This window comes from Salmo salar, chromosome 25, assembly GCF_965601325.2.
Source record: "Salmo salar chromosome 25, fSalSal1, whole genome shotgun sequence".
Lineage (NCBI taxonomy): Eukaryota > Metazoa > Chordata > Actinopteri > Salmoniformes > Salmonidae > Salmo > Salmo salar.
In genome coordinates, this window is record NC_138315.1 from 35,275,289 (window position 1) to 35,337,839 (window position 62,551).

Consider the following 62,551-nt stretch of genomic DNA (forward strand, 5'->3'; position numbering starts at 1 on the left):
CTGAATGCATTCAACTGAAATGTGTCTTCCTCATTTAACCCAACCCATCTGAGTTAAGCTACTGACCTCTCCGTGCTTATCACAATGACTTGTCTGTTCCTGTTTTCGTTTCCTGTAGAAACAAAGTAACATGAATTACGTATTTCATTGAACATTTTACTCCTACTCAACAATAGATACAAAATGAGACCACAGTGCTTTAGGCAATGCAGATTTGATTGAATTGAGCTCTTAGGCACACGACTCTGAGCTACTCACCTACACAGCCAGACTATACAGCAGATGGTAATGCAGAGAACCACTCCTCCAATAGCAGATGGAATTGTGAAGAGCAATAACTTCCGTAGGCCATGTTCAGCATGATCTGTGTTAAAACAAACAGACAGAAACAATTGTGGTTTTCAGGAGAGTTGACAAGTCTAAAACAAGTGTTATATTCCTTTGCTTTTTAACAATATAGTAAACAATTGGGAGATAATAACCAAATAATAACATTATAACATTCAGTATTGATGGTTTGCAATAATTATCACAATAATTGATATTTTTGTTCATATCAAAATTCAACTTCAGAAATGTGCATATTTATATCTATCATTACAGAATACAGTTTCTTCTCCACATGTTACAATATGAACAGAACATTACTTCCATTACCTGTGAGGTTATTAGTGATGGTCAAATTCCACTCCATTGTCCGTACACCACTTTGATCATCTGTTATTTGACAGCTGTAGCTCCCTGTGTCATGTAACTCTACATTAAAGATAGTCAGCTTTGTAGGCGGATCAACACTCATCCTGTCAGAGGTGAATCTTCTTTCAGTTTTATTCAGTGTGTCACTATGAGAGAAAATGAGAACTGTGTCCTTCTTCCAGATGTATGATGCATCCATCTCTGAGTTATTGCAAACCAAAGTAACAATTTCTCCCAAAGAAGCTGATTTATTTTTCTGATATTTTGTTGTGTCAGCTGCTGACTCTATGGGACAGAAAACAACAAAGACAATGTTGTAAGTACTTTACTTTAAAGGACAATGTGAGATTTTTTTTATCTTTTAAGAAGTCATAAGAATGCAAACCAAACACAGACAGACAGGTAGGTAGGCAGGCAGGCAGGCACAGACACAGACACACACAAACACACTGTACTATGATCATCCACTGTAGCTTACCTGTAGAGACAAGGAACAGCATGATGACCACAGACACCAGGTCCCAGGACAGGAGAGTTTCCATGACGATATTGGACGTAGCTGACTGACAGAGAGAGAAATGGACAGAGTGGAGTGGAACGTCAGAGTCTGAGATCAGTGTCACAGCTAGCTAACCAGGAACCACTCAGAGAGGGCAGGACATGAACATTTTGGTAGTCTGAGGTGCATGGTAAACAGAGGAAGTGGTCGTGTGAGAGAGAAGCACAGCAGTGAGTTTGCCTTAAATATCCCAGTCATTCAACTCAGAGACATTACACATAACAACTCAGCATTTTATTACTGAGTGATTTACTGTGTGCTCAGAGTTGGATTTCAAGGTGAATTTCATATCCAAAGCCTCATTCCCCCCCGAAAACTGTCAGACTGGCCAATAGCTTCTTCCCCTCGACCATCAGGCTGCTGAATAGCCACTAAGCAGCTATCTGCTCCCCCTGTCCCCCACCTGCCACCTGGACTTACCCACACACCAGGGTGTCACCAGTGTTTTTTATGTTCATGTTAGCTCTAGTGTTATTGTGTTCCATCAGGAGTCTGACACCAAAGACTTGTGGCGAGCAGAATCAACAACCTCTGCATCATTCAAGACTGTTGCTTTGTGAGAAGGTGGTAAAATTGACACTTAGCCGTTGCTATGTAAATGCCAGCTGAAATGTACCCATGCCTTGCCTTGGCTCCGAGACAGAGCAGGTCTGCCGAAGCCATGGCCCAGTGAGACACAGGTGCCAGCCCAGGCAGTTGGAAACAGAAAAGTTTGAGCCTTTTGGATAAAACATTGGGGTAAATCCTCAGTGGAAATGCACCAAGAGAGTGCAGGAGTCTGGCCTAGTGGTAGCGCTGCCCACTCCATACCACACATCCCCCTGGCAACGGGGATTTGAGCCCTGTCTTGGCCACTCTGTCTGAGCCATAGAAATAGATTATATTAAATGTTTTATGATCTGAGCCCCTTCTATCTAACCTCTCTGTATTTCTCACTGACATTTCATAAAATAAACCACATAAAGTATTGCAACTCTAAGGGGTCTGACACCCCAGAACATACTACATTCTGAACTACCTCAGTGTAGAATGTAGTACATGACATTAAGATCAGTTTCACATTGACTCAATCACATTAAATCACTTGGTGTTTTTCAATGCTTTTGACCACTTAGTTCCGGTTTTTGATCTTTACATTTGGGATGAAATGATCAACTCAAGATTCTGCCTATATACTCATGCGATCCATGGGTAACTATTCGTTTTGCTATTTTGTTAGTTTATGTGTGTTCTGTCCCATATAACTGTTGACAGTTTTATTTTAGTCTAACATTCAGAGGTGTGAGACAGTTATGCTTAAGAGTGGCTGGGTAGTCAAACTGATACAGGATGTGTTTGTGTGGTCTGAGAGGGGGAGGGGGTAGAAAGAGGGAGAGAGAATTTTTTTCTGTGTGTTTTTTTCTTCTTCTTTGAAACAGTGTTCTGAGGAAATACCACAGTGTAAAGGGTGTGAGGTTACATTTTGGAACATGCACTCATCAATTCCATTCAGGTGCTGCCTTGACTTTGACAGAGAGATAGGCATCTGTGGAGAGCTAATGGGTTCAGGTCAGAGGAAGTAACTGTTTGTCACTTCCTGAAACCCCTGAGGGTTCGCCAGTAAGCGGGGCAGCACGTAATTCATACTTCATGCACATGGAACAAACAGTAAACGTGTGCACTTAAGTACACCATTCACACAAACACAGAAACACACAAGCACACACACACTCACACAGTTAAATAACGTTGAAGTAAACTATAAAAGTTGAGTTATGTCAACTTTCTGTGATTCAAATAAAATTCTCCACCTATGCATCATAGTTCTATTGTCACATACAGATAGTGGTTTTGACTCTTGCATCAACCATGTTTACCTGCTTTAATGATGGTGTTGGAGTTGTGTTTGGCCACGCAGTCGTGGGTGAACAGGGAATACAGGAGGGGACTAAGTACACATACCTGAGGGGCCCCAGTGTTAAGGATCAACGTGGCAGACGTATTGTTGCATACTCTTAACACCTGGGGCGGCCGGTCAGGAAGTCCAGGATCCAGTTGCAGAGGGAGGTGTTTAGTCCCAGAGTTAACTCAGAAAGGAGAGAGAGTGTCCTAAGAACCTTACTCTATTAAATAAAACAACCATTTGGTGCATAAATGTAACATAATCTTGTAATCCTGCTACCACAAGGTTTACTAGATAACTTCTTCCATCCTAGCCAAATTTCCTCATCTGTTTTGGTACTTCCCTTTTGCACTACGCTTTTCCGTGCGCTAACTTTTACTATACCATAGGTCAATATAGTCTACCAGTCTAACTGTCTATCCTGACCTCTATCCACCATTCATAATGACAATAGCAGTTGGTGGATTGTGTGTCCATGAAAGATTGCATGAAAGAACAGTGAAGACATGAGACACACAGCTCAAAAAGCTCCGCTATTAATAACGTAGACTAGCCTACAACACCACAATGCAATGAATAAATGCGTTATTGTTTACAAGTGAGTACAAAATTCAACTCTAGGCTGTAGTGAAAATGTAATTTGAATAACAGCGCAAAAATCCCTGTGATTTGAATGTTTCTTTACATTTGGATAAGTTGTGGGTCTACTCTGGACAGTTTACAGCATCTAGAAAGGCACAGTAGCAGGCCAGCCTGGCTGTATTTTTACTTCTGGTACGGAGATGCGCTGCCTATCGCAGATCATCAAGTCATCCTGTAATAACGTGACCACATATGCTCCCTACAGGCAGAGTTATTCATGAAAGCATAAAGATGCAATATGTAATTTTTTGGGCGCCCTAACCAAATTCACACAGAAATGTGAGTTATAGATCTGTCATTCTCATTGAAAGTGAGTTTACGAAGCAGTAGATCTGTTCCATGTGCACTATTTCTATGCTTCCCGTTCTTAACTTTCGTTTTGGCATCTTTTACTTTCGGATTTGTTGACCAGCTTGAACCAGCTGAAAAAACAATATTTTTGGTTATGGAAAATATATGAAACAGCGGTTTAGATGGTACAATGATTATCTACACTATACTTGCTTGTTTTGTCAAATAAGCTGAAATTATGCAAACTATTACAATTTTTGGCAGAGCAATTTCAGCATAGGGCACCATTAACGTCCACTCTGCCTCCTCTCCAATCCGAGCAGCTATTCATTGTGCACATAGAACCTAACACTTCAAAATAGCCTAAATATTTATCAAAATCAAATTACATTTTATTGGTCACATACACATGGTTAGCAGATATTAATGCGAGTGTAGCGAAATGCTTGTACTTCTAGTTCCAACTGTGCAATAATATCTAACAAGTAATCTAACAATTTCACAACAACTACCTTATACACACAAGTGTAAAGGAATGAATAAGAATAAGTACATATGAATATATGGATGAGCGATGGCCGAACGGCATAGGCAAGATGAAGTAGATGGTATAGAGTACAGTACAGTCGTGGCCAAAAGTTTTGAGAATGACACAAATATTAATTTTCACAAAGTCTGCTGCCTCAGTTCTTATGATGGCAATTTGCATATACTCCAGAATGTTATGAAGAGTGATCAGATGAATTGCAATTAATCGCAAAGTCCCTCTTTGCCATGCAAAGGAACTGAATCCCCCCAAAAACATTTCCACTGAATTTCAGCCCTGCCAAAAAGGGACCAGCTGACATCATGTCAGTTATTCTCTCGTTAACACAGGTGTGAGTGTTGACGAGGACAAGGCTGTAGATCACTCTGTCATGCTGATTGAGTTCGAATAACAGACTGGAAGCTTCAAAAGACGGGTGGTGCTTGGAATCATTGTTCTTCCTCTGTCAACCATGGTTACCTGCAAGGAAACACGTGCTGTCATCATTGCTTTGCACAAAAAGGGCTTCACAGGCAAGGATATTGCTGCCAGTAAGATTGCACCTAAATCAACCATTTATCGGATCATCAAGAACTTCAAGGAGAGCGGTTCCATCGTTGAGAAGAAGGCTTCAGGGCGCCCAAAAAAGTCCAGCAAGCGGCAGGACCATCTCCTAAAGTTGATTCAGCTGCGGGATCGGGGCACCACCAGTACAGAGCTTGCTCAGGAATGGCAGCAGGCAGGTGTGAGTGCATCTGCACGCACAGTGAGGCGAAGACTTTTGGAGGATGGGCCTGGTGTCAAGAAGGGCAGCAAAGATGCCACTTCTCTCCAGGAAAAACATCAGGGACAGACTGATATTCTGCAAAATGTGCAGGGATTCGACTGCTGAGGACTGGGGTAAAGTCATTTTCTTTGATGAATCCCCTTTCCGATTGTTTGGGGCATCTGGAAAAAAGCTTGTCCGGAGAAGACAAGGTGAGCTCTACCATCAGTCCTTTGTCATGCCAACAGTATAGCATCCTGAGACCATTCATGTGTGGGGTTGCTTCTCGGCGAAGGTAGTGGACTCACTCACAATTTTGCCTAAGAACACAGCCATGAATTAAGAATGGTACCCAACACATCCTCCGAGAGCAACTTCTCCCAACCATCCAGGAACAGTTTGGTGACGAACAATGCCTTTTCCAGCATGACGGAGCACCTTGCCACAAGGCAAAAGTGATAACTAAGTGGCTTGGGGAACAAAACATCGATATTTTGGGTCCATGGTCAGGAAACTCCCCAGACCTTAATCCCATTGAGAACTTGTGGTCAATCCTTACGAGGCGGGTGGACAAACAAAAACCCACAAATTCTGACAAACTCCGAGCATTGATTATGCAAGAATGGGCTGCCATCAGTCAGGATGTGGCCCAGAAGTTAATTGACAGCATGCCAGGGCGGATTTCAGAGGTCTTGAAAAAGAAGGGGCAACACTGCATATATTGACTCTTTGCATCAACTTCATGTAATTGTGAATAAAAGCCTTTGACACTTATGAAATGCTTGTAATTATACTTCAGTATTCCATAGTAACGTCTGACAAAAATATCTAAAGACACTGAAGCAGCAAACTTTGTGGAAATTAATATTTGTGTCATTCTCAAAACTTTTGGCCACGACTGTATATACATATGTGATGAGTAATGTAAACATTATATAAAGTGGCATTATTTGAAGTGACTAGTGATACATTTATTACATCCAATTTTTTATTCTTAAAGTGGCTAGAGATTTGAGTCAGTATGTTGGCAGCAGCCACTCAATGTTAGTGATGGCTGTTTAACAGTGTGATGGCCTTGAGATTGAAAAACAGCTTCTGTCTCTCAGTCCCAGCTTTGATGCACCTGTACTGACCTCGCCTTCTGGATGATAGCGGGGTGAACAGGCAGTGGCTCGGGTGGTTGTTGTCCTTGATGATCTTTTTGGCCTTCCTGTGACATCGGGTTGTGTAGGTGTCCTGGAGGGCAGGTAGTTTGCCCCCGGTGATGCGTTGTGCAGACCTCACTACCCTCTGGAGAGCCTTACAGTTGTGGGAGGAGCAGTTGCCGTACCAGGCAGTGATACAGCCCGACAGGATGTGCATCTCGATTGTGCATCTGTAAAAGTTTGTGAGTGTTTTTGGTGACAAGCCAAATTTCTTGAGCCTCCTGAGGTTGAAGAGGCGCTGTGCGCCTTCTTCACCATGCTGTCCGTGTGGGTGGACTATTTCAGTATGTCCGTGATGAGTATGCCGAGGAACTTAAAACTTTCCACCTTCTCCACTACTGTCCTGTCGATGTGGATAGGAGGGTGCTCCCTCTGCTGTTTCCTGAAGTCCATGATCATCTCCTTTGTTTTATTGATGTTGAGTGTGAGGTTATATTCCTGACACCACACTCCGAGGGCCCTCACCTCTTCCCTGTAGGCTGTCTCGTCATTGTTGGTAATCAAGCCTACCACTGTAATGACGTCTGCAAACTTGATGATTGAGTTGGAGGCGTGCATGGCAACGCAGTCATGGGTGAACAGGGAGTACAGGAGAGGGCTGAGAACACACCCTTGTGGGGCCCCAGTGTTGAGGATCAGCGGGGTGGAGATGTTGTTTCCTACCCTCACCACCTGGGGGCGTCCCGTCAGAAAGTCCAGGACCCAGTTGCACAGGGCAGGGTCGAGACCCAGGGTCTCGAGCTTAATGACGAGTTTTGAGGGTACTATGCAGTTAAATGCTGAGCTGTAATCGATGAACAGCATTCTTGCATAGGTATTCCTCTTGTCCAGATGGGTTAGGGCAGTGTGCAGTGTGATTGTGATTGCGTAATCTGTGGACCTATTGGGGCAGTAAGCAAATTGGAGTGGGTCTAGCCTGTCAGGCAGGGTGGAGGTGATATGATCCTTGACTAGTTTCTCAAAGCACTTCATGGTGATGGAAGTGAGTGCTATGGGGCGATAGTTGTTTAGCTCAGTTACATTAGCTTTCTTGGTAACAGGAACAATGGTGGCCCTCTTGAAGCATGTGAGAACAGCAGACTGGGATAGGGATTTATTGAATACGTCCGTAAACACACCAGCCAGCTAGTCTGTGCATGCTCTTATGACGCAGCTAGGGATGCCGTCTGGGCTGGCAGCCTTGCAAGGGTTAACACATTTAAATGTTTTACTCACATTGGCTGCGGTGAAGGAAAGCCCACAGGTTTTGGTAGCGGGCCGTTTCAGTGGCACTGTATTGTCTTCAAAGCGAGCAATGAAGTTGTTTAGTTTGTCTGGGAGCAAGATGTCGGTGTCCGCAATGGGGCTGGTTTTCTTTTTATGATCTGTGATAGACTGTAGACCCCACCACATACGTCTCATGTCTGAGCCGTTGAATTGCGACTCTACTTTGTCTCTATACTGACGCTGTAACGGCTGTCTTCAGAAATGGACCAAGGCGCAGCAGGTATGTGAATACTCATATTTAATTACAAATAAGGAGTAAAGCATCCACTTAACAATACAATAAAGGTGACAACAGCTACAGTTCTGCAGGCTATAAACGCAGTGCAAAAACAACCACCCACAACCCCAAAGAAAAACACACACACCTATATAGGACTTCCAATCAAAGGCAACTCAACACACCTGCCTTCAATTGGAAGTCCCAATCAACAATACAAACATTCCCATACACAAAACTGCCACGTCCTGACCCCAAAACTAAAACAATAGCTCCATCTGCTGGTCAGGACGTGACAGACGCTTAACTTGTTTGATTACGTTGCGGAGGGAATAGCTACACTGTTTGTATTCGGTCATGTTTCTGGTCTCCTTGCCATGATTAAAAGCAGTGGTTCACACTTTCAATGTTGCACGAATGCTGCCATCAGTCCACGGTTTCTGGTTGGGGAAGGTTTTAATAGTCACCGTGGGTACAACATCACCGATGCATTTGCTAATAAACTCGCTCACCGAATCAGTGTATACATCAATGTTGTTGTCTGAGGCTATCCGGAAAATATCCCAGTCCACGTGATCAAAGCAATCTTGAAGCGTGGAATCAGATTGGTCGGACCAGCTGTGACGGCCCTGAATGTTTCTGAACCGTCTCAGTGCTTCTCCTTCCAATAGGGCGCTTTCCCTTTAATTCCCAATTAAATAGTGCTTCTCCTTCCAATAGGGCGATTTCCCTTTAATTCCCAATTAAATAGCCAGCATCAGCTGCGCAAAGTGGGGTTGTGATGGAAATGTGAATGAGGATGTGTTCAACCCTCAGTTCTGAAGCTTCTCTCTTCCGTTTGTTGTGTTGCTTTAAAAGTGTGCTTTGTGTAGCCTAATAGCAAATCTAGCCAGGATCGGATCCACTCTTTGCATCCGTGGACTACACCTCTCTGTTGTTTTTCATGGCCTTTCTCCGCTGGAGATCTGTCGGCAGATTGGCTTGTCTGACTGACCGACTGACTACAACCTTATGTATACGGTATTTCATTTGTTTTGGTGTGATGTATACCGTGATGCTTTATGTAGTTAGTTGTAGTTGAGGTCTTATTAAGATTTGATATGCTTTATAGTTGTGTGGTAAAATATTTGTAATTTTGATTGTATGATTGACACTGGGTTTACGCTACACTGTATGAACGGACAAACATTGCGTGACTAAGGTCACTTGAGTTCCCTGAACTTGTTTACCGGGCTGGACTCTTTTAGGCCCAAGGTACAGGACATTTCTGGAGGAACCAGAGCTGTTTAGAGCTCATTATTTGCTATATTGTTGTGTGTGTGTGTGTGTGTGTGATCATTTATGTTAGTAATACAACCACACAAAAGAATACAGTTGTTTTGTAAGTTCTTTCCAATGTTTTAAGGGTTTATGAAAAGTGTATTTCCATCCTGACTTTTACATGATTCCTTTGTATTGGTGTAGACTTGACGGACCAGATGGGACTCATTCCCTCCCAAACTAAAAGGAGAAACCAATATTTTCTCTGGTAGGCACAACCTACCTGGCACCCCGATAAATGATAACCTCAAGTCAAAACCGTTACACAGCACTGAACAGACCTGAGCACGGGCATTTCCTGTTTAAGTTTCTGTCTATAGACTGGGAGCAACAAAATGGAGTAATGGTCAGACTTGCCGAAAGGAGGGCGAGGGAGGGCTTTGTATGCGTCACGGAAGATAGAGTAGCAATGATCCGGGGGAGGGGGGTATACACGGTTGTGATTATAATCGAAGAGAATTCTCTTGGTAGATAATGCGGTTGGCATTTGATTGTAAGGAATTCTAAGTCAGGTGAACAAAATGACTTTTGTCCCTGTATGTTGTTATGATCACACCACAACTCGTTAATCATAAGGCATACACCACCGCCCTTCTTCTTACGTGAAGAAACCGGGTGGCTGTACCGACTCTGATAAGGTATCCCAAGTGAGCCATGTTTCCGTGAAACAGAGAATGTTACAATCTCTGATGACTGTCTGGAAGGCAACCCTTGCTCGAATTTCGTCTTCCTTGTTGTCAAGAAACTGGACATTGGCGAGTGGTATACTCGGGAGCGGTGAACAATGTGCCCGTCCACGGAGCCTGACCAGAAGACCGCTCCGTCTGCCCTTTCTGCGGCGCCGTTGTGTTGGGTCGCCTACTGGGATCGGATCCATTGTCCTGGGGGGTGGTCCAAACAGAGGATCCGCTTCGGGAAAGTTGTATTCCTGGTCGTAATGTTGGTAAGTTGACGTTGCTCTTATATCCAATAGTTCTTCCCGGCTGTATGTAATAAGACTTAAGATTTCCTGGGTTAACAGTGTAAGAAATAATATATAAAAGAAACAAAATACTGCATAGTTTCCTAAGAACGAGAAGCGAGGCGACCATCTCTGTCAGCGCCATCAATCAGGGTTTTTCTTTCAGAAAAATGTAACTTTTAAAATGTATTACATTTTATATGTGGCCAAACAGTCACAATGTTTTCATCTGATTAGGCTACTTCAAAAGTCTCCTGTAGTCATGTGCAAGTTTGTCCAAAATCTAATTCCAGCATCCTCAAAACACTTGACACTAACCAGGTTCCCATTCAACCTTTTTATGAAAGTAAAGTATATGTCGGATGAAAAATGACAGGCCTGATGGAAACAGCATTTGTGTCTGTAAGCTTTCCAAATGGTGACAAAACAAAATACGCAAGACAAAGTGAGATCTTTTTGTGACGGTAAAATTCATTATGCGAGAATCGGCGGTGGAAATGTTTTATGCACAAATATTGATATAATTACCATCATATCGAAGTAAAATTGTAGTCACGCGATGACATGTTGTGTAGTCCTGCCACTACGACTTGGGAAAGCATGTAGTTTATTAGGCTACAGATTAAATAAGTTATGATGAACTTCACAGGGTGGTGAAAGTTCAGGGTGATGAGCTTGATTCTCTTTTTCAATAAATATCGAGAGTCTTGATGTCTTGATCGATGCTTGGCTGCAGTTTGACAAATACAAATAATCTAGCTCTTTTGTCTATAATTATCTCATGTAGTCTATACACGCACTCTATCTGTGAGCTGTTGGCTAGAGCACAAGTACCAAGACCAGAGTGGGCACATTCGCTATACAGTGCGTTCGGAAGGTATTCAGACCCCTTGACTTTTTCCACATTTTGTTACGCTAGAGCCTTTATCTAAAATGGATTAAATAGTTGTTTTCACTCATCAATCTACACACAATACCCATAAGGACAAAATAAAAACAGGTTTTTAGATATTTTTGCAAATTTATGAAAGGTAAAAAACTGATATCACATTTAAATAAGTATTCAGACCCTTTACTCTGTATTTTGTTGAGTCACCTTTGGCAGTGATTACAGACTCAAGTCTTCTTGGGTATGACTCTATAAGCTTGGCATACCTGTATTTGGGGAGTTTCTCCCATTCTTCTCTGCAGATCCTCTCAAGCTCTGTCAGGTTGGATGGGGAGCATCGCTGCACAGATATTTTCAGGTCTCTCCAGAGATGTTGGATCGGGTTCAAGTCTGGGCTCTGGCTGGGCCACTCAAGGACATTTAGAGACTTGTCCCAAAGCCACTCCTGTGTTGTCTTGGCTATAGCTTAGGGTCGTTGCCCTTCATTCCTGACGAGTCTCCCAGTCCCTGCCGCTGAAAATCTTCCCCACAGCATGATGCTGCCACAACCATGTCCTTCAGACGTGGCATTCAGGCCAAAGAGTTCAATCTTCGTTTCATCCGAACCAAGATTGGGGCGGCAGGTAGCCTAGTGGTTAGAGCATTGGAATAGTAACCGAAAGGTTGCAAGATCAAATCCCCGAGCTGACAAGTTAAAAATCTGTTGTTCTGCCCCTGAACAAGGCAGTTAACCCACTGTTCCTAGGCCGACATTGAAAATAAGAATTTGTTCTTAACTCTCTTGCCTAGTAAAATAAATAAAAAAGAACAGAGAATCTTGTTTCTGAGAGTCCTTTAGGTTCCTTTTGGCAAACTCCAAGCGGGCTATCATGTACAATTTTACTGAGGAGTGGCTTCCGTCTGGCCACTACCATAAAAGCCTGATTGGGGGAGTGCTGCAGAGATGGTTGTCCTTCTGGGAGAACCTTCCAGAAGGACAACCATCTCCACAGAGGAACTCTGGAGCTCTGTTAGAGTGACCATTGAGTTCTTGATAACCAAGGCCCTTCTCCCCCGATTGCTCAGTTTGGCCTGGTGGCCAGCTCTAGGAAGAGTTTTGGTGGTTCCAATCTTTTTCCATTTAAGAATGGAGACTACTGTGTTCCTGGGGACCTTCAATGCTGCAGAACATTTTTGGGCACCCTTCCACAGATCTGTGCCTCAACACAATCCTATTTCGGAGTTCTACGGGCAATTCCTTCGACCTCATGGCTTGGTTTTTGCTCTAACATGCACTGTCAAAAAAAACACACCAAAAATGTATTTACATAAATATTCAGACCCTTTGCTATGAGACTCAAAATTCAGCTCCGGTGCATCCTGTTTCCATTGATCATCCTTGAGATGTTTCTACAACTTGATTGGAGTCCACATGTGGCCAATTCAATTGATTGGACATGTTGGAAAGGCACACACCTGTCTATATAAGGTCCCACAGTTGACAGTGCATGTCAGAGAAAGAACCAAGCCATGAGGTTGAAGGAATTGTCCATAGAGCTCCGACACAGGATTGTGTCGAGGCACAGATCTGGGGATGGGTGCCCCAAAATTTCTGCAGCATTGAAGGTCCCTGATAGAAGAATTTGTATGTTTAAGATAATGACTAAAGTATTCCACCCTGAAATGTGTGAAATGTGTTAGAGTCATAATCCAATTGTGTGTGTGACTAGGCCATTGTGTTTCTATTTCGCAATATGAGCAGGGTATAGTTGAGACATTCAAGGACAACTGAACTGTCGACTTGTGATAACGGTGAAACTAATAACTGGAAAGAGGCCTCCCCACCCTCAGGAGAAGAAAAACTGTTAGAAACGGCTAGGCTTGCAGAAGATGATGAAACATGTTGCAGAAGTGTGATAAACAATGTATGTGAACTGTGGAAAAATACAGCCCACCTAAAGCGAGGTGGAGTTTCTACTGATGTGAGTTCATTTGTGTGTGTGATATAAAAAGACTGTTCTCATTTTGAAGACAGAGCGCTCTCTGAATAAAGGACTGATATATTGCAGAATCTGAGACTTTGTCTACTTCTCTATTAACTGAAGCCTTACAACCTTCAGGAAATAGACAAAGCTTTGAGTAGTAGTTGAATTCAACCATTGAGATAAAAAATTATCGTGACAGTCCCCAAGAATACAGTGGCCAGAGACATGAAGACTCTGGCAAGTGTGCTAGTCCAGTGTCACTTTGATTAGGCCTGCACGTCATTGTTCACCAGCAGCCACAAACATCTAAAGAATAAGCTTAAGACCAGTCAAAACAAGCTTGTAAGCACTGTACTTAAACTCCTCCCTCATGCTCATCTGGAAGTTAAGCATTTTTTTGTCTATATCTCTGGAATCTGTCTGTATGTATCTACGTAATTGTATACCTAGTTATGTCAGAAAAAAGGGACCACAATGGAATTAAGTCCCCGACTTTATTGTGCAATCCCAATTTTTTTGTTCTGAGTGTATACGTGGATTTCTTTTCTTCTGACAAATAAAACCAATCAATCCAAACTGTACAGCTGCCATTTGATGAATGGAAAGAGACATCTGTTACAAAACACCAAAAAGTTTACTTTAATTCTGATTGTCAGGCCAAGCCCTCGATACTGGGTAGGCCTACAAGGTAGAGAGGAATGTATTTTCTGGCCCCTACCTTTCTCTTTTCTCTCTCCCTCTTGTACACACAAACACTCACACACTCACTTTTGCTCTCTGTTTCTACATTTCTCAAGGGCATAAAACAGGCATGTGTGTTTAACATTTCTGGGTCCCCCTTCATTTGTATTGTCTGGATAGTCCATCTGTACATGGTCATACTATCAACAAACTATCTGTTGATAAGCAACTGCTTGCTAAGGTTATTGTTAGGGTTAGGGCTAGGGTAAGGGTTAAGTTTAGGGTGAGGATAAGGGTTAAGGTTAGGGCTAAGGTTAGGGTTAGTAGATACAGTAGTTAGTTGAAATGTTACTGATGTAGATAGTCCATCTGATATACAGATGGACTATCCAAATGAAGTTTTACCAATTTCTGTCCATGGCTGATAGGTGTTTGGTTTAGACACTGTGTAAGCAATGATGAAGGGGAATGAGATGACTTCTGCCCATCTGTCCTGCTCCTCTACCCCTGGTCCCTCACCCTATACGGGGTAGAGAGGACCACCTTCCATATGGTGAATATGAATATAGGATCATTTTTGTGTGTGTAAGGGACTGATGCAAGCAGTAAAATTTGATTTAAAAAACAGATTAGAAAACACCTTATGGAACAACGGGAACTATGAATCATCACAAACATAGGCACAGATAAATGCATACACACACACACATGATAACATACGCACTATATACACACATACACATGGATTTAGTACTGTAGATATGTGGTAGTGGTAGAGTAGGGGCCTGAGGGCACAGTGTGTTGTGAAATCTGTGAATGTATTGTAATGTTTTTAAAATTGTATAAACTGCCTTAATTTTGCTGGACCCCAGGAAGAGTAGCTGCTGCCTTGGCATATTATTGTGTAAGTAAATTCAAGCCATTCAATTTTGTATGATATGTTTTGTATGGTATGTATTAATTTGTGGATGGCCATGATCCATTTCGTATGATATGTTACGACTTGAAAGTTGTCCTGGATGAGATTCAACACACAACTTTTGGGTTGCTAGATGTTTGCGTTATACACCTACCCATCCACCCCGACCAACCACCCTCCTTTAGTTTCTGCCATAAAGATGCACTATGCAGAAATCGCTCCGCCATTTCCTGGGTGCAAAAATGTGAATAGTTGGAAAAACAAGCAAGTATAGCGTAGAGAATCATTGTACCACTAAACCACTGAAATATATTTTACATAAGCAAAATTATAGTTTTTTCAGCTGTTTGAAGTTGGTGTACAAAACTGAAAGTAAAAGCAAAAATGAAACTTAAGACTGGGAAGCACAGAAATAGCACATATTGAACAGATCTACCACTTCTTTGGTTTGCTTTCTTTCTTTCTTTTATTTAATTTTTATTTCACCTTTATTTAACCAGGTAGGCCAGTTGAGAACAAGTTCTTTTTACAACTGCGACCTGGCCAAGATAAAGCAAAGCAGTGCGACAAAAACGACAATACAGAGTTAGACATTAACAAACGTACAGTCAATAACACAATAGAAAAATCTATGTACCGTGTGTTTAAATAGTAGTAAGATTAGGGAGGTAGGGCAATAAATAGGCCATAGCGAAATAATGACAATTTAGCATTTACACTGGAGTGATGGGTGTGCAGATCATGATGTGCAAGTAGAGATACTGGGGTGCAAAAGAGCAAAAAAATCAATAACAACATGGGATGAGGTAGTTGTGTCTGCTATTTACAGATGGGATGTGTACAGATACAGTGATCAGTAAGCTGCTCTGACAGCTGATGCTTAAAGTTGGAGAGGGAGATATAAGTCTCCAGCTTCAGGGATTTTTGCAATTCGTTCCAGTCATTGGCAGCAGAGAACTGGAAGGAAAGGCGGCCAAAGGTGGTGATGGCTTTGGGGATGACCAGTGAAATATACCTGCTGGAGCGCATGCTACGGGTGGGTGTTGTTATGACAGAGTCGAAGCCTTGGCCAGGTCGATGAAGACAGCTGCACAGTACTGTCTTTTATCGATGGCGGTTATGATATCGTTTAGGACCTTGAGCGTGGCTGAGGTGCACCCATGACCAGCTCGGAAACCAGATTGCATAGTGGAGAAGGTACGGTGGGATTCGAAATGGTCGGTGATCTGTTTGTTAACTTGGCTTTCGAAGATTTTAGAAAGGCAGGGCAGAATGGATATACCGTAGGTCTATAACAGGTTGGGTTTTGAGTGTCTCCCCCTTTGAAGAGGGGGATGACCGCGGCAGCTTTCCAATCTTTGGGGATCTCAGACAATATGAAAACGAGGTTGAACAGGCTAGTAACAGGGGTTGCAACAATTTCGGAGGATAATTTTAGAAAGAGAGGGTCCAGATTGTCTAGCCCAGCTGATTTGTAAGGATCCAGATTTTGCAGCTCTTTCAGAGCATCAGCTGTCTGGATTTGTTTGAAGGAGAAGCGCGGGGGACTTGGGCAACTTTCTGCGGGGGGTGCAGAGCTGTTAGCCGGTGTAGGGGTAGCCAGGTGGAATGCATGGCCAGCCATAGAAAAATGCTTATTGAAATGATCAATTATTGTAGATTTATCGGTGGTGACAGTGTTCCTAGCCTCAGTGCAGGGGGCAGCTGGGAGGAGGTGCTCTATTCTCAATGGACTTTAGTGTCCCAAAACTTTTTGGAATTAGTGCTACAGGATGCAAATTTCTGTTTGAGAAAGCTAGCCTTTGCTTTCCTATCTGACTGTGTATATTGGTTCCTGACTTCCCTGAAAAGTTGCATATCGCGGGGGCTATTCGATGCTAATGCAGTACCCAACAGGATGTTTTTGTGCTGGTCAAGGGCAGTCAAGTCTGGGGTGAACCAAGGGCTAAATCTGTTCTTAGTTCTACATTTTTTGAATGGAGCATGCTTATTTAAGATGGTGAGGAAAGCACTTTTAAAGAGCATCCAGGCATCCTCTACTGACGCTATGAGGTCAATATCCTTCCAGGATACCCGGGCCAGGTCGATTAGAAAGGCCTGCTCGCTGAAGTGTTTTACGGAGTGTTTGACCGTGATGAGGGGTGGTCGTTTGACCGTGGACCCATTACGGATGCAGGCAATGAGGCAGTGATCGCTGAGATCCTGGTTGAAGACAGCAGAGGTGTAGTTAGAGGGCAAGTTGGTCAGGATGATATCTCTGAGGGTGCCCATGTTTACGGGTTTAGGGTTGTACTGTTCACTGAGAATGACAGATATAACTTACATTTCTATGTGAATTTGGTTACGATGCCAAAAAAGTTGCATATTGCAGTTAACTTCTCTAGGGTAGGGGGCAGTATTTTGACGTCCGGATGAAAAGTGTGCCCGTAGTAAACTGCCTGCTACCCAGACCCAGAATGTAGGATATGCATATTATTTATGTTAAAAAAGGCCCTAAAGATTGATGCTATACATCGTTTGACATGTTTCTACGAATGTAAATATAACTTTTTATGACTTTTCGTCATGAAATTTTCAGCTTACTGAACGCGCGAACAAAAAGGAGGTATTTGGACATAAATTATAGACTTTATCGAACAAAACAACATTTATTGTGGACCTGGGATTCCTGGGAGTGCATTTTGATGAAGATCATCAAAGGTAAGTGAATATTTATAATGCTATTTATGATTTTAGATGACTCCAAAATGGCGGGTTTGTGTATTGCCTGCTGTTGTTTTCTGAGCGCCGTACTCAGATTATTGCAAAGTGTGCTTTCCCCGTGAAGCTTTTTTGAAATCTGTTACAGCGGTTGCAGGAGATGTTTATCTATAATTCTTTGAATAACAGTTTAATATTTTATCAACGTTTATGATGAGTATTTCTATAAATTGATGTGCTCATTCACCGGGAGTTTTGGAAGGAAAAACATTTCTGAACATTACGGGCCAATGTAAAATGGGGTTTTTGGATATAAATATGAACTTTATCGAGCAAAACATACATGTATTGTGTAACATGAAGTCCATCTGATGAAGATCATCAAAGGTTAGTGCTTAATTTTAGCTGTATTTCTGGTTTTTGTGACGCCTCTCCTTGGTTGGAAAATGGCTGTGTGGCTTTTATTTTTTAGGCGCTGTCCTAACATAGTCCAATGTTTTGTTTTCGCCGTAAAGCCTTTTTGAAATCGGACAATGTGGTTGGATTAACGAGAATCTTATCTATAAAATGGTGTATAATACTTGTATGTGTGAGAAATTTGAATTATGAGATTTTTGTCGTTCTGAATTTGGCGCCCTGCTTCACTGGCTGTTGAATAGTATGTCCCACAGGTTGGACGGTCACGTCCCACATACCCAAGAGAGGTTTAAGTAAACTGTTTTAGGTAACCATACCAAACACATGTCATAGTAATTTCAGGGGGAAAGATGTTTTGTTTTGTTTATTATGTAACGTCTAGTCTATGAGACCAGGCTGCAATTATACGTGCTGCAAACATTTTGTAATGTCTGCACAGCTATTTGCTCATCCGACAATCCACAAACGGACAATAACCCGCAACCATAAACCAGATAGATCTAACTGTGAGCAAGTTCTCTCCTGTTCTCAAAAAAAGTAATGTACAGTACAGTGTAATGATGCGAATCCAGGTTTTAGAACATATGAACAAACTGCCACATTCTCCTATTGCCATTACTGTCAACAGGGGTGAATTATTCGGGACCGCAAAATATGCCTGGTCCCCTTTGGACCTTGGATTAGGAATGTTCTGTCGGTAAACGTTCCAGGGCTCAGGACATTTATTTTCATTGGCCACGTCATAGCGGGGAGAGACTGTAGACTACGAATTCCTCAGCGCTCCTGAAATCACAGACCTCTCTCTCGCCTCTTTTACCAGCACACATTCATCGAACTCCTCCTCGCAGCAGACGCCTGAACGAAGCCGCTTTCCAGAAGGGTATAGAATAATTGGCATAAACATAGATTAAATATTGCTCTTTATTCCTTGATTATTTAACCATTTTACTTGACATTAACCTATAACAGGATTTTATTTTCCTTTCTCTCTTCCCAGATGTTGCGAAGTGTCCACTTCCTTGTACTGCTGGCCATAGCGCTCTGTCAAACCGAGGTAAAAGTTGGACTTCAGATTGTTTTGTTGACTTGTGATCAATGCAAAACTTTATATAATATTACGATTGTCATAGGTTAGGCTACTCCGATATTAAACAGGAAAGGCTATGTTCCCTTTACGGCATTATGGTTTGGTGCGTTTATGCTATTGTGTCACATGACGGCACAGCTGAAGCACTTAAAATGTAGGCTAGTCTAGTTTATGTTTGTTATAAACGCAATACTAATAGTCTTTATAGATGTATTTTAGATACACTACAGCACCAAAAAGTATGTGGATACCCCTTCAAATTAATGGATTCTGCTATTTCATCCACACCCGTTGCTGACAGGTTAATACAATCGCGCACACAGCCATGCAATCTCTACAGACAAACATTGGCAGTAGAATGGCCTTACTGAAGATCTCCGTGACTTTCAAAGTGGCACTGTCATAGGATGGCACCTTTCCATCACGACAGTTCGCCAAATGTCTGCCCTGCTATAGCTGCCCTGGTCAACTGTATGTGCTGTTATTGTGAAGTGGAAACATCTAGGAACAATAACTGCTCAGCCGCAAAGTGGTAGTCCACACAAGCTCACAGAATGGGACTGCCGATTGCTCTAGTGTGTACAAATAATTTGTCCTCGGTTGTGATACTTACTACCGAGTTCCAAACTGCCTCTGGAAGAAAATTCAGCACAATAACTGTTCGTCGGGAGCTTCATGAAATGGAACCTAAGATCACCATGCGCAATGCCAAGCGTCGGCTGGAGTGCTGTAAAGCTCGCCACCATTGGACTCTGGAGCAGTAGAAACGCGTTCTCTGGAGTAATGAATCATGCATCACCACCTCGTAGTCCGACAGACAAATCTGTGTTTGAGAACTAATGTATAGTGCCAACTGTAAAGTTTGGTGGAGGAGGAATAATGGTGTAGGCCCATTAGTTCCAGTGAAAGGAAATCTTAACTCTACAGCATACAATTACATTCTAGACAATTCTGTGCTTCCAACTTGGTGGCAACAATTTGGGGAAGGCCCTTTCCTGTTTCAGCATGACAATGCCCCCGTGCACAAAGCGAGGACTATAAAGAAATGGTTTGTCGAGATCGGTGTGGAAGAACTTGCCTGGCCTGCACATAGCCCTGACCTCAACCCCATCGAACACCTTTGGGATGAATTGGAATGCCGAATGCGAGCCAGGCCTAATCACCCAACATCAGTGCCCGACCTAACTAATACTCTTGTGGCTGAATGGAACAAGTCCCGCAGCACTGTTCCAACATCTAGTAGAAAACCTTCCCAGAAGAATGGAGGCTGTTATAGCAGCAAAGGGGGGACCAACTCCATATTAATGCCATTGATTTTGGAATGAGATGTTCGACAAGCAGGTGTCCATACTTTTGGTCATGCAGTGTATATTCATCATGATGGTCCAAAGGTTTTTTTTTAAATGGGAGAATAAAACGTGGCATTATCCAAGGCACATTGCTCATTATGAGACTTAATTAGGGAGACAATTAGTCCTAGCCAGTTCAATTAAACAACTACAGGGACCATTACATTTTAATTGCAAGAACGTCTTCCAAATCCGTTTGTAGATTATGATGCCCACACAGCACATTATTTTATCATCATGATTTGTAGGCCAACTAAAACAAGCACAGATATTTATCTTTGATGTAGTTTAGCTATGTTCGTGTCTTCTATACCCGTGAATTTCCCCTCAGTGTTTGTTAAGTTGATGAAGTGATAGTGTTGCATGTAGATGAGGATGCTCATTGTTTTCTTTGTCGCCATGGGTAACAAGCAGAGTTAATAGACAGCTGGGATAACTATAGGTAGGTGTGTGTGTGTGTGTGATAACGCTCTCCCGGGTGGGTCTCACACACTGTGGTGCTAAGTAAACACTGAAGTAAAGTGATGGGAGATGAGGTGTCTTGAAACTGCACACTGTTAGTACTGTCACACACAGGCATGCTCACACACCACAAACACACACCAGGTGTATGTGTCAGCACCGTACCTCATTTGGCAGCTGTTGAGCACCTGGTTTGATGTCATGTATTTGGGACATTCTCATGTTGACCTGCTTTAAGTGAGTCTAGATGTCACGTGTCAGTAATGTATTTGTCAGTTGCTGTGTGAAGTTGGGCTAGGATTGGGTTGGATGTCATTGCCGATTGGGGTTAGATTGTGGTAAACACGTTGGAATTCCAAAGATTTTCAGGTGTTAGGCTACTTTGGAATTTATTTGCTTTTCAGGATTACCCTAGTGTTTGGAGTGAGATTATGAATCATGGTTTGGATGGGGTTAGTTTTGGAGGTGAGTTTTTTTCAGGGTTGTAGCACTCTGTCTAGACCTTGGAGGTATACTGCAGGGTTAACTAAGTGAGCCTCTACTCTACATTGTCCTTACATGTCCATACAGTCATCATCACTATCAGTACCACTGTCTGCCACATTACTCACAGTGGAAACTCTACCTCCAGGCCCTCTGCTGACCTCCTAGAGCTGCCCCTGTTATTGCCTGGTGAAATATGGGCTTTGAGTGTGTCTTTATTGGATGCGTGACCTCTCTCATTGGTGTGCTCTCTCATTGGTGTGCTCTCTCATTGGTGTGCTCTCTCATTGGTGAGCTCTCTCATTGGTGAGCTCTGGCATTGAGAAGACTGAGTACAAGCCAGTGTGTAGAATGTGGCTGTGGAGTATGCGTGGGAGGCATTATAAAGACATCTATTGTTTAAAGGTAATTGCCCTAGTAATATGCAGCCTGTTGACAGACCAAGTGGGAATGTTAGGGTGGGCCGCTAGTACACTGTTTTAAGGCAGTCTAGGGGATTGTTTAGTTATACAGTGTGTTGGTATGGTGGTCTTCAGTGATCATTTCAAGTCTCAATCCCTATTGTGTACTTAGTGTAGCAGCGTAGCAGCAGATACTGTACCTCAGGGTGTATGTGTGTGTGTGTGTGTGTGTGTGTATGTTTGTGTGTGTGTGCGCCTGTGTGTGTGAGTGCTATTTGATGGCTTTTTATATTGCTGGCATGAGAATGCTAAGTTATTCAAATGTAGACGCGGACTCTAGATTTATTATGAAGGAGAGAATGCCCAGGTGCTTTCTGAGGCGAGACATTGCTGTGTTTGCAGATAAAAGGCTCAGAGAGAGTACTTCTGAGCTCACAGCTATTCTCTGTGTCTGTGTGGAGACTGAGGAGAGATATGCATCTGGTAAATAAGATGTTGACGTATCCCCCCAAACGTTGACAGTGAGATGCCAAGGCTGTGTGGAAACACACAGGCACACACACATACACACACTTCACCTTTCTCTTCTCCAGGCATCCTGTGTTATTGCATTAACCATGGTGGCCGGTGTAATGACACAATAGATAATTCAGTCATGACAACCACGGCTGGATCTGGCTTTGAAAATATCAGGTTTCAGGAGAGAAACAGAATAATGGCCCTCAAGGACACGGTGTACAACCCCCCCTACTCACACACAGTGGATAGATACGCTCCACTCACACACAGTGGATAGATACGCTCCACTCACACACAGTGGATAGATACGCTCCACTCACACACAGTGGATAGATACGCTCCACTCACACACAGTGGATAGATACGCTCCACTCACACACAGTGGATGGATACGCTCCACTCACACACAGTGGATAGATACGCTCCACTCACACACAGTGGACAGATACGCTCCACTCACACACAGTGGACAGATACGCTCCACTCACACACAGTGGATAGATACGCTCCACTCACACACAGTGGATAGATACGCTCCACTCACACACAGTGGATAGATACGCTCCACTCACACACAGTGGATATACGCTCCACTCACACACAGTGGATAGATACGCTCCACTCACACACAGTGGATGGATACGCTCCACTCACACACAGTGGATAGATACGCTCCACTCACACACAGTGGATAGATACGCTCCACTCACACACAGTGGATAGATACGCTCCACTCACACACAGTGGATAGATACGCTCCACTCACACACAGTGGATAGATACGCTCCACTCACACACAGTGGATAGATACGCTCCACTCACACACAGTGGATAGATACGCTCCACTCACACACAGTGGATAGATACGCTCCACTCACACACAGTGGATAGATACGCTCCACTCACACACAGTGGATAGATACGCTCCACTCACACACAGTGGATGGATACGCTCCACTCACACACAGTGGATGGATACGCTCCACTCACACACAGTGGATGGATACGCTCCACTCACACACAGTGGATGGATACGCTCCACTCACACACAGTGGATAGATACGCTCCACTCACACACAGTGGACAGATACGCTCCACTCACACACAGTGGATAGATACGCTCCACTCACACACAGTGGACAGATACGCTCCACTCACACACAGTGGACAGATACGCTCCACTCACACACAGTGGACAGATACGCTCCACTCACACACAGTGGACAGATACGCTCCACTCACACACAGTGGATAGATACGCTCTGTCTTAAATGAGATATAGGTGAGGACGAAGGGTCAAAACGTTAGAATACTGACGGTTTGCAATTCGTTTTACACTTGTTCTACAGTATAAACAAATACAAATTCTTGCGTCTACACTTTTAACTATTGTTTGTAGAATCACAACCCTAATGTTGGTGAGTAACATTTTTAGCAATGTACAAAACTACATTTAGCAGACTACTTTAGAGCCCTAGTAGAGTCGCTGCCTCCCGGCGAGGCTGCAGGCTGCAGTGCGAGCGCTGCCTCCCAGGCGGGGCTGACTAAAGCTGACAGTGACAGAGTCGCTGCCTCCCAGGCTGAGGTATATTAGCTGACTAGAGCTGACAGTGACAGAGTCGCTGCCTCCCAGGCTGAGGTATATTAGCTGACTAGAGCTGACAGTGACAGTCGCTGCCTCCCAGGCTGAGGTATATTAGCTGACTAGAGCTGACAGTGACAGAATCGCTGCCTCCCAGGAACCATGCTCTGTAGCTGTTGATGACTGTTCTCTCGTTGGTAGGTGCTGCCTGGCTATAAATACCAAGCCCAAGTGGAGTGAATAGAGCAGGACCATGGGGGATTGAACAGTCTGTCCTCTGTCTCTATTAGTCAGGACTGTTCTAATTTTTCTAGCTCTAGACACACACACACACACACACACACACACACACACACACACACACACACACACACACACACACACACACAGAGACAGCGAGAGGAGAGAGAGCATAGATGTCATGCGTCGCTGTCTTCTATGGTTGTTTTATAACACCATCCTCTCTCTCTCTCTAGCCTCTCTTTTCTGTAGCTAACAATGTTAGCTCCATCTCTCGTCATCTTGTGTGTGTGTGTGTTTATTTGTGTGTGTGTCAGGGGAAAGGACCAGGCACAGAGATAGCACTTGGCAGCAGGCCCAAACATCAGGCCCAAATTGGCAGGCAGTTAATACCAAGCAGACCCCTGGGGGGGACACACACAGCCTAATTTCAGTGCAGCTTCAATACGAAATGGTTTATGACTCACAGTAATTGAATGTGGACAATAGGTCATGGTTGTTTATGCCAGATGAAATGTCACGGACATATTCAACTCTTGAATTTACAACTTGATGATAAATGTGTTCTCCAACAATCATCTGAACATTCCACTCCCTAAAATGGCTGTACATTCTAAGCATTCAATCATATATTGTAGAGGTCTGCAAACAGGCACACTTCCTTCTCCAAACACAGTTCCAGCCATTAGCCCTGACTATGAAGTATCCTTTAAATGCCAGGATGTCATACTCATTTCAGCTTTTCATCTAGTAGAATTCGCTGTGGAAGAGAATCGTCTTTTCGCACCCACGCTGAGGCATGAGAGCCTGACGAACCAGCGGATGCAGGGGAGCCCGGAGATCTGTCTCAGGCATGAGACCTGACGTCATTCCCACCGAAAAAGAAAAAAAAATCCCTGATGTTTTCCTAGGGTGAGGTGTCATTCTATAGCGCTGGGAGTCGGGAAGCAAGTTCAGGGAGTGAGTGTTTTAATAAATAAACAGAACATAATACAAAACAAGAAACACAGACATGAAACAATAACACCTGGGGAAGGATCCAAAGGGAGTGAGAGATAGGGAAGGTAATCAGGGAAGTGATGGAGTCCAGGCGAGTCTGATGACACACAGGTGCACGTAACGATGGTGATAGGTTATTTCCCTCTCTCTTTTTCACTTTACCTCCTCTCTTGTCCTCCCTCCCCTGCTGGAGCTTAATAAGAAACGTGTGTCTGAGCTATGAGGGGACCGTCTTCTCTCTGAGCGTTTGATTGGGAGGGGGAGTATAGGCATGATGTCATCAATGGTGAGATGCAGAGCATCTGTGAGCCATTAGTTTAAAACTCCCCTTACACACTTCTATAGAGGGGTGTATGTGTATGGGCATTGGTCTGTTCATTCATAGTAGCATGGATTAACACTAATCTCACTGACCTTTCATTATGGTTGTTGTTAGAAATACTGTGGTCACAAAGGTAGCTACAGATTCTGCTGCAGGTGAAAAGAGAGGGATCAGATGAAGTGATAGGAGTAAGGGATGGGTTTCATCCTTGCCTTTAATTGGCTACCTTGTGTGCCAGTGGGGCATTATCAGTCAATGCATTGCGTCGCCATGTTAGCGTGTTTGTTTACTATCTCTAAATCAATGTTCTATATGCTAATGAGTGCAGTGGTACACTCTGGGAAGGGACTAATGGTGGTTGTAAAGTGACCCCTCAGCAGGAAGCATCGATCCAGCTGCTGACTCAGTGGATCATCACACACACACGTACACGCACGCATTCCCACGCACGCACACACACACTGTGTGTGTGTGTGTGTGTGTGTGTGTGTGTGTGTGTGTGTGTGTGTGTAATGAGTTCTCCTTTGACAGATTTAGCCCGGTGCTAAGGATATGAAGAGGACTCTTATCGGCAGTAGAAAATGAAAGAGGGATTTTCAGAGAAAGGCAGGAAAGAACAGAGCACCTTTTAACTCCAATCTGCTTCAGCATGGGGTCAATAAACCTGCGGTAGAAGTAAAATTGAGTTCAGACCTCCATCCCTCTCCTCCACCCATCCCCCCTTTTTCTTCCAGTCTCATTTTCTGCAGCTCAATTCCTATCACTTCTCCCTCTCTCGGTCTCTGTCTTCTCCTTCTTCCATCCCCCCTTTTCTTGCTATCTCTGACTCTCACTACCCCTTTTCCCTCATTCTCCACTCTCCTTCTCTTCTTTCTCTATCACTCAGTGACTCTCTTCCCTTCTCTCTCTCTCCTCCAGGCAGAATTGCATAGCTGGCCTCAATTCACAGGGACATCTCACCCAGCCCTACATTTCAACAAGGAGAAGGATAGTCAGAAAGCAAGTTGGTGAGGAAAGAGAAACAAGACGTGAGAGAAAGAAATAGGAAAGGGAGGTATACATGAGAGTGACAGATATTTTTTTTTAGATAACCTGGATGTCTGTCTTTCTTGGAACACCTGTTATTTTCCCAGAATACACCTCTACCACCTGTAAAGAGAGAGAGAGAAAATGATATAGAGAGTATGAGAGAGCACTGACTCACCAAGGTCCAGGCAAGAAGCAACTCTAAAGGGAATTATCAATATTTCCAGTCACAATTTTCATTTATACCTCATAATTGACTTCCATCATATTAATAAAATGAAGCCTGGTTTGTTTTATAGCTAGTGTAAACCTATAGGAGCTCCTATCTAGTTATGGTTCAGCTAAACAGTTTGTCTAGCTAGCTTTAGAATTTGAGATTCTTCAAAGTAGCCACCCTTTGCCTTGATGAGAGCTTTGCACACTCTTGGCATTCTCTCAACCAGCTTCAAGAGGTAGTCACCTGGAATGCATTTCAATTAACAGGTGTGCCTTGTTAAAAGTTAATTTGTGGAATTTCTTTCCTTAATGTGTTTGAGCCAATCAGTTGTGTTGTGACAAGGTACGGGTGGTATACAGAAGATAGCCCTATTTGGTAAAATACCAAGTCCATATTATGGAAAGAACAGCTCAAATAAGCAAAGAGAAATGACAGTCCATCATTACTTTAAGACATAAAGGTCATTCACTCTGGAAAATTTCAGAACTTTTAAAATTTCTTCAAGTGCATTTGCAAAAACCATCAAGCGCTATGATAAAACTGGCTCTCACGAGGGCCGCCACAGGAAAGGAATACCCAGAGTTACCTCTGCTGCAGAGGATAAGTTCATTAGAGTTACCAGCCTCAGAAATTGCAGCCCAAATAAATGCTTCGCAGAGTTCAAGTAACAGACACATCTCAACATCAACTGTTGAGAGGAGACTGCGGCCTTCATGGTCAAATTGCTGCAAAGAAACCAATAATGAAGGACACCAATAAGATGAGACTTGCAGTGGAAATCTGTCCTTTGGTCTGATGAGTCCCAATTTTAGATTTTTGGTTCCATCCGCCATGTCTTTGTGAGATGCAGAGTAGGTGAACGGATTATCTCCGCATGTGTGGTTCCCACCATGAAGCATGGAGGAGGACTGTGATGTTGTGTGGGTGCTTTACTAGCGACACTGTCAGTGATTTATTTAGAATTCAAGGCACACTGAACCAGCATGTCTACCACAGCATTCTGCAGAGATACGCCATTTCCATCTGGTTTAAGCTTGGTGGGAAAATAATTTCTTTTTCAACAGGACAATGACACAACATACCTCCAGGCTGTGTAAGGGCTATTTGACCAAGAAGGAGGGTGATGGAGTGCTGCATCAGATGACCTGGCCTCCTCAATCACCCAACCTCAACCCAGTTGAGATGGTTTGAAATGAGTTGGACCGCAGAGTGAAGGAAAAGCAGCCAGCAAGTGCTCATCATATGTGGGAACTCCTTCAAGACTGTTGGAAAAGCATTCCAGGTGAAGTTGGTTGAGAGAATGGCAAGAGTGTGCAAAGCTGTCATCAAGGGCAAGGTTGGCTCTTTGAAGAATCTCAAATATATTTGTTTAACACTTTTTTGGTTACCACATGATTCCATATGTGTTATTTTATATTTTTGATCTCTTCACTATTATTCTAATTTACATAAGTATTCATAAGAGTCAATACTTTGTAGAAGCACATTTGGCAGTGATTACAGCTGTGAGTCTTTCTTGGTAAGTCTCTAAGAGCTTTCCACACCTGGATTCTGCAACATTTGGCCATTTATTATTTTCAAAATTCTTCAAGCTCTGTCAAATTGTTTGTTGATCATTGCTAGACAACCATGTTCAGGTATTGCCATATATTTTCAATAGATTTAAGTCAAAACTGTAACTAAGCCACTCTGGAACATTCACTGTGTTCTTGGTATCCTACTCCAGTTTACATTTGGCCTTGTGTTTTAGGTTATTGTCCTGCTGAAAGGTGAATTAATCTTCCAGTGTCTGGTGGAAAGCTGACTGAACCAGGTTTTCTGCTAGGATTTTGCCTGTGCTGAGCTTAGCTCCATTTAGTTTATTTTCATCCTGAAAAACTCCCCATTCCTTAACAATTACAAGCATACCCATAATACCACTATGCTTGAAAATATGGAGAAAAAGGGGGATACCTAGTCAGTTGTACAACTGAATACATTCAACTGAAATGTGTCTTCCGCATTAAACCCAACCCCTCTGAATCAGAGAGGTGCGGGGGCTGCCTTAATCGACATCTTCATCGCCTGGGGAACAGTGGGTTTGCTAACCGCCTTGCTAAGAGGTAGAATGACAGATTTGTACCTTGTCAGCTTGGGGATTCGATCCAGCAACCTTTTAGTTACTCACCCTATGCTCTAACCACTCAGCTACCCCATAGTGGTACTCAGTAATGTGTTGTATTGGATTTTTCCAATTGAGGACATCTCCTTTGTCTTGATCATGTTAAGGGAGAGGTTGTTGTCCTGGCACCACACTGCCAGGTCTCTGACCTCCTCCCTATACGCTGTCTCATTGTTGTCGGTGATCAGGCCTACCACTGTTGTGTCATCGGCAAGGATTTTTTGTATTGAGGACAAAAAGTGAATTGCTTTGCCACATTTTTTGCAGTGCTACTTTAGTGCATTTATACAAACAGGATGAATGTTTTAGAATATTTTTATTCTGTACAAGCTTCCTTCTTTTCACTCTGTAAATGTGGTTGGTATTGTGGAGTAACTACAATGTTGCTGATCCGTCTGAAGTTTTCTCCTATCACAGCCATTTAACTCTGTAACTGTTTTAAAGTCACCGTTGGCCTCACTGTGAAATCCCTCAGCACTTCACTTTCTCTCCTTCAACTGAGTTAGGAAGGACGCCTGTGTCTTTGTAGTGACTGGGTGTATTGATTTACAATCCAAAGTGTGATTTAATAATGTCACAATGCTCAAAGTGATATTCAATGTCTACTTTTTATTAGTACCCATCTACCAGTAGGTACCATTCTTTGTGAGGCATTGGAAAATATCCCTGCTCTTTGTGGTTGAAATACACTGCTCGAATGAGGGACCTTGCAATTATCTGTATGTGTGGGGTACAGAGACGAGGTAGTCATTCAAAAATCATGTTTAACACTGTTATTGCACACAGACTGAGTCCACGCGATTTCTTAAGCACATTTTTACTCCTGAACTTATTTTGGCTTGCCATGATAAAGATATTGAGTACTTATAGACCCAGACATTTCAGCTTTTCATTTGTACTTAATTTCAAAAGTTTCCATAAACATAATTCCACTTTGACATGATGGATTATTGTGTGTAGGCCAGTAACAAAAAAATCCCAATTTGATCCATTTAAAATTCAGGCTCTAACACAACAGATTGTGGAAAAAGTCAAAGGGTGTGAATACTTTCTGAAGGTACTGTATGTATATGTGCATATCTACCTCAATTACCTTGTACCCTTAAATCAAATCAAATGTTATTAGTCACATGAGCCAAATACAACAGCTGTAGACCTTACAGTGAAATGCTTACTTACGAGCCCCTAGACGACAGTGCAGTTTAACAAATACGGATAGGAATAAGAGATAAAAGTAACAAGTAATTAAAGAGCAGCAGTAAAAAATAACAATATATACAGGGGGGTGCCGGTACAGAGTCAGTGTGCGGGGGCACCAGTTAGTTGAGGTAGTATGTACATGTAGGTAGAGTTAATTAAAGTGACTATGCATAGATGACAACAGAGAGTGGCAGTGGTGTGGAGGGGAGGGGGGGGGGGGGGGGGGGGGAGGGGGAGGGGGGGGGGGGGCGGCAATGTGAATAGTCTGGGTAGCCATTTGACTAGATGTTCAGGAGTCTTATGGCTTGGGGGTAGAAGCTGTTTAGAAGCCTCTTAGACCTAGACTTGGCACTCCGGCACCGCTTGCCGTGTGGTAGCAGAGAGAACAGTGACCAGGGTGGCTGGAGTCTTTGACAATTTATAGGGCCTTCCTCTGACACTGCCTGGTATAGAGGTCCTGTGTGGCAGGAAGCTTGGCCCCAGTGATGTACTGGGCTGTTCGCACTACCCTCTGTAGTGCCTTGCGGTCGAAGGCCGAGCAGTTACCATACCATGCAGTGATGCAACCCGTCAGGATGCTCTCGATGGTGCAGCTGTAGAACCTTTTGAGGATCTGAGGACCCATGCCAAATCATTTCAGTCTCCTGAGGGGGAATATGTTTTGTCGTGCCCTCTTCACATAATGGAATGAGGTATAGACAGTATATGAATAGAAAACGTGTGTATCGCAGTATTTTTTTAAACATTGTTTTTTTTTAACCTTTATTTAACTAGGCTAGTCAGTCAAGGACAAATTCTTATTTTGCAATGACGGCCTACCCCGTGAAAACCCTCCCCTAACCTGGATGACGCTGGGCCAATTGTGCCCCGCCCTATGGCGTTACAGTATATAGGATGAGCCATGGCTAGAATACAATGCATATGAAGTGGATGAAACAGTATTTATCATTAATTAAGTGACCAGTGTTAAATGACTATGTACATATGACAGCAGTCTCTAAGGTGCAGGGTAGAATACCCGTTGGTAGCTGGTTAGTAACAGTGACTAAGGTTCAGGGTAGGGTTATGGGTGGAGGCCGGTTAGTGGTTACTATTTAACAGTCTGATGGCCTGGAGATAGAAGCTGTTTTTCAGTCTCTCGGTCTAAGCCTTGATGCATCTGTACTGTCTCCGTCTTCTGGATGATAGTGGAGTGAACAGGCTGTGGCTCGGGTGGCAGAGATCCTTGATGATCTTCTTGGCCTTCCTGTGACACTGGGTGCTGCAGACGACCTGGAGGGCAGGCAGTGTGCTCCCGGTGATGTGTTGGGCTGATGGCACCACCCACTCGAGAGCCCTGCAGTTGCAGATGGTGCAGTTGCCGTACCAGGTGGTGATAAAGCCTAAAAGGTGCATATGAGGGGCAAAGACACATTTCTCCAGCCTCCAAATTTCTTCACCACACTGTCTGTGTGAAGGGACCATTTCAGGTTGTCAGTGATGTGCACGCCGAGGAACTTCACTGTGGTAGATGAAGAAACCAATCTATATTTTCAGACTGTCAGAGTATTTATCTGGTCAATGTGGCAGTGTATTATCTCTGTTGTTTGTAACAGTGTGTTATATGTGGACATATGATTGTATTATAAATTGTATTTTAATGTTTAAGAACTCTTGGAAGATGACACCAAATGAGGACTAAAAGAGATCCTAATAAAAAATCATTCCATTGTGTCTCTGTCAATGTTGATGTGGGCGTGCTTTCTCTGCTGTCTCCAGTAGTCCACAATCAGTTCCTTCGTTTGGTTGATGTTGAGGGAGAAGTTATTTTCCTGGCACCACTGCGTGGCCACGCAGTCATGGGTGAACAGGGAGTACAGGAGAGGGCTGAACACGCACCCCTGTGGGGCCCCCCTGTTGAGAATCAATGTGGCAGAGGTGTTGTTGCCTACCTTCACCACTTGGGGGCAGCCCGTCTGAAAGAGAGGACACGCAGGGGTGTAAACAGGATGTGGCCAGTAGTAAACCTCAACCTCTGGGTGTAACATGACTTCACATCAGTGGAAGAACCCTGCCAACATAATGTTGTGATAGAGGCAGTCTTTGATGGCATGAGCAAAAGTGAGTGTGTGTGAACAGTAGAACTCTACCAACTGTATTGTGTAGAAAAGATATGGTGTCATGCAGAACACACACTAACGGTCTGAAAATCCTAAAAGATTTTGATTTCATTTTATTGGTTTCATTCAATCACTCCATACTTTTCAATTTTTCTGTGCTCTTTATTTCCTTTGTTTCTTTAAATCTCTGCCTCCTCTCCCCTGAAACAAGGGCAGTACACTTGCCAAGTAGTTCACATGAGCAACAGGCCTGCCAAGCACAGCTTCACAGCCCTCCCAGCTACCCATTCTCGTTCACAATGTTTGTGTGTGTGTTTTCAGGTTTGTTTTTACTTTTCCACTAAACAGGGTTGTTTGTTAGTGTGTGTAACGATGTCCCCTGAGAGTCGGGAAGCAAGTTCAGGGAGTGAGTGATTTCCTCAATAAACGAAACGTAAAACACAACAATAAACACGAACAACGCAGACATGAAACTGAAACAGAAACAATGATGCCTGGGGAAGGAACTAAAGGGAGTGACATAAACTCAGCAAAAAAAGAAACGTCCCTTTTTCAGGACCCTGTCTTTCAAAGATAATTCATAAAAATCCAAATAACTTCACAGATCTTTATGGTTAAGGGTTTAAACACTGTTTCCCATACTTGTTCAATGAATCATAAACAATTAATGAACATGCACCTGTGGAACGGTCGTTAAGACACTAACAGCTTACAGATGGTAGGCAATTAAGGTCACAGTTATGAAAACTTAGGACACTAACGAGGCCTTTCTACTGACTCTGAAAAACACGAAAAGAAAGATGCCCAGGGTCCCTGCTCATCTGCGTGAATGTGCCTTAGGCATGCTGCAATTAGGCATGAGGACTGTAGATGTGGCCAGGGCAATAAATTGCAATGTCCATACTGTGAGATGTTTAAGACAGCACTACAGGGAGACAGGACAGAGAGTTGATCGTCCTCGCAGTGGAAGACCACGTGTAACAACACCTGCACAGGATTGGTACATCCGAACATCACACCTGCGAGACAGGTACAGGATGGCAACAACAACTGCCCGAGTTACACCAGGAACGCACAATCCCTCCATCAGTGCTCAGACTGTCCGCAATAGGCTGAGAGAGGCTGGACTGAGGGCTTGTAGGCCTGTTGTAAGGCAGGTCCTCACCAGACATCACCGGCAACAACATCGCCTATGAGCAGAAATCCACCGTAGCTGGACCAGACAGGACTGGCAAAAAGTGCTCTTCACTGACGAGTCGCGGTTTTGTCTCACCAGGGGTGATGGTCGGATTCACGTTTATTGTCGAAGGAATGAGCGTTACACCGAGGCCTGTACTCTGGAGCGGGATCGATTTGGAGGTGGAGGGTCCGTCTGGGGAGGTGTGTCACAGCATCATCAGACTGAGCTTGTTGTCATTGCAGGCAATCTCAATGCTGTGCGTTACAGGGAAGACATCCTCCTCCCTCATGTAGTACCCTTCCTGCAGGCTCATCCTGACATGACCCTCCAGCATGACAATGCCACCAGCCATACTGCTCGTTATGTGCGTGATTTCCTGCAAGACAGGAATGTCAGTGTTCTGCCATGACCAGCGAAGAGCCTGGATCTCAATCCCATTGAGCACGTCTGGGACCTGTTGGATCGGAGGCTGAGGGCTAGGGCCATTCCCCCCAGAAATGTCCGGGTACTTGCAGGTACCTTGGTGGAAGAGTGGGGTAACATCTCACAGCAAGAACTGGCAAATCTGGCGCAGTCCATGAGGAGGAGATGCACTGCAATACTTAATGCAGCTGGTGGCCACAGCAGATATTGACTGTTACTTTTGATTTTGATCCCCCCCTTTGTTCAGGTACACATTATTCAATTTCTGTTAGTCACATGTCTGTGGAACTTGTTCAGTTTGTCTCAGTTGTTGAATCTTGTTATGTTCATACAAATATTTACAAATATTTACAAGTTTGCTGAAAATAAATGCAGTTGACAGTGAGAGGATGTTTATTTTTTGCTGAGTTTATATATAGGGAAGGTAATAAGGTAAGGGAGGGAGTCCAGGTGAGTCTGATGACGCGCAGGTGTGCGTAACGATGGTTACAGGTGTGTGCCACAACGAGCAGCCTGGTGACCTAGAGCGCCGGAGAGAGAGAATACGTGACAGTACTCCCTCCCCGGCGCATTCGGTTCCAACCGCAGGACGCCAACCAAAGGGACGATCACGGGAATCAGGAGCGGACTGGTCACCCCTGCTGATGCGCGGGAACCTGACAGACCGGCTGAGGCAGGGGAGCCTGGTAATCCGGCTGAGGCATGAGATCCTGACGAGCCGGTGGAAGCAGGGGAGCCTGGCAATACAGCTGAGGTATAAGAGCCTGACGAACCGGCGGAGGCAGGGGAGCCTGACGAACCGGCGGAGGCAGGGGAGCCTGACGAACCGGCGGAGACAGGGGAGCCTGACGAACCGGCGGAGGCAGGGGAGCCTGACGAACCGGCGGAGGCAGGGGAGCCTGACGAACCGGCGGAGGCAGGGGAGCCTGACGAACCGGCGGAGGCAGGGGAGCCTGACGAACCGGCAGAGACAGGGGAGCCTGTAGCGGCTCCCGGACCTGACATCATTCCCACTGAATCAAAAAAAAAACTCCCTGATGCTTCCCTTAGGTGAGACGTCATTCTGTAACGATGTGCGTTGAGAGTCAGGAAGCAAGTTCAGGGAGTGATTTAATCAACAAATGAAACATAACACAAACAACGCACCGACATGAAACTGAAACAATAACGCCTGGGGAAGGAACCAAAGGGAGTGACTTACACAGTTGAAGTCGGAAGTTTACATACACTTAGATTGGAGTCATTAAAACTTGTTTTCAACCACTCCACAAATGTCTTGTTAAGAAACAATAGTTTTGGCATGTCAGTTAGGACGTTTACTTTGTGCATGGCAAATGACACATGACAATTATTTACAGACAGATTGTTTCACTTATAATTCACTGGATCACAATTCCAGTGGGTCAATAGTTTACATACACTAAGTTGACTGTGTCATTAAACAGCTTGGAAAATTCCAGAAAATGTCATGGCTTTAGAAGCTTCTGATAGGCAAATTGACATCATTTGACTCAGTTGGATGTGTACCTGTGGATGTATTTCAAGGCCTACATTCAAACTCAGTGCCTCTTTGCTTGACATCATGGAAAAACCAAAAGAAATCAGCCAAGACCTCAGAAAACACAAGCCTTGTTCATCCTTGGGAGCAATTTCCAAATGTCCAAAGGTACCACGTTCATCTATACAAACAATAGTACCCAAGTATAAACACCATGGGACCACGCAGCCATCATACCGCTCAGGAAGGAGACACATTCTGTCTCCTGGAGATGAATGTACTTTGGTGCGAAAAGTGCAAATTAATCCCAGAACAACAGCAAAGGACCTTGTGAAGATGCTGGATGAAACAGGTACAAAAGTATCTATATCCACAGTAAAACGAGTCCTATATCGACATAACCTGAAAGGCCGCTCAGCAAGGAAGAAGCCACTGTTCCAAAACCATCATAAAAAAGCCAGACTATGGTTTGCAACTGCACATGGGGAAAAATATTGTACTTTTTGGAGAAATGTCCTCTGGTCTGATGAAACAACAATGGAACTGTTTTGCCATAATGACCATCGTTATGTTTGGAGGAAAAATGGGGAGGCTTGCAAGCCGAATAACACCATCCCAACTGTGAAGCACGGGGGTGGCAGCATCACGTTGTGGGGGTGCTTTGCTGCAGGAGGGACTGGTGCACTTCACAAAATAGATGGCATCATGAGGCAGGAAAATTAGGTTGCTATATTGAAGCAACATCTCAAGACATCAGTCAGGAAGTTAAAGCTTGGTCGCAAATGGGCCTTCTAAATGGACAGTGACCCCAAGCATACTTCCAAAGTTGTGGCAAAAGGGCTTAAGGACAACAAAGTCAAGGTATTGGAGTGGGCATCAAAAAGCCCTGAACTCAATACCATAGAAAAATTGTGGGCAGTTCTGAAAAAGCGTGTGCGAGCAAGGAGGCCTACACACCAGCTCTGTCAGGGGGAATGGGCCAAAATTCACCCAACTTATTGTGGGAAGCTTGTGGAAGGCTACCCGAAACGTTTGACCCAAGTTAAACAATTTAAAGGCAATGCTACCAAATACTAATTGAGTGTATGTAAACTTCTGACCCACTGGGAATGTGATGAAAGAAATAAAAGCTGAAATAAATCATTTTCTCTTCTATTATTCTGAAATTTCACATTCTTAAAATAAAGTTGTGATCCTAACTGACCTAAGACATAGAATTTTCACTAGGATTAAATGCCAGGAATTGTGAAAAACTGAGTTTAAATGTATTTGGCTAAAGTGTATGTAAACTTCCGACTTCAACTGTATATAGGGAAGGTAATCAGGGAAGTGATGGAGTCCAGGTGAGTCTGATGATACACAGGTGCACGTTAAGATGGTGGCAGGTGTGCGCCATAACGAGCAGCCTGGTGACCTAGAGGCCGGAGAGGGAGCACACGTGACAGTGTGTATTTGCTTTTCCACCAAACAGGGTTGTTTGTTAGTGTGTATTTGTTTGTGTAGGTGTGTCTTAGCTTTGTTTATTTGTGTTTATTTCTGGGGGGGGGGGGGGGGGCTACAGATGTGGATACACCCTGTTTTGAAACACACTCACAAGGAATGTGGGGGAACTCCCTGGAGGCTCCTGTGACCTGCCCTCTGTCCAATCAGTTTTCAGGAATCTAATGCCAGGCTACCATGGAGGTCATAAGGGGGTTATACAGCCTATTGTACTGTACTAACTAGAGAGAGAGGAGGAAGGGGGGCATAGAGCAAGAAACCTGGGTGAATGCCATTGCCAACCAGACTACAAATCTGTTCCTTTGGTGGAAAAGCAAACACACACCCACACAGAAAAAACACACTAACACACAACCCTGCCTGGTGGAAAACCTAAAATGCACCCTACACACAAACACACACAACACTTCTTGGTGGAAGAAAAACAAAGACAACCACAAACAAACACACACTAACACCCCGCCCCCCTCACCCACACACACAGACCATGGCTGAGTCATACTGTAATCCATCTTCAAAGCCCTCCCTGAGGGTCAGTAGAGTGGTATGGTCATTTCAGACAGTTAGCTACAGATGGCCAGAGAGAGGATCATGTTTAAACCTACAGTTCCTTTCTGATTACCCCAGCAGAGATAGATGGGTTGCTGCAGCTAAGCTTAGTTTAGTTTAGCTTAGCTTAGCTTAGTTTAGCTCCAGCTCCACTGCACAATCTCTAGAAATAAAGCCTGCAGAACCACCCCGACATTTAGCTAATGAGTGCTCGGAGTGAGAGAGCAGTTTTTGTTCCACCTGCTCCAAATGGGGAGTTGCTATGGTGACAGGAGATGCAAGGCTCAGAGAGAGAGACACGTGGGGGGGATTGCTCAGACCTAGCAAGGGTCCTGGCTAATTGGCAGAATGCCGCTGCACACACACACACACACACACACACATTGAGGCTCTTAAAATCTTGGGTAAAGTAATGGACTTTGTTTATTTGAATCAATAAGGTAAAACACATTCTGTCCCATCTGAGCCAATAGCAATTAAGAATTGTCTGGGTGTGATTAATGATTGGCTTATCAATGGGTATCAATCAGCTTAGACCCTATTCCCACTATGAGACATGAAGGGGAGTATGAGGAGCAGAGTGGTGAAAGAGATTTCTTCTTTTCAATTCACATTACATCCTTCCCTTTCGTTGTGGCTGGAAACGCGATGTTCTTGGCAGCTCAAATTGATCGTAAATATCACAGTAGCCACTAGCTAGTAAGCACAAACTATTTAACAATCCAAGCAACTTTTCTTCTAAAACGTATTACAATATTGAATAAAGCAACCAAACTATATTACACTCTTGAATAATACAAACAATCCACAAGCATGTGCAGACAATTAAAGGGTTTATTTTCTTGCAAGCTAGCTAACCAACAATATGCTTCATGATCAAGTAATGTTAGCATATCAATAATGAATGTTTACTCCTCCCATATAAATATAAAAGTACAGTAGCGTTATCATAGTGTCATTTTTATCAAATCAAATTGTATTTGTCACATGCTTCGTAAACAACAGATGTAGACTAACAGTGGAATGCTTACTTATGGGCCCTTTCCAACAACGCAGAGAGAAACATTTTCAAATAATAGAAAGGTAATAACACAAGGAATAAATACACAATACGTAATGACAACTTGGCTATATACACGGGGTACAAGTAGCGAGTCGATGTTTTGTGCATAATGTTGCCGCTACCGTCTGACACGAACGTCGGTGGAAGCATACTGGGACCAAAGCGCAGCATGATCTGGGTTCCACATCTTTATTATAAAGTGAAACTTCAGCAAATACAAAACAATAAACGAACAAACAAAACGTGAAGCAAGTGAAGTGCTCACAGGCAACTACACATAAACAAAACAAGATCCCACAAAACACAGTGGGGAAATGACTGCCTAAATATGATCCCCAATCAGAGACAATGATAAACAGCTGCCTCTGATTGGGAACCATACCAGGCCAACATAGAAATAGAACAACCTAGATTACCCACCCTAGTCACACCCGACCCAACCAACATAGAGAGCCTAAAAGGCTCTCTATGGTCAGGGCTTGACACCCTCTCTTATGACCGAAAATAACTTCTAGACATCAGGACTGCGATTACTCACCACGGACAAGCAGAATCCTTTTTCTCCTTTCACAACTCTGACGAGCCCGAGGCGGAGGATATACGGCTCACTCGGGAACAAGCCCCGACCCCAGTGATCTGCGTGAAGAGGTGGTGGAGAAAGAGAGGCCGGAGGACGGGCTGCCTTCTGAGGAGTCGGAGGCAATCGAATAAACCCCCACTACCCTCAATTCTGCTAGCAAACATGCAATCTTTGGACAATAAAATGGCAGAGTTATTGTGAAGATTAAATTACCAACGGGACATTCAAAACTGGAACATCTTATGCTTCATGGAGTCATGGCTGAACGACGACAATATCAACATACAGCTGGCTGGTAATACGGCAGGATAGAACAGCGGCGTCTGGTAAGACAAGGGGCGGAGGATGATGTATTTTTGTAAACAACAGCTGGTGCACGATATCTAAGGAAGTCTCAAGCTATTGCTCACCTGAGGTAGAGTTTCTCATAATAAGATGCAGACCACGTTACCTACAGAGAGAGTTTTCATCTATATATGCCTTCCCTGTAGCTCAGTTGGTAGAGCATGGTGTTTGCAACACCAGGGTTGTGGGTTCGTTTCCCACGGGGGGCCAGCACAGAAAATAAAATGTATGAAATGTATGCATTCACTACTGTAAGTCGCTCTGGATAAGAGCGTCTGCTAAATGACTAAAATGTAAAAAATGTAAAATATTCTTTGTAGCTGTTTACATACCACCACAGTCAGAGGCTGGCACTAAGATAGCATTGAATGAGCTGTATCCCGCCAAAAGCAAACAAGAAAATGCTTTAATGCAGGGAAACTTAAATCCGTTTTACCAAATTACTATCAGCATGTTAAATGTGCAACCAGAGGGAAAAGAACTCTGGTCCACCAATACTCCACACACAGACATGCATACAAAGATATCCCTCGCCCTCCATTTGGCAAATCTGACCAAAATTCCATCCTCCTGATTACAAGCAAAAATTAAAGCAGGAAGCACCAGTGTCTAGATCAATAAAAAAATGCTCAGATGAAGCAGATGCTAAGCTACAGGACTGTTTTGCTAGCATAGACTGGAATATGTTCTGGGATTCCTCAAATGGCATTGAGAAGTACACCACATCTGCCATTGGCTTCATCAATATGTGAATCGATGACGTCGTCCCCACAGTGACCGTACGTACATACCCCAACCAGAAGCCATGGATTACAGGCAGCATCCGCACTGAGCTAAAGGATAGAGCTGCCGCTTTCAAGGAGCGGGACTCTAACCCGGAAGCTTAAAAGAAATCCTGCTATGCCCTCTGACGAACCATCAAACAGGCAAAGTGTCAATACAGGACTAAGATCGAGTTGTACTAAACCGGCTCTGACGCTCGTCGTATGTGGCAGGCCTTGCAAAACATTACAGACTACAAAGGGAAGCACAACCGAGAGCTGCCCAGTGACACAAGACTACCGGACTAGCTAAACTACTTCTATGCTCGCTTTGAGGCAAATAACATTGAAACATACATGACAGCACCAGCTGTACCGGAAGACTGTTTGATCACACTCTCCGCAGCTGATGTGAGTAAGACAGGTCAACATTCACAAGGCCGCAGGGCCAGACGGATTACCAAGACGTGTACTGCGAGCATGCGCTGACCAACTAGCAAGTGTCTTCACTGACATTTTCAACCTCTCCCTGTCCGAGTCTGTAATACCAACATGTTTTAAGCAAACCACCATAGTGTCTGTGCCCAAGAACACTAAGGTAACCCGCCTAAATGACTACCGACCCATAGCACTCATGTCTGTAGCCATGAAGTGCTTTGAAAGGCTGGTCATGGCTCACATCAACACCATTATCCTAGAAACCCTAGACCCACTCCAATTTGCATACTGACCCAAAAGATCCACAGATGATGCAGTCTCTATTGCACTCCACCCTGCCCTTTCCCACCTGGACAAAAGGAACACCTATGTGAGAATGCTATTCATTGACAACAGCTCAGTGTTCAACACCATAGTGCCCTCAAAGCTCATCAAGGACCCTGGGACTAAACACCTCCCTCTGCAACTGGATCCTGGACTTCCTGACGGGCCGCCCCCAGGTGGTAAGGGTAGGTAACAAAACATCCGCCACGCTGACCATCAACACAGGGACCCCTGATGGGTGCGTGCTCAGCCCCCTCCTGTACTCCCTGTTCACTCATGACTGCACGGCCTGGCACGACCACAACACCATCATTAAATTTGCCAATGACACAACAGTGGTAGGCCTGATCACCGACAACAACGAGACAGCCTATAGGGTGGAGGTCAGAGACCTAGCAGTGTGGTGCCAGGACAACAACATCTCCCTCAACGTGATCAAGACAAAGGAGATGATTGTGGACTACAGGAAAAAGCGGACCGAGCACGCCCCCATTCTCATCGACGGGTCTGCAGTGGAGCAGGTTGAGAGCTTAAGTTCTTTGCTGTCCACATCACCAACAAACTAACATGGTCCAAGCATACCATGACAGTCGTGAAGCGGGCACGACAAAACCTATTCCCCCCTCAGGAGACTGAAAAGACTTGGCATGGGTCCTCAGAACCTCAAAAGGTTCTACAGCTGCACCATCGAGAGCATCCTGACTGGTTGCATCACTGCCTGGTATGGCAACTGCTTGGCCTTCGACTGCAACGCAGCTACAGATGGTAGCGCATACGGCCCAGCTTCCTGCCATCCAGGACCTCTATACCAGGGGTTGTCAGAGAAAGACCCTAAAATTGTCAAAGACACCAGCCACAGACTGTTCTCTGTGCTACCACACAACAAGCGATACCAGAGTGCCAAGTCTAGGTCCAAGAGGCTTCTAAACAGCTTCTACCCCCAAGCCATAAGACTCCTGAACATCTAATCAAATGGCCACCCAGACTATTTGCATTGACCCCCCCCCATTTTACACTGCTGCTACTCTAAGTTATTATCTATGCATAGTCACTTTAATAACTCTGCCTACATGAATATATTACCTCAATTAACCAGTGCCCCTGCACATTGATTCTGTACCAGTACCCCCTGTAGGCAAGTCAGTTAAGAACAAATTCTTATTTACAATGATAGCTTAGGAACAGTGGGTTAACTGCCTTGTTCAGGAGCAGATTTTTACCTCGTCAGCTCAGGGATTCGAACCAGTGACCTTACAGTTACTGGGTCAATGCTGTTAACTGCAAGGCTACCTGCCGCCACAATGGGAATATGACCAACAATGCAGTTTCAAGAGAAATAGCTCTTTAATTATTTGTTACTTTTATTTCTTCTTTTTTTTGGTATTTTTCTTGAAACTGCATTGTTGGTTAAGGGCTGGTAAGTAAGCATTTCACTGTAAGGTCTACACCTGTTGTATTCGGTGCATGTGACAAATAACATTTTGATTTGAATCAACATTTGATTTGATTTGAGCTTGTATTTGCATGCGTGCGACTATGTAAGTGTGTGCGTTTGCTGGTTGTATCATTGTGGTTTCTGAGGGATTGAGAGTGATGGTGTCATTTTCATGTGGTTTTGTAGTGAAACTGACAGTATCGTAATTTAGAGTATTTTAGTAGCACACTGAACCTCACCCCTTCTGTTTGAAACCTCTGATTCTATTTCAAACACTGGCCGCTCTGAGAATAGTGTAACAGTTCCACCTTGTGTCTGATATATGTTATAACAGTATTTTATCCAGGGCGTGTGTCCTTAGTGCTGACAGTGTGCTTACATGTGAGTTTTAAATACCAAAGCTGTGTGTGTTTTCAATACTAACAGTGTGTGTTTTCTTTTTCGTCAGGACGTGCAGACTAAGAGTAAGGTTTGTGCCAATGTGTTCTGTGGCGCAGGAAGAGAGTGTGCAGTCACTGAGAAGGGAGAACCCAGCTGCTTGTGTATTGAGGTGAGTCAAATCATGGTCATATGCACAGGATAACCGGTGCTGTGAAATGCTTACTAGAAAACTTCCTCACCATGCAATGTTAACAATAAGTACAAGACTAGAGCAATAGTACGTAAATAGTCAACACAAATACTGCACTACTGTTCAAAAGTTTGGGGTCAGTTAGACATTTCCTTGTTTTCCATGAAAACATACATGAAATGAGTTGCAAAATGAATAGGAAATATATTCAAGACGGGGGTAGAAGCTGTTTAGAAGCTTCTTGGATCAAGACTTGGCGCTACGGTACCGCTTGCCGTGCGGTAGCAGAGAGAACAGTCTATGACTAGGTGGCTGGACAGTTTTTAGGGCTCTCCTCTGACACCGCCTGGTATGGAGGTCCTTCATTGCAGGAAGCTTGGCCCCAGTGTTGTACTGGGCTATTCGCAGTACCCTCTGTAGTGCCTTGCGGTTGGAGGCTGAGCAGTTGCCATACCAGGCAGTGATGCAACCAGTCGGGATGTTGTCGATGGTGCAGCTGAAGAACCTTTTGAGGATCTGAGGACCCATGCCGAATCTTTTCAGTCTCCTGAGGGGGAATAGGCTTTGTCGTGCCCTCTTCACGACTGTCTTGATGTGCTTGGACCATGTTAGTTTGTTGGTGATGTGGACACCAAGGAGCTCTCAACCTGCTCCACTGCAGCCCCTTCGATGAGACGGGGCTTTGTCTTGATCACGTTGAGGGAGAGGTTGTTGTCCTGGCACCACACGGCCAGCTCTTTGACCTCCTCCCTATAGGCTGTCTCGTTGTTGTCGGTGATCAGGCCTACCACTGTTGTGTCATTTGCAAATGTAATGATGGTGTTGGAGTCGTGCCTGGCCGTGCAGTCATGAGTGAACAGGAAGTACAGGAGGGGGCTGAGCACGCATCGCTGAGGGGCCCCTGGGTTGAGGATCAACGTGGCGGATTTCTTGTTACCTACCCTTACCACCTGGGGGCGGCCCGTCAGGAAGTCCAGGATCCAGTTGCAGAGGTAGGTGTTTAGTCCCAGGGTCCTTAGCTTATTGATGAGCTTTGAGGGCACTATGGTGTTGAACGCTGAGCTGTTGTCAATGAATAGCATTCTCACATAGATGTTCCTTTTGTCCAGGTGGGAAAGGGCAGTGTGGAGTGCAATAAAGATTGCATCATCTGTAGTTCTGTTGGGTCAGTATGCAAATTGGAGTGTGTCTAGGGTTTCTGGGATAATGGTGTTGATGTGAGCTATGACCAGCCTTTCAAAGCACTTCATGGCTACAGACTTGAGTGCTACGGGTCGATAGTCCTTTAGGCAGGTTACCTTAGTGTTCTTGGGCACAGGCACTATGGTGATCTGCTTAAAACATGTTGGTATTACAGACTCGGAAATGGAGAGGTTGAAAATGTTTGAAGATTCTTGCCAGTTGGACAGCGCATGCTCGCAGTACACGTCCTGATAATCCGTCTGGCCCTGCGGCCTTGTGAATGTTGACCTGTTTAAAGGTCTTTCTCACATCGGCTGCGGAGAGTGTGATCACACAGTCTTCCGGAACAGCTGGTGCTCTCATGCATGTTTCAGTGTTATTTGCCTCGAAGCAAGCATAGAAGTAGTTTATCTCATCTGGTAGGCTAGTGTCACTGGGCAGCTCTCGTCTGTGCTTCCCTTTGTAGTCTGCAATGGTTTGCAAGCCCTGCCACATCCGACAAGCATCAGAGGGGTGTAGTGCGATTCAATCTTAGTCCTGTATTAATGCTTTGCCTGTTTGATGGTTTGTCGGAGGGCAAAATGGGATTTCTTATAAGTTTCCGGGTTAGAGTCCCACTCCTTGAAAGCGGCAGCTCTAGCCTTTAGCTCAGTGTGGATGCTGCCTGTAATCCATGGCTTCTGGTTGGGGTATGTACGTACGGTCACTGTGGGGATGACGTCATCGATGCAGTTATTGATGAAGCCAATGACTGATGTATTGGTGTATTCCTCAATGCCATTTTGAGGAATCCCAGAACATATTATTGTCTGTGCTAGCAAAACAGTCCTGTAGCTTAGCATTTGCTTCATCTGACCACTTTTTTATTTATTTGGTCACTGGTGCTTCCTGCTTTCATTTTTGCTTGTAAGCAGGAATCAGGAGGATAGACTTATGGTCAGATTTGCCAAATGGAGGGCAAGGGAGAGCTTTGTATGCGTCTCTGTGTGTGGAGTATAGGTTTTTCCTCTGTTTGCACGGATTTAAGTTTCCCTGCATTAAAGTCCCCGGCTACTAGGAGCACTGCCTCTGCGTGAGCGTTTTCTTGTTTGCTTATGGTGGAATACAGCTCATTCAATGCTGTCTTAGTGCCAGCCTCTGACTGTGGTGGTATATAAACAGCTACGAAAAATACAGATGAAATCTCTCTAGGTAGATAGTGTGGTCTACAGATTATCATGAGATACACTACCTCAGGTGAGCAATAGCTCGAGACTTTCTTAGATATCGTGCACCAGCAGTTATTTACAAAAAATACATCGTCCTCCGCCCCTTCTCTTACCAGACGCCGCTGTTCTATCCTGCAGGTATAGTGTGTAACCAGCCAGCTGTATGTTGATAGTGTTGTCGTTCAACCATGACTCCGTGAAGCATTGGATGATACAGTTTTTAATGTTCCGTTGGTTGTTTAATCTTTCGTGTAGCTCGTCGATTTTATTCTCCAAAGATTGCACGTTTGCTAGCAGAATGGAAGGAAGTGGGGGTTAAATTCGATCGCCTACAAATTCTCAGAAGGCAGCCCGCACTTTGGCCCCTTTTTCACCGCCTCCTCTTCACGCAAATCGCGGAGATCTGGGCCTGTTCCCGAGAAAGCAGTATATCCTTTGCATCAGGCTTGTCAGAGTCGTGAAAGGAAAAAAAGGATTCTGCTAGTCCGTGGTGAGTAATCGCAGTCCTGATGTCTAGAAGTTATTTTCGGTCATAAGAGACGGTAGTAGCAACATTATGTACAAAATAAGTTAAAAAAAAAGTTACAAACAACGCAAATAAACTAACAAAAAAAACACAATAGGTTGGAAAACGTCTGCCTTCCTCTCCGGAGCCATCTTACAGCTTCTTCCTCTGTCGAGTGTCTGTGTTCTTTTTCCCATCTTAATCGTTTTTTTTTTTTTGGGGGGCCAGTCTGAGATATGGCTTTTTCTTTGCAACTCTGCCTAGAAGGTCAGCATCCCGGAGTCGCCTCTTCACTGTTGACATTGAGACTGGTGTTTTGCGGGTACTATTTAATGAAGCTGCCAGTTGAGGACTTGTGAGGCGTCTGTTTCTCAAACTAGGCACTCTAATGTACTTGTCCTCTTGCTCACTTGTGCACCGGGGCCCCTTTGCGCTGTTCTGTGAAGGAAGTAGAACACAGCGTTTTAAAAGATCTTCAGTTTCTTGGGAATTTCTCACATGGAATAGCCTTCATTTCTCAGAACAAGAGTAGACTGACAAGTTTCAGAAGAAAGTTCTTTGTTTCTGGCCATTTTGAGCCAGTAATCAAACCCACAAATGCTGATGCTCTAGATACTCAACTAATTTAAAGAAGGCCAGTTTTATAGCTTCTTTAATAAGAACAACATTTTTCAGCTGTGCTAACATAATTGCAAAAGGGCTTTCTCTTGATCAATTAGCCTTTTAGCTACAATAGTCATTGACAACATTAACAATGTCTACACTATATTTCTGATCAATTTGATGTTATTTTAATGGACAAAAAATGTGGACATTTCTAAGTGACCCCAAACTTTTGAACGGTAGTGTATATCACTAAAATATTGTATAAAACAACAGAACGTGATATATTGAAGAGAAATACAGAACATACTGCCTGTACTATGAATATACTTGTTAGTGAGCTTGTGCGTGCGTGTGTGTGACTATGCATGTGTGTGCCTGCGTGTGAGTTTATCAGCATGTGAGGGTGTTGTGTGTTCAGGTATGCCACTTTTGGCATGATCTTTTTATTCAGGGTCATTAAGAAATGGCTGATCTTTTTATTCAAGGTCATTAAGATGCCTGATCTTTTTATTCAGGGTCATTAAGACTCTCTTTCTCTCTTCTCCCACCCTCTCCCTTTACCGCTCTCTCTTTATCTCTCCCTCTCTCCTCCCACCCGCCTTTTCAATCTCTCTCTGTCTCTCTCTCTCTCTCTCTCTCTCTCTACCCTTCTCTCTCTCTAGAGCTGTAAGCCCCACAAGCGTTCAGTGTGTGGCAGTAACGGTAAGACATACCGCAACCACTGTGAGCTCCACCGAGACGCATGTCTCACCGGCCTCAAGATCCAGGTGGCCCACGACGGACACTGCCAGGGTGGGGAAAAAACATGTACAGTGGGGGGGGAAAGTATTTGATCCCCTGCTGATTTTGTACGTTTGCCAACTGATAAAGAAAGGATCAGTCTTTCATTTTAATGGTAGGTTTATTTGAACAGTGGGAGACAGAATAACAACAAAAATATCCAGAAAAACCCATGTAAAAAATGCTATAAATTGATTAGCATTTTAATGAGGGATATAAGTATTTGACCCCCTCTCAATCAGAAAGATTTCTGGCTCCCAGGTGTCTTTTATACAGGTAACGAGCTGAGATTAGGAGCACACTCTTAAAGGGAGTGCTCCTAACCGCAGCTTGTTACCTGTATAAAAGACACCTGTCCACAGAAGCAATTAATCAATCAGATTCCAAACTCTCCACCATGGCCAAGACCAAAGAGCTCTCCAAGGATATCAGGGACTAGATTGTAGACCTATACAAGGCTGGAATGGGCTACAAGACCATCGCCAAGCAGCTTGGTGAGAAGGTGACAACATTTGGTGCTATTTTTCGCAAATGGAAGAAACACAAAAGAACTGTCAATATCCCTCGGCCTGGGGCTCCATGCAAGATCTCACCTCGTGGAGTTGCAATGATAATGAGAACGGTGAGGAATCAGCCCAGAACTACACGGGAGGATCTTGTCAATGATCTCAAGGCAGCTGGGACCATAGTCACCAAGAAACAATTGGTAACACACTACGCCGTGAAGGACTTAAATCCTGCAGCGCCCGCAAGCTCCCCCTGCTCAAGAATACATATACATGCCCGTCTGAAGTTTGCCAATGAACATCAGAATGATTCAGAGGACAACTGGTGAAAGTGTTGTGGTCAGATGAGACCAAAATGGAGCTCTTTGGCATCAACTCAACTCGCCGTGTTTGGAGGAGGAGGAATGCTGCCTATGACCCCAACAACACCATCTCCACCGTCAAACACGGAGGTGGAAACATTTTGCTTTGGGGGTGTTTTTCTGCTAAGGGGACAGGACAACTTCACCGCATCATTTGACGGGGCCATGTACTGTCAAATCTTGGGTGAGAACCTCCTTCCCTCAGGCAGGGCATTGAAAATGGGTCGTGGATGGGTATTCCAGCATGACAATGACCCAAAACACACGGCCAAGGCCACAAAGGAGTGGCTCAAGAAGAAGCACATTAAGGTCCTGGAGTGGCCTAGCCAGTCTCCAGACCTTAATCCCATAGAAAATCTGTGGAGGGAGCTGAAGGTTCGAGTTGCCAAACGTCAGCCTCGAAACTTTAATGACTTGGAGAAGATCTGCAAAAGGAGTGGGACAAAATCCCTCCTGAGATGTGTGCAAACCTGGTGGCCAACTACAAGAAACGTCTGACCTCTGTGATTGCCAACAAGGGTTTTGCCACCAAGTACTAAGTCATGTTTTGCAGAGGGGTCAAATACTTATTTCCCTCATTAAAATGCAAATCCTTTTATAACATTTTTGACATGTGTTTTTCTGGATATTTTTGTTGTTATTCTGTCTCTCACTGTTCAAATAAACCTACCATTAAAATTATCGACTGATCATTTCTTTGTCAGTGGGCAAACGTACAAAATCAGCGGGGGATCAAATACTTTTTTCCCCCACTGTACATACACACACACTTTCTTGTTAACTTTGTGTGTGTATAGCACATGACTGACCTATATTGCTATCTGATGCCTATATACTCAGGGGCATATCTCTGGTTGTCATGACACAGTCAGTGATACGTGTGAGCTGTCAGGTCAGCTGTTGGCCATATAAGGCTATCCTATCATCATCCGACAGACAGGCGACATATATGGTCCCAGGCTCATCTTCGATTTAGCTAGTGTTGAACTTTGAACCTATACGCCCAATGACCTCTTCTTGTCTGTCTGTTGGCCTGGACATTGATCAGGTTGATGATGAATCAGTTACTCCCCTCTCCTAGTGTCACAGAGGCCATCATGTCATGGTGTCCATGGGCATTATTGGTTATTGTGGCAGTGTGACAATGACATGGTGAAAAACACTAGATGGGAAACAAACACTAGATATTGTAAAACAATGAATTAAAGCTGTTCTCTTTCTCTCTGTGTGTTCCTCTCTTTTTTTATCTCTCTCTCTCTCTCTCTCTCTCTCTCTCTCTCTCTCTCTCTCTCTCTGTGTCTGTCTGTTTCTCTCTTTCTCTCTCTTGCTCTCGCTCTCTCTCTCTCTGTGTCTTTGTCATCTGCAGAGAAGAAAGCAGAGCATGCAGCCGCCAGCCCGGGTGAGTGAGTGTGACTTGAGATCTGTGTGCTCTGAGCCAATAAGACCTCTGTATCTCAGCTCTTATTTCCTCTAGTCCTTATGGAGCTTTATCAGACATAGCTATATCAGTGTTCTACTGATCTCTTATTGCACTCTTCAGTTAACTGATAGGGAGTGTGCAGGTTTAGGCCTCAGGACTGTACATTTGGGCACATAATGAGCTGGGAGGTACTGGTGTGCTCTGGACAGAACAGGGATTGTGTGCATTCCCTGTATCATACTAGAGAGTGTCAAAATGGCTAGAGTACCTGTTAGATTGTGGATTTTGATTGTGTCACATATCGCTCTCTCTCTCTATGGCTCTGTCCCCCTCTCTCTCTCTCTCACTCATACACCCCCTTCTCTCTCTCTCTCGCTCTCTCTCTCTCTCTCTCTCTCTCTCTCTCTCTCTCTCTCACCCCCTCTCTTTCCTTCTCTCTCGCTCTCGCTCTCGCCCTCTCTCACACACTCAACCCCCCCCTCTCTCACCCCCTCTCACCCCCCCTCTTTCCTCTCTCTCTGTCTCTCCAGTGGTGTGTTATGTAGCAGATCGTAATGAGTTGAGGCATCGTGTGATCCAGTGGCTGCAGACTGAGGTGGTCCCAGACGGCTGGTTTGTCAAAGGCTCCAACTTCACTGAAATCCTGGTGAAATACTTCAAGGTGTGTGTGTGTGTGTGTGTGTGTGTGTGTGTGTGTGTGTGTGTGTGTGTGTGTGTGTGTGTGTGTGTGTGTGTGGTGTGTGTGTGTGTGTGTGTGTGTGTGTGTGTGTGTGTGTGTGTGTGTCAAACAGGCATTTCAGTTGTGATATCTGTTCTATGAAGTCCGAAACTATGAACTTGAGACATGTTTTGTAGACACAGCTTTATATGTTTTGGACCATATGGAAAATTAATTAGTCACACTGATAAAAGCTGTCTTCACCTTCCACATAGCATTTGTCATCAGCTGTTACAACTAGGAGAGGTGACTGGAAACTATTGGGTCTTCACAGGAGGGACACCCCTTAACCTTCAGCCCCGCTCTCACACTGGCCAGCCTATGGTCTCCTGTACCCACCACACCATATCACTAATCACATACCCCCCATCTTCATTCCCTTACCCTCTCAGACTGGCAGTGTGCTGATCTAAACACTCAGAGGGTAACCTCTATCCCTCCATCCATCCCTTCATCCACCCTCTCTTCCTTTCTACCCTAAATCATCAAAGCTACCTCAGACCCTGCCTGATAATTTATGTGACAGACATCTCAGTCATGTCAGTGGACAGCCGTAACTCTCCTTAATGACCGTCCCCATCCTGTGGTGAAGGACCCCTGGCCCTGCCACTCTCCCATTGGCTCAGAGAGGGCCTTAAAGAGGAATTGCCGTCAATGTTCAGAAAAGTTTAATTTATCTCCACTGGTTACTGTTTCTTCTACACACATGGAAACATGAGAAAGATTCATGTGATATCAAAACACCATTGTTCTCCGATCTCCTCCAGTCTCCTCTATGTGCCTCATTTGTCTGAGAGTTCCATTAACTTTCCACAGAGACAGAGCACAGTGATATAATGGAGCCTTTAGTATACAGTGCGTTCGGAATGTATTCAGACCCCTTGACTTTTTCCACATTTTGTTACATTACAGCCTTATTCTAAAATGGATTGAATAAAATAAATTCCTCAGCAATCTACACACAACACCCCATAATAACAAAGTGAATACAGCTTTTTTTAAATGTATTAAAAATAATCAGAAATACCTTATTTACATAAGTATTCAGACCCTTTGCTATGAGACTCGAAATTGAGCTCAGGTGCATCCTGTTTCCTTTGATCATCCTTGAGATGTTTGAACAACTTGATTGGAGGCCACTTGTGGTAAATAAAACCTGTCTATATAAGGTCCCACAGTTGACAGTGCATGTCAGAGAAAAAACCAAGCCATGATGTTGAAGGAATTGTCCGTAGAGCTCCGAGAATGGATTGTGTCGAGGCACAGATATGGGGAAGGGTACCAAAACATTTCTGCAGCATTGAAGGTCCCCAAGAACACAGTGGCCTCCATCATTCTTAAATGGAAGAAGTTTGGAACCACCAAGACTCTTCCTTGAGCTGGCCGCCCGGCCAAACTGAGCAATCGGGGGAGAAGGGCCTTGGTCAGCGATGTGACCATTGTTCAATCTGACAGAGCTCCAGAGTTCCTCTGTGGAGATGGGAGAAACTTTCAGAAGGACAACCAGCTCTGCAGATCTCCACCAATCAGGCATTTATGTTAGAGTGGCCGGACGGAAGCCACTCATCAGTAAAAGGCACATGACAGCCCACTTGGAGTTTGCCAAAAGGCACCTTAAGACTCTTAGACCATGATAAACAACATTCTCTGGTCTGATGAAACCAAGATTGAACTCTTTGGCCTGAATGCCAAGCGTCACGTCTGGAGGAGACCTGGCACCAACCGTACGATGAAGCATGGTGGTGGCAGCATCATGCTGTGGGGATGTTTTTCAGCGGCAGGGACTGGGAGATTAGTAAAAATCGAGGCAAAAATGAACAGAGCAAAGTACAGAGAGATCCTTGATGAAAACCTGCCCCAGAGCGCTCAGGACCTCTGACAGGGGCGAAGTTTCACCTTCCAACAGGACAACGACCCTAAGCACACAGCCAAGACAACGCAGGAGTGGCTTTGGGAAAAGTCTCTGAATGTCCTTGATTGGCCCAGCCAGAGCCCGGACTTGAACATTGTGTGTAGATTGTTTAGGGGGGTAAAAACTATACATTTTAGAATAAGGCTGTAATGTAACAAAATGTGTAAAAAGTCAAGAGGTCTGAAAACTTTCCCAAGGCACTGTAGTCTCTCTCTCTCTCTCTCTCTCTCTCTCTCTCTCTCTCTCTCTCTGTGTATATATATATAGTATGTCTGTCAATCTCTCTATAGAATATAACTCTATGACTGTTAAAGATTTATCCCTTTAATTCGAGGACGGCTCTACACTGTAATGGAAAACTGTAATTTATACTGTAATTCTGGGTATTATCAACTGTAAAATACTGTGAAAGCATTATACTGCAGCATACTGTAAATGATGATGCATTGTGGGAAAATGTTGTGGGCGGGAAATAGTTGCTGTATTTCAATTGGTACTGTAATTCCACCCCACAGAAAACAGTACTGTACCTTAATTTTGGAGCGCCAAAAACATTTGGATCACTAATGGGTGCATGGTATTGTTGTTTTTTGAGGTGTCCTTTGCAAGATGCTATATTTGTTGCACCCGTGAGTGCTGTACCAATTTAACTCGTGTTTATAGTGCCCCATCAATTTAAAATGTAGAAGGGATAGAGTGCAGTGGCAAGTCTTAAACCTTTGGTCTGTTTTGCCAAGTAATTGCTGCCAGTTTGGAAGCCTTTGTTAAGGCCTCTTGAAGTGGAAGTGATATAAAACACCAAATATTAATTGATATGCTGTACTGTGTAAATACATTTACCTTGCAGCCAACCTTTCACCAATTCAATGTAATTCCAGTAAAATACTGTGAAATCTCCCCCACAATGACTTTCATTCATTAGTTCATTAATTTATTCATTATGATTACGGTAGCATTTACTTTTTTACAGTGCAATACAGTCAATTTTATGTATTGAACTATGTCATTACACAGTAATTGCTTTACTATTGTATTTAGATTACAGTAAGTATACTGCACTATGAAATACAGTGTCTTACTTACCGATAGCTGCCTGTAAGTTACTGTCAAATTCACTTGAACCCCTTTACAGTGTAGGGTTGTCAGGCGACCGATGACCACTGGTGATGACCGCAACAGACAGTCTCAAAGTGCAAAGTTCACTGTGGATTAGCAGTCTTGGAAGCAGAGTTTTTATCAGGTAGAGGGAGATATTTAGAAAATGATTGAGAGAGAAACTGATATGACCAGAAGAAAAGTGAGAGTGTGTGTGTGTGTGTGTGGGGGGGGGGGGGGTTATGCTTAAAGGCTAAAATATATTTATAATTATACCCAATCCCCCCCACCACTCTCACTTTTCTTCTGGTCATATTAGGTTTATTAGGTTTTCTGGTTATTATTCACTTTTATGATATTATATTGGCCTACAGAGGCCCACGACACTCTTCTATTCTCTACTCCTACTAACTCTGCTAGTTTCTGTGTGTGTGCGTGTGCGTGTGTGTACAGAGCTACGACAATGGTGACTCCCAGCTGGACTCCTCAGAGCTCCTTAAGTTCATCCAACATAATGACTCCAACGTGGACATGCAGTCATACGCAGACCAGGAGAGCAACAAGCTGCTCAGGTCAGTGTGTGTGTGTACTTGTGTGCATGCTATTTCACCTTTATTTGTATATAGATACATTATCAGTCAAAAGTTTGGACACACCTACTCATTCACGGGTTTTTCTTTATTTTTTCTATTTTCCACATTGTAGAATAATAGTGAAGTCATCAAAACTATGAAATAACACATATGGTATCATGTAGCAACCAAAAAAGTGTATCTTATATTTGAGATTCTTCAAAGTAGCCACCCTTTGTCTTGATGATAGCTTTGCACATACTTGGCATTCTCTCAACCAGCTTCATGAGGAAGTCACCTGGAATGCATTTCAATTAACAGGTGTGCCTTGTGTAATTTATTTCCTTCTTAATGCGTTTCAGCCAATCAGTTGTGTTGTGACAAGGTAGGGGTGGTATACAGAAGACCAAGTCCATATTATGGCAAGAACAGCTCAAATAAACAAAGTGAAATGACAGTCCTTCATTCAAGTGCAGTGGCAAAAACCATCAAGCGAAATAAATGCTTCGTAGAGTTCAAGTAACAGACACATCTCAACATCAACTGTTTAGAGGAGACTGCGTGAATCATGCCTTCATGGTCGAAAACCTGCAAAGAAACCAGTACTAATGGACACCAATAAGAAGAAGAGACTTGCTTGGCCAAGAAACATGAGCAATGGACATTAGACCGGTGTAAATCTGTCCTTTGGTCTGCTGAGTCCAAATTTGAGATTTTTGGTTCCAACCGCCGTGTCTTTGTGAGATGCAGAGTAGGTGAACGGATGATCTTCGCATGTGTGGTTCCCACCGTGAAGCATGGAGAAGGAGGTGTGATGGTGTGGGGTTGCTTTGCTGGTGACACTGTCAGTGATTTATTTAGAATTCAAGGCACACTTAACCAGCATGGCTACCACAGTATTCTGTAGCGATATGCCATCCCATCTGGTTTACGCTTAGTGGGACTATCATTTATTTTTCAACAGGACAATGACCCAACACACCTCCAGGCTGTGTAAAGGCTATTTGACCAAGAAGGAGAGTGATGGAGTGCTGCATCAGATGACCTCATCTCCATAATCACCCGACCTCAACCCAGTTGAGATGGTTTGGGATGAGTTGGACCGCAGAGTGAAGGAAACGTCGCCAACAAGTGCTCAGCATATGTGGCAACTCCTTCAAGACTGTTGGGAAAGCATTTCAGGTGAAGCTGGTTGAGAGAATGCCAAGAGTGTGCAAAGCTGTCATCAAGACAAAGGGTGGCTACTTTGAAGAATCTCAAATATAAAATAGATTTTGATTTGTTGAACACTTTTTTGATTACCACATAATTCCATATGTGTTATTTCATAGTTTGAATGTCTTCACTGTTATTCTACAATGTAGAAAATAGTAAAAATAAAGAAATACCATTGAATGAGTAGGTGTGTCCAAACTTTTGACTGGTACTGTATATATTGTTTTTATATATATATATATTTTTAGCTCAATAGACAGAAAAATATGACACTTTACAAAACAGGTAATTCACACGTTCTCATAGATCATCATATAATGTTTGCAGCCTGTCTACCTGTGGTGTAAATTTGATCCATGTACATAACATACCATAAATGTATATGTGTATACCTATAAAGTACCTATATCATATACAGTATCGATATCATATTCTCAGCTGTACAGTAGAGGGTTTCTGAGGAGCTGGTGCTATATTAAGCCCTACTGTCCCTCTCTCTGCCTTGAACCTTGTGTAACCCAGGCCTCCTGTGGGTGATCTTAACCTCACAGACACATGTTCTGTACATGATCAGAGCCTGGGTTTCCACTGTGCTGCTCACTTGAGAAGTGTTGCAATGCTTCTGCAGGTTTGGAGATAAGAAGCTGATGTAACAAGCTGATGTAATCAGCCACTTCTATTGCCCACACATGAGTAGGGCCCTGAGTTTTTACAGGCCTTGTGACTTGACCGGGAAAAACTCTTGATCCTACAAATGAAGCATTGAAAATAATATTCTGTGGGCAAAACATTCCGTTAAGTTCACTTTATCAGACACCCAGCACAGTCAGACACTATGCCCAATAACCATCTCAACAGCTACACTGTCACAGTTGTCGTAGGGTAAAGCGGACCAAGACGCAGCGGGGAAATGTGCACTCATCTTCTTTTTATTTAAACAGACAAAGAAGGTAAACCAAAATGAATACGTACACCCAAAAAATTTCATAATAATAATAAAAAAATAAAAAATAAAAAAATAAAAAAAAATTCTTAAAAAAAAACACACCAACTAGGCACAGGCCAGTAAGGCACAGGCCAGTAAGGCACAGGCCAGTAAGGCACAGGCCAGTAAGGCACAGGCCAGTAAGGCACAGGCCAGTAAGGCACAGGCCAGTAAGGCACAGGCCAATCTCCCACAAATACTAAAACAAACACATACCTATTTATAGAACCCTCAATCAGAGACAATGAGAAAACACCTGCTTCCAATTGAGGGTTCAACCCCCAATTAACTAAACATAGAAATACAAATAACTAGACTGAACACAGAAATACATAAACATAGAACAGTGCCCAAAACCCGGAATACTAAATCAAACACCCTACAACTAACACAACCAGCCCGAACCACATAAAACAAATACCCTCTGCCACGTCCTGACCAAACTACAATAACAAATAACCCCTATTACTGGTCAGGACGTGACATACACAGAGCATTCGCAACATATTCAGACCCCTTGAATTTTTCCACATTTTGTCATGTTAAAGCCTTATTCTAAAATTGATTAAATTATTTCTTCCCCTCATCAATCTACACACAATGCCCCATAATGACAAAGAAAAAAAAGATATATATAATTTTTTTTAGCTAATTTATATAATAAAAAACACTGAAATATCACATTTACATAAGTATTCAGAACCTTCGCCCCAGTTTGAGGTCATGTGCACTCTGGAGTGGGTTTTCATCAAGGATCAAGGACAGCATGATACTGTCACCACCATGCTTCACCGTAGGGGTGGTGCCAGGTTTCCTCCAGATGTGACGCCTGGCATTCAGGCCAAAGAGTTCAATCTTAGTTTCATCACAACAGAAAATCTTTTTTCTCATGGTCTGAGAGTCCTTTAGATGCCCTTTGGCAAACTCCAAGCAGGCTGTTATGTGCCTTTTACTGAGGAGGGGCTTCCGTCTGGCCACTCTACCATAAATGCCTGATTGGTGGAGTAATGCAGAGATGGTTGTCCTTCTGGAAGGTTCTCCCATCTCCACAGAGGAACTCTGGAGCTCTGTCAGAGTGACCATTTGGGCTCTTGGTCACCTCCCTGACCAAGGCCCTTCTCCCCTGATTTCTCAGTTTGGCCGGGCGGCCAGCTCTAGGAAGAGTAGTAGTTCTAAACTTCTTCCATTTAAGAATGATGGAGGCCACTGTGTTCTTGGGGATCTTCAATGCTGCAGAATTTTTTTGATTGATACCATTCCCCAGATCTGTGCCTCGACACAATCCTGTCTCGGAGCTTTATGGACAATTCCTATGACCCGATGGCTTGGTTTTTGCTCTGAAATGCACTGTAAACTGTGGGACCTTATATAGACAGGTGTGTGCCTTTCCAAATCATGTTCAATCAATTGAATTTACCACAGGTGGACTCCAATCAAGTTGTAGAAAGATCTCATGATCAATAGAAACAGGATGCACCTGAGCTCAATTTCGAATCTCACAGCAAAGAGTCTGAATACTTATGTAAATAAGGTATTTCTATTTATTTATTTGCAAAGAAAATCTAAACTGTTTTTGCCTTTGATATTATGGGGTATTGTATGTAGATTGATGAGTAAAAATGTATTTAATCAATTTTAGAATATGGCTGTAACGTAACAAAATGTGGAAAAAGTCTGGGGTCTGAATACTTTCCGAATGCACTGTACTTAGCTATGAGTACAGGCAGTGAATGTGAACCTGTGTGTGTGTTTCTCTCTGCTCTTTCCAGGAGCCTGTGTGTGGATGCCCTGATCGAGATGTCCGATGAGAACTCTGACTGGAAGCTGAGCTTCGATGAGTTCCTCAACTGCCTGAAGCCCGGCTTCAACCCACCTGAGAAGAGTGAGCTCCCAGACACATGACCGTTGACTCAATGACTCTATGATGACAACACTGCACACCACTGCTGACACCACACATGTTTTTTTTCTCAGTTTATTTCACAAATACCTCTATATCAACCTCTTAGACACATGCAGTCAACATACAGTATGTGTTTACAGTGCATGGGATGTACATATGTTAATCAAAATAGCAAATTTATTCACCACAACCATAGGCAAATCCACTGTAACTCACCCAAACATACTTGAAATGCACTGCAACAAAAACATCTCAATGTGATTTATTTACAGACAACTGTATTTTTTCTTGGTCTTTTGTACTGTACCAAGTTGATCAGAAGTTGTGTATTAATGATGTAGGGGAAAGTTCAGTGTGATAGCAAGAGCGGTTCTGGGAGAGAGCCCTATGACTTCACTCACAGCTGCAGCAGGCAACAGCACACATTCCAGTCCGGAACACAGAGCCTACCCTGGGGCCTCACCAGAGCCAAGGTCATAGATAATGGAGTGCTTTAACATACTGTACACATACTCTCTATTGCTCTAGTGCTCTCTTTCTGCTGCGGACTACAGTACTACTCAACTGCGCTAAATGTTTTATTTAGACATCTAGAACAAACCGATTCAAGTAAAACAGAGGATATTTAATCATTTCTGGTCACTTGAACAGACACTTGAACAGTGTTAGATCCGGTGTGTATGCGAGGCACTACATTCTATGTGCCCCCCTCTTCTGCAGAGTGTGCCCTGGAGGATGAGACCTATAAGGATGGGGCTGAGACACAGGTGGAGTGTAACCGCTGTGTGTGTGCATGCGGCAACTGGGTCTGCACCGCCATGACCTGCAATGGTGAGGAGAGGCAGACCAGCACACCTGTATAGACACACTGGCTCATCTACAAGTCATCTGAACCACATACTGGGCTTACAGATAAGGACTCAACACCTGTCTTTCTCTCTCTCCAATCGATCCTGTAATTCTTTCATCCTTTGTATCTCTTTCTTAGATAAGACAGCGGTCGTCGAGGAGACCGGGGAGGCAGGGCAGGAGATGACCGAGGAGGAATGGAGCCTCCGTGTGGCCGAGCTCAACAAGCACCAGGTCAGCAACCGGGGGGGGGGGGGGTCACAGTTCAAGGGACAGACTGGGCCACTCTCCAATCTCCCCAGACATATGGGGTAGCTCTGGAATCTGTCTATAAAGAGTTGGGCGAGTTGTGCTTTATTGATGACTATTCTTGTGTGTGTGTGTGTGTGTGGTGTGTGTGTGTGTGTGTGTGTGTGTGTGTGTGTGTGTGTGTGTGTGTGTGTGTATTGCTTTAGTTAAATTCACGAGGGAGCAGTTCTGGCTCTCCACAATAGCAGAGTCAGCGAGTTCATGTACTCTGTCCTCAAACAGAATATCTTCCAACAACAACTTACAGCCTTGTGGGCTGAATTTATTAATACAAAAATGTTAGCCAATATTGCAGTTAAGAACCGGTAGAGATCCCTACACAAGAGGAACTAAGGGACAATCATCATCGACACTGTGTAGAGGAAAATGGGGTATTGAGTGTGGCTATTTATTTGTAACTATCTAACTATGGCTACATGGCATACAATTGTTCTTCTCATGACAATATTTACCACTCTCCTCCCACATCTGCTTTCTCTCTCCCTCTCTCTCTTTCAAAAACAGGAAACAGTGGAGAAGATGAAGGCCATCACAAAGGAGGCCTAAGATGCCTAAAGAAGGAGGGCGTGAAGGAAAGAGAGAGATAAAAAAGACTTCACTCTTCTTCCATACTTGATAAGGCCCTGTGCTGTTGCTGAATTTACTCATATGTTAATTATTATAGCTTTTTGTTTATGTGTGTTAGATGCAGGGCAGTCAAGAGTATTATTTGGGGAGTTTCTTGAGTTAAGTACTGTCTTCATGTTCTATTGATTTACTGCACCCCTGCACTAGGAATGGGGCCATTTTTACTGCTGACTTTAAATATTGTTTTTCTATCTATACATTATAAACACAGTATTTATTGTTATGGCTTTTTTTTGTAAAACAGCAAGCGGTAAATTGTTGGCGATGAGAAAAATTGGAGATGTTTGGAGTGAACTGTTGAGACACCTTTCTCCATCAAGGAAATAAAATCACCTTTAAAGTCCTTCCAGATGTGTTAGAGGAATGTTGAGCAAGACAATGATAGTGTCCCATTGTAGGGGAAGGGGATGTCTTACTACTAATTGATACTACTTGACCAATGCACTTCTCCCTCCATGACTAGCAGCATAGTTTCAGGCCTTAGTGGATTGTCCCGTTTAGTTAGAATCGTTTGCTTCAATGTACAATTTGTTATATGCTTGATTTGGAGATCATATGTGATTGCAATGGCTCCTGTGCTGTATTCCGTCAGCTCTCTCTGGTGCTTTTTTAGAAACATTGAAGCATAGATTGTAGAATTGAAGCAACAAGCACCAAGCACAGAGCTGAGTACAGCATGGAGAGAAATAAAACCAAAGCCTGACGATGACTATGATATTGATGTACGATGATGTACGAACCCCTCCAGGCAAAGCATTTCTCTGGACCCAGCAACAACACTATACCTGTGCTTGTCAAAGATCAGTCATAAGGATTAGCCTTGCTGTCAGCTAATGTAGCTTAGATGCATCTCTAACTCAGAGTGCATGCTTATATGAAATAATGTGTGTCTGTAATGAAGGAGTGTTTTTGAGAGAGTGTGTACTGCCTACAAGTGTGTGGTGGTGTGTCATATTTGTTTTATTTGTCAAAGTCCCACTTATCTTGAGAATCATTTCTGGTTATATCAGTGCCTTAAAACCCAAACATAGGCCTGCAGACATACACTGTAGAGGTCTCATGTCCTGCAACCTTTAGGCCACAATTGGAATGGGCAAGACTATTCATGGAAGAATTTTGGTAAAAATTTTAGAGCTATGTGGTTTAGTCCTTGTTAATTGTTTGTGTAAAAGTTGAATAGCTAGGTTAAAACTAGGTTTATATTCTTAAAGGAATGCAGAGTCTATAATGAATATGTATGTCAATAAAATAAAACCCATACAGTACTACAAATGTCTCAATCTCTCGTAAGTGTGTTTGTTTATGTGTGTAGTGATGGGGAGGGGGAATGTATGTTACATACATATTGGGATATGTATGTATATATATATATTTTGGCGATATAGGGTATGATATGAACCTTCCCAAGTTCTCTCACGTCACCCCGCTCCTCCGCTCTCTCCACTGGCTTCCAGTCGAAGCTAGCATCCGCTACAAGACCATGGTGCTTGCCTACGGAGCTGTGAGGGGAACGGCACCTCCGTACCTTCAGGCTCTGATCAGGCCCTACACCCAAACAAGGGCACTCCGTTCATCCACCTCTGGCCTGCTCGCCTCCCTACCTCTGAGGAAGCACAGTTCCCGCTCAGCCCAGTCAAAACTGTTCGCTGCTCTGGCACCCCAATGGTGGAACAAGCTCCCTCACGACGCCAGGACAGCGGAGTCAATCACCACCTTCCGGAGACACCTGAAACCCCACCTCTTCAAGGAATACCTGGGATAGGATAAAGTAATCCTTCTAACCCCCCCCTTAAAAGATTTAGATGCACTATTGTAAAGTGGTTGTTCCACTGGATATTATAAGGTGAATGCACCAATTTGTAAGTCGCTCTGGATAAGAGCGTCTGCTAAATGACTAAAATGTAAATGTAAATGATATCAATTTGACAATTTCGCAATACAATTTCACAATATTTTTTAGCTAGTTTGCTGTACCTGAACAAAAACTCCAGTATTTCTCCTTCATAGCTTGTTCTCCATCATCTTTTTAAATAAGGAGCCCATTTGATTTCACGTTTTATTTCCATGACTGATCAAAACTTGTTTTCTCGTGGCTCTCTCTTGTCCCTATGCACCAGTCAGATGGTGAGCAATATGTTTGGAACATCGAATCGCAAGAAAGTCACAGTATAGACTCGCAATACATATAGAATCGAAAGTATTGTGAGACTCGCAATACATATTGTATCGGCACCTAAGTATTGTGATAATATCGTATATTAGGTGTCTGTCAGTGTTGTGTGAATGTGTGTCTGTGCTTGTGTGTCTGTCTGTCTGTCTGTGATCCTTCATGTCCAGACACTTATTAAATGAATCACATGCATGCGTCAGAGCTCAGTCTATACGAGAAGTGTTGCTGTTGTGGTTTTCTACAGAAACTCTAGCCTACATTCCATTGATATTGCTCATCTGGTCCATACAGTGGCTGTAATTTGAGAATACCTTTTAAGTCCCTTAACATTCAAGCCTCTTGTGGTTTAATATGTGAACAAATGGCAAGTTTGTATAGAGTGCAAGGGCAGTGTGTTCCCAGGATAGTAAAAAAACTATGTTATCTGGAAAAAGTCTGTATTTCTCATGTCATGTGTTTACCCTGAGACAAGTCTGCCAGTGGTATCTTAGCACAGGTCACAGTGACCTACTGAAGATCAATTCATTCTTCCATCTACCCCTGCCTCCATACAGGTCACAGTGACCTACTGAAGATCAATTCATTCTTCCATCTACCCCCTCCCCCATACAGGTCACAGTGACCTACTGAAGATCAATTCATTCTTCCATCTACCCCCGCCCCCATACAGGTCACAGTGACCTACTGAAGATCAATTCATTCTTCCATTTGGTCCATACGGTGGCTGTAATTTGAAAATAGCTTTTAAGACACTTAGCATTGCAAACAGTGCATATTTTTGTATTCTGCTAGGCAGCATTGTGTGTTATGGGGGAATTTAGGTTGCTTTTATAACCAAGTTGTGCAAGCACCACTTCTTTTTTTTAATGCACACACTCGTGGGCGTTCTTGCACAATGTAATATTACTGGAT

The 62,551-nt window shown here is 43.7% G+C and overlaps 1 protein-coding gene and 1 long non-coding RNA gene across 2 annotated transcripts in view; one reads left to right on the forward strand and one right to left on the reverse strand.

Annotated features, from left to right (window-relative positions):
- LOC106586647 (uncharacterized) overlaps window positions 1-1,334 on the reverse strand; it is a 21,983-nt gene extending 20,649 nt beyond the window's left edge. Inside the window, exons 1-4 of the long non-coding RNA XR_014382645.1 lie at window positions 1,175-1,334; window positions 658-981; window positions 259-364; window positions 67-112 (exon numbers count right to left, since the gene is read on the reverse strand). This is a non-coding gene — a long non-coding RNA (uncharacterized LOC106586647). The remainder of the gene's footprint in view (window positions 1-66; window positions 113-258; window positions 365-657; window positions 982-1,174) is intronic.
- Window positions 1,335-18,616: 17,282 nt separating this feature from the next.
- Window positions 18,617-60,741, forward strand: LOC100136473 (follistatin-related protein 1). The gene is made up of 11 exons (XM_014174156.3): window positions 18,617-18,781; window positions 18,899-18,955; window positions 42,593-42,694; window positions 46,879-47,008; window positions 49,231-49,263; window positions 49,815-49,945; window positions 53,463-53,581; window positions 57,551-57,663; window positions 58,405-58,515; window positions 58,673-58,767; window positions 59,347-60,741. Exons 2-11 carry the CDS (start codon window positions 18,899-18,901, stop codon window positions 59,386-59,388), a joined length of 933 nt encoding a protein of 310 aa, XP_014029631.2. The 5' UTR covers window positions 18,617-18,781; the 3' UTR covers window positions 59,389-60,741.
- The last annotated feature ends 1,810 nt before the right edge of the window (window positions 60,742-62,551 follow it).

Excerpts from the sequence above, each read along its gene's own strand:
- LOC100136473 (XM_014174156.3), top strand. The coding sequence starts at position 18,899 with ATGTTGCGAAGTGTCCACTTCCTTGTACTGCTGGCCATAGCGCTCTGT. Across the intron at positions 49,264-49,814 it reads GCATGCAGCCGCCAGCCCGG|TGGTGTGTTATGTAGCAGAT; the intron begins GTGAGTGAGTGT and ends CTGTCTCTCCAG. Across the intron at positions 57,664-58,404 it reads CTTCAACCCACCTGAGAAGA|AGTGTGCCCTGGAGGATGAG; the intron begins GTGAGCTCCCAG and ends CCTCTTCTGCAG.